Source organism: Mesoplodon bidens (genome assembly GCF_964165515.1).
Source record: "Mesoplodon bidens genome assembly, contig: HAP1_SCAFFOLD_1195, whole genome shotgun sequence".
NCBI lineage: Eukaryota > Metazoa > Chordata > Mammalia > Artiodactyla > Ziphiidae > Mesoplodon > Mesoplodon bidens.
This window is the reverse complement of record NW_027672123.1, coordinates 1-67,000: the sequence shown is the minus strand read 5'-3', so window position 1 is coordinate 67,000 and position 67,000 is coordinate 1. Positions and strand designations below refer to the sequence as shown.

Here is a 67,000-nt window from a genome sequence, read left to right as displayed (position 1 = left end):
ATCTTTTTCTCTTGGGTTATGTCATTCTATAGGATGAAATAATGATGGTTAAAGTTTAATTCGTTTCTATGTTTTTTTTAACAACTTTATTGGAGTATAATTGCTTCACAGTGGTGTGCTAGTTTCTGCTCTATAACAAAGTGAATCAGCTATACGTACACATATATCCCCATATCTCCTCCCTCTTGCGTCTCCCTCCCACCCTCCCTTCCCCACCCCTCTAGGTGGTCACAAAGCACTGAGCTGATCTCCCTGTGCTATGCGGCTGCTTCCCACTAGCTCTCTATTTGACATTTGATAGTGTATATATGTCCATGCCACACTCTCACTTCACCCAGCTTACCCTTCTCCCTCCCTGTGTCCTCAAGTCCATTCTCTACGTCTGTGTCTTTATTCCTGTCCTGCTCCTAGGTTCTTCAGAACCTTTTTTTTTTTTTAGATTCCATGTATATGTGTTAGCATATGGTATTTGTTTTTCTCTTTCTGACTTACTTCACTCTGTATGACAGACTCTAGGTCCATCCACCTCACTACAAATAACTCAATTTCGTTTCTTTTTATGGCTGAGTAATATTCCATTGTATATATGTGCCACATCTTCTTTATGCACTCATCTGTCGATGGACACTTAGGTCACTTCCATGTCCTGGCTATTGTAAATAGAGCTGCAGTGAACATTGTGGTACATGACTCTTTTTGAATTATGGTTTTCTCAGGGTATATGCCCAGTAGTGGGATTGCTGGGCCATATGGTAGTTCTATTTTTCGTTTTTTAAGGAATCTCCAAACTGTTCTCCATAGTGGCTGTATCAATTTACATTCCCACCAACAGTGCAAGAAGATTCCCTTTTCTCCACACCCTCTCCAGCATTTCTTGTTTCTAGATTGTTTGATGATGGCCCCTCTGACTGGTGTGAGGTGATACGTCATTGTAGTTTGGATTTGCATTTCTCTACTGATTAGTGATGTTGAGCATCCTTTCATGTGTTTGTTGGCAATCTGTATATCTTCTTTGGAGAAATGTCTATTTAGGTCTTCTCATTTTTGGATGGGGTTGTTTTTTTGATATTGAGCTGCATGAGCTGCTTGTAAACTTTGGAGATTAATCCTTTGTCAGTTGCTTCAAATATTTGCAAATATTTTCTCCCATTCTGAGGGTTGTCTTTTCATCTTGTTTATGGTTTCCTTTGCTGTGCAAAAGCTTTTAAGTTTCATTAGGTCTCATTTGTTTATTTTTGTTTTTATTTCCATTTGTCTAGGAGGTGGGTCAGAAAGGTTCTTGCTGTGATTTATGTCATAGAGTGTTCTGCCTAGGTTTTCCTCCCTTTCTATGGTTTTATTAGATAACTAACATCATAGGTTTTTCATGAGACGGACCCCTGAAATAAGTTTGAGTTTCAGCACCGCCATTTGTCAGAGCTGTTAATTGTAGACAAGTCACTTACCTTTGCCAGCCTGTTTTCTCATCTGTTCCTCATGGAGTTGCTGTGAGGACCAAGTATTCTAATGTATGTGAGGTCAAAGGACAATGGTAGTAGTAGCAAGAGCTACAGATTAGCTGGAGTGGTAATTCTGTACAAGCTTTCCCTATATCCTCCCTAGGAAACTTGATGTAAAGGCAATTCCATTTTTCCCCAATGTTGAATGGGCCATATGGCTGGCTAGGCCCCCTCTTTCTTCACATTCCGCCTGTGTCCCTCAGGGATGTGTATGCGGTTGAACTGGTATCCTTCCAGGATGGAGGGAAACTGTTCTTCAGTTCAGGGTACACCTCTAGGAAACATGAGACTGACAAATAATAAAAAAGAACCAGCCCCAAATGCTGTCAAATTGTGAGTACAAAACTAATGTTGGTTTTCATGTCGCTGAATTTTTTGTTAAAGGAATTAAATTCTAACAAAACTAGCTTTGGTCAAAGAAGTTGACCCAATTTCATACAAGAAATAAGGATGTTACTGGGAATTGAACAGTTTATTGCTAGAATAATAAAGACGACAAGAGGAAGAATTATGGTCTCTTTTGTTCTCTCTTGAATCCCAGCTAGTAAAGTTGTGCCTGGACTATAAGAGGTGCTCAGTATATAATTATTGAATAAATGAGTGAATGCTGCTAAAAAAAAATAACAGGTGGACTTGGGCTGATTTTTAAGCATGATAAGAGTGCCATGTAAAATAAACTAGATAGAAGCAACATAGTTAAGCCAGGAAGCTGAAATTCCTCTTCTCTGAAGATCTCTAAGAGTAGGTTCAACTCCCATTTCTCCAAGATCCTGTCAGTTCACCTTTTGAAAAGAGGATAGGCCAGATATATTCTGAGGTTGAAAGGCTCTAGAACTCTCATGGGAAGTTCCATATATGTGTGAAAGGTCTTTCGTCATCTTGGAACTTGGAGAGCTTTGCCAGGCACCACAAATATTTATCCACAGTTAGTCTTTTACCCCCAATCATGCCTTAAGACAGATTTTCCTGCTACAGATCCATTTTGCTTCTGACACTCTTTTGTTGCAAGCCACCAGTTACCTGTGTGTGCAGGTGATAATGACCCCAGTGATATTTATTCATAGTTCACTTTTCCTTCACAGAAAGCAGGAGACAGTTCCTCATTAGTATCTGGGCCATATGTAAATAGCTGAATGACATTGTTGCTTTCTGTCCGCAAAGGAGAGAAATTTTGCTCAGGGTTTCACAGATAATACTGATTTTTTTGTGTCCCAGATCATGTTCAGGATATCATCATACATTGTGGTTCTACTTTCCTTTTGAAAATAATGTAGTAGATCAAAGTACTTATTTCTTTTATGTGAATAATGCTTTATACATTTAAACTCCTAATATGAAACAAGAATATTTATTAAAAGATTTCATGGAAATTTGGGGTAGAAAACAGTGCTCGTTTTATAAGCAATTGGAAATCAAATGGTAATTATTTTGAGAAAGAACTTTCTTATTACCATGGTGGGCTACTGACAATTGTTTAGGATAAGCTAACTAATTTAATAATTAAGTGACTATATTTGTTGCCCAAATCTCTGAAAATGGACAGGTTTCATGTTAAATGGTCTAATGTATATGAAGCCAAAGCACAATTTTTGTTGTTTTTCTGGTTTGATTACTTAATAGATACAGCACCAGAAACAAACCACAGCCTAGAAGCCCCCATCATAGCTAGAATACATCTCAGGAAGACATAATTGGAAGATAAGTTTGAACCAATGAAACCCACAGAGCAGAAAGATGCCATTACAGATTTAAAGATCATATATCTTATACACTTTAAGATAAAGTTGATGAATCTGAAGGACCCAGATCAGTAAAACCAATTTAGTCACATTGCATATGTAAAGAAAAGACAATGGGTCTAGTGAAACTAAGATGACTAACATAGCAAAAGACTTCAGTGCTCTCTAGTTTGCTTTGAAGGTATAATTTATGAAGATGCTTTAAGGTCATATGTAACACAAATGACAGTATTTCTAGAGATATATTTGTGCTCTGTAGGATTCATGAGTAATAATGCCTGGAGCACTCCAACAAAGGTAGTTGCATGAATTAATGGAGCAATCTGGGCATCAGTCCAATAAAAATGTTGGCTGAATGCTTCCTTGGGGGGAAAAGATGCTGAGAACAGGAGAGTTATAAGCAATTGATGCTGGTTAAATAGAACATCTTCCTTACTCTTTTCAGCTTGCTTCTGAACTAAGTCAGCTGTGTGTCTTTGAGAGAGGAAGAAGAAGACTTTAAGGGGCAAGTTTACTTTAATGCAAAGAGTCAATTTTCAAGTAACGTACTTCTTTTTGGGTAGACTGACCTGAGTATGAAAACCCAGGCTTACTAGCAAGCCCTTAGTTATAAAGTCTCTGCATTTAATGCTGATATCTCAGCTTTATGCTGCACACTTCCTATAAGATCAAAGTACAATATGTAATTCTCAATTTCAATGTACATATTTGAATAAATTTATTTTGTGTTGGGAACAGTGGGAAGAAATGGAGTCAGTTAACCAGGTCTAATAGGAAGAGTTCCCTTCTCTCTTGGCTTGAGGTCTTCCATGGGGACATAAAGAAATAAAAACTCTAGGCTCATAAGAACTTCTGTGTCCCACTTGCCAATCAAAAATAGAAGGCAACTGGTTGTCTTTAAGTGATTGGTAGTGGGCATGGAAGAAAAGAGCATGCTGTGGAATAGCTGGGCTGGGTGGAGTGTCACATGCTTTTTAGAATTGGTCTGAAGGTCACTCTCTCCATTTATAGCCATGGAATGGATGGAGACCAAATTCAGTGTCAGAATGTTTGAGATCCATCCTTATTCTATAACTTTCTAGCCATGTTACTCAGGGCAGGTGGCTTAACTTCTCTGAGGAGAAGTTTAACTTTTTAAATTTACACAATTGGAAAAATAAAACTCTCCTCTGTGTCTTACAATCATTTCCTGAGACGCTATTGAAATAATGTATGCAGATGTGTTTTGCTGGTTGAGGAGAACTATGCCATTGTGAAGTGTGGACATTATTATTCTCTCTAATGGAAAGCTCCCTGAGGGTTTATACCGTTCATAAACCTCTTCCACCTGCCTACTTTATTCCCCAAACCCTCCTCCTTTGGCTCTTCTTGTTGTTCTAATTACATCCAGGAGGACAACTCCATTAGGAATTAATGAGCTTGAGTACCTTCATTTGCCATCTGCTCCCCTCCCCCTTTTAACAAATGAAGGTGTGTCTCAGCCTCAAGACCTTATGTTGACTGTAGCCAGGCAGATGTAGCCAGCGTGATTCAGATGAGAAAGATTCTTTATTCCATGGTACCAAGGTCACATTTGGATTTGGTGCTGCTTTTGGAAGCCAGATGGCGACTGGAAGGTGAGAAGAGCCTCTGTTTAGAGCCCTGCTATGGAACACACTGGCCCCACTGGCATTCATTTATTCAAGCAGGCGTTTATTCATTCAATTAACATTTACTGTGTCTGTTATATGCCAGACACTGTGCTAGATGGCAAGGATATAAAGTTGAATGAGACGGACTCTTTTCCTTGAATTGCTCACAGCCTACTGGAGGAGATAAATACATGTATCCAGGTAACTATAGTGCAATATTTGATGTGCTCTAATAGTCCTATAGCACTGAGTCTAGGTTCAGATATAGGGAAAGTTAGAAGAGCTGAATTGCTCTCACAATTGGAGCTTTTCAGAGAAAGGACTGTCTTCTCAGTTGCCTCCATGTCTATTAGCAAAAGGAACTGGTTTGTGGACCAGTAAGTATCTAGCTGATAACCCCCAATTGCACATCTCTCTTTTCCTTTATTCCTATGTCTGCTGTGTCCAGTTTGGGAATCACCTAGGACATAACTGCAATACTGGAAAGATTTGCAAATGTAGAGAATAATAATCTCCCCATCTCTATTTATAATAACTGTGTACCATCTATTGTTTAATGAAGAGGGTGGTAATTAGGGTCCTAATAGATAACAGATGGCACACAAAACTGTTACAAGGGTGTGAGTACAGCCCCATAGGAGGGATTGTGCAGGAATCTGGGGCTAGGAACAGCTGAGCTGAGACAATCTCTATGTCCAAAGGGAAGAAGAGAGGGATCAGTTTCAGGACCCCAGCAGAAAAAGGACCCCTGGAGAATTGGTCTTCTTCAGAGGTGCAGTAACCTTCAGTAAAAGGTCATAGTTAGCCCACTTGGAGGCTATCTAGCAGGGAGAAAGCCAGGGAAACAAATCCCTTGCCTTCACTTTCCTCCTCCCTCCCTCACATCTCTCTGATGCTCTCCATGGCCCAGACCCAGCTAGAAGTCTCAGGGGCTGGGATCCTGTCAACCTCACCCTTCCAGTTCACCAGAGAAGGGTGGAGAGGGGACCTGGGAGGGCAAACAGAAGATAACCACCCAGGAGAGATCAGGATCCTCACCTGTAACATGACTGTGTAAGAATGTAGACTTGCCTGCCTCCAAAAGTTATGTTAATTATGTATATATGCGTATATATATGTGTGTGTGTGTGTATATATATATAACATAACTTTTAATGCACATTTTATTATGCCTATATATACACATATATATGCACATATATACATGTGTGTTTTCTTAAAATAATAGCACACAAGTTCTGTACAGTAAGTCCCCTACATACAGACCTTCAAGTTGTGAACTTTCAAAGATGCAAACATGCATTCGCATGTCCAATCACGTAAGTTCAAGTGTCTGGGGTAAATTGTCACGTGCATGCATCTTCTACAAGTGGTTGTGCTTTTGTGTAGTTAACAGAACTGTATAGAGGACAGTAGTACAGTATCTTTATTTCAAGCCCAGGCTGTCCAGAAGCAAGCGTAAAAGCATAGGTAAAGTAGCTGGTACTACTGTACTTTTCAGAGTACTGTACTGTAAGATTAAAAATGTTTTCTTTATTTTTTCTGTTTGTTTTGTATGTATTATTTGTGTGAAAAGTATTATAAACCTATTTCAGTCCCGTACTATATAGCCGAGTTGTTAGTTGGGTACCTAGGCTAACTTTGCTGGATTTGCAAACAATTTGGACTTAAGGAACGCGTTCTCGGAATGGAACTCATTTGTATGTAGGGGACTTATTGTTTAACTTTCTTACTTGAGATGCTTTACCAAACACTCTTTTTCTTTCCTTTTTTAAAATACTTTCTTAGTTATGGAAAATGTCAAACACACACATACATAATAAATCCCTAGATGCCCATTATTTTGCTTTAGTACTTATCAATTCATGACCAATCTTGTTTCATCATGCTCGCGTCCGATCTTCATAATCCTATGATTTTGAAATACATCCCATGTTTGGCTTTTGTTATGCCAAAGGCATGTTAAAGCTATTTTTTAAAATGAATCCCCTTTCTCAATCACAAATTAAGCATATATTTTTAAGAGCTGAATCATAGGCAGTAATTAATATATTTTAAAAGGTCAGTCAGCCTCTCTTAACCCTAGATTGTTTTAAAATGATAAATGATTGCAAAACACAATGAATAACATGATTTATATAACTGTTTACTGTGTTATAGTTTAAAAATACTGGCTTATACCTTTTTTTTACCTCTTTTTCTTTTCATTGTTTGGTAGTTAACTAAATTCCTAAATGACGATTTCTTCCGTTTTATTTATCCCCCACCCCTATATTGGGAACCTATCATGGGGTACCATTCAGTATATAGAACATTGTTCCCCTCTGTTTTGTAATGACCCATCTTCCATATATCAGATTTCAATACATGCATGGGCCTGTGTTGGGCACCTCTTTTTATTCTGTTGGTTTATTATTTTTTAAATCATTGTGCCAACATCATAGTTTATAATATACTATAAAGTATCACTTTATAATAATTCTTCATATCTGGCGTTTGGAGTCTTTGGACGTATCCTAGCCTTTCTTGGCCCGCTCTTCCATATAAATAGGTTCAGCTTGTCAAACTCCATGGGGAAAAAATCCTATTGGTCTATGGCAGTTGATTTCTAAAATGATCTGAACTACAAAACATATTTGTTGAGAACTTTGAAAGTTTTCTAGAAGTTTATGAACTGAAGGCTTCATGAGGCTTAAGACAAGCAGGAATAAAATATGATTTTCTCTTTGTGCATGTGAAGGCTTGATTAAAAGAAAAAGAATATATTTTTGTAATATTTGTGTGTCAAGCATAGGATCCATATCTTTTTGTTTAATGTAGTTTTCTACTCACTTTAAGATCTTTCTTTGCAATATGGGCTCTCAGTGACTAAAAAGGCAAGGTTGAGAAGAAATGAGAAATGATTGACAGAAGACCTCAAGAGCTCAATGGTCTCAAAAAATATGCACCATGGACCCAAGGGGCAATGCATAGAAGGAATATATTAATTGGCTGGTGATTTGAAGATATTAATGATGAAGACCATGGCTGCAATACAGCTGAGTCACCAGTCATTTAAAAATGTAGGATCTGAATGCTTAGGAATTGTATTAGTTATCTGTTTGCTGAGGAACAAATGAGTGGCTTAAAACAACCCAGGTTTTATGGGTCCGGAGTCCAGGCACTGGGTCCTCTGCTTGGGGTCTCACCAGGCTCTGATAAACGTGTTGGGTGGACCACATTTTCATGTGGACATCAGCCTGGGGGGGAATGCACTTCCATGCTCATTCAGGTCGTTGGCAGAATTCATATCCTGGTTGCTCCAAGACTGGGGTCCCCAGCTTTTTGCTGATTGTCACTGGAGGCCACCCCAGATCCTAGAGGCAATGCAGTTCCTCCCTGTGGGCTTCTTCGGTGTGGCTGCTTGCTTCAGCCAGCAAGGAGGGTCTCTGGCCTGTAGAAGGCCCGGTGCCTCTTTTATGAGCTTTCACCTGATTAAGGCCACACAGGATAATCTCCTTTTTGATTTACCCTTTTGACTTGGGACCTTTATAACATCTGCCAAACCCCTTCACCTTTGCCATACTCAGTTGTTTAGAAAAAAGTCACAGGTCCTGTCTATGCTCAGAGGGAGGTGGTGATCATACAAGGTGTCAACACCAGGCGAACAGAGTCATAGGGCCACGCTAGAGGCTCTTTGCATAGGGCTAAAATAAAATGGCAGAAAAATTGTCATCTGTGGTCACAGTTCTGGCCACCTGGTTCTTTAAAAGGAAAGGGCGTTTCTGGGATGAGACCTGCAGAGGCAGAGGTGTTAGGGTGATGTGGGTGCAGCCCGTTTTGCCTTGTGTTTGTGAGAAGCAGAAGGAACACACATTGGCCTCCGCGAGCTTTCAGGGTATCTGTGCTGTAGGGCTTGGGAGCTTGCTGTGGGCTGTCTCCCCTTCAGAGCAGTAGATGTGGGGACGCAGCCACGTGGCTCTGACGGGCAGGCAACACGGATCTCCTTGCAGTCAGCAGCCCAGGAAAGAGTTAAGCCTTGGCTTTTGTTCCTGAGCTAGGAGATTTTGATTAGATGCTTAATTGCTATTGGAACCTCGTGTGTAGGGTACACGCTTAGCGACCTGAGACAGTCAGAGACCGAATTTAGTACCTACTCTTAGGCCTGCTCCCAAGGACGAGAAGAAAAGGAGTTTTGAGGTACATTGTGGGCACAAACGCTGGGTGAACAATCACCTTCCTGGCCCAGCAGCAGTTTCCTGGTGCAGGTGATTCTGTGGCATTTGTGCTGTACAGCTCCCTTCACCTTTCTGGCCCCAGCCTGCAAAAAAATTCTGGCACAGCAGGGAATTAGTGCCTAATGGCAAGAGAAAAGGAAATTAGCATTTCCTAACAGGTAACCAAACACAAAAGCGTCCCCCAGCCTTGCACGGAACACCTCTGACCATCCATCCCTCTATGGCCAAGCCCTGCACCTTACAATTTGTGCTTAATTATACAGGAAAAGAGAAATCTGTTTCTCTGGGAGAGCCTCTGAGAACCTGTTGGGGAAAGCTTTCAATTTTAATTACAGAAGAAATACTGGCTGAGGCAATGGTGAGAAGGAATTACCTTTCCTTTTCTTCTGATTTTGCAAAACAGCTGGCAGCAGACACTGGCACATAGAAGGTGTGTAGGAAATGTGGGTCCAATAAATGAATAAATATGTGAATGAAAAAACAACTGTGAAACACTTACACAAGAATATTCTTCTTTCAAAAGAATAATGAAAAATAATTTCATTCAATAAGAGTCATTCTTAGTTACTGATACATGACTCAGTAGTTCCCATTCAATTTAAAATGTTCCATTTTTTTCTGATACTTAACAAGTCATTAATTGAATGTTGCTCACTTTTAAGGCCAATCTGTGAGACATTATTTATCCTGTCTACTCTAAAGTTCCAGCATCAACTCAGGCGGGGCTTCACCATGTACTGATCATGGGACCTTGGCCTCTCATTGCCTCAGTTTTCTCATTTGTAACATGGGTATAATAATAGGCTTATTTCATAGGCCTATGAGGAGGAAAACCTCATATATATTTGTGTGTGTCTATATATATGTATTTAAACAGTGTCTTAGAATAGTGTCTGGCACATGATAAGCATTACAGAGTATTGACTGCTGCTACTAGTACTGTTATTATGAGAACTAGCTGTTGAGAATAATCCTTCATATACTGGTTTATTCCACTCAAGATAAAGGAAACTAATAGAATATTAGAAATCAGATTAAACACAGAAAGCCAGTAAAATATACCAAGACAGAAGATGATGAGAGTTTAAAAGCATAGATGAAAAAAACGGTTTTTGTTTTTCTTTTTCTTTTTTAAAGAAGGAAAGAGCCTAGAAATAGGACAAAAACTATTCGTTGGCTATACTGACATGGAGATCGCTGGTGACCTTCATAAGTAAAATTTCAGGACAGTGGGCAAAGAGATTACGGTGAGAGAAGTCAGATGGATGTAACTTATAGAGTAAATGAAACGTGAGGAAATGGAAACAATATATGAAGATAACAATTTTGAAAAGTTCAGACATGAATTGGCTAAAGAAGATATGCAGGGATTAGGGGAGGAGGGAGGCTTTCATGTTGCACGTATAGTTTTTAACATTTTAAGTTGGAGTTACTAGTCTAGAATGAGGTTGAATTTTGGCAAGAATCATTCATAAGGAGTAGATGGGTTGTAGAAAATGCAGTGCTGTGAAGTACTTGAGAAGATGAGAGGAAATGAAATGCTATCTGTAGTGCACATGGACTTTTAACTTTAACTCCTGTAGTAAAAGGGAATACAAAGATCAATGCAAATGCTAACGGATTAATGGATTTGGCAGTGGACTATTATGCATACCATAATGTCCTTTTTCTATTCCAGGATTTCATCCAAAACATCACATTACCTTTAGTTGCCATGTTTCCTTAGGCTCCTCTTGGGTTTGATAACTTCTCATATTTTCCTTGGATGACCTTGACAATTTTGAGTAGTTAGTTTTTTGTAGGATACCCACTACTAGAATTTGTTTGATGCATTTTTCATGATAATATTGGTATTATGTGTTTTGGGGAGGAAGACCACAGAGTAGAAGGGTCATTCTGTAAGATCACATCAAGTGTACGAAGTATCAATATGCATTATGAATGCTGAGGTTGACCTTGATCACCAGGCTAAGGTAGTGTTTTTCAGGTTTCTCCATCGTAAGATTACTGTTTTCCCATTTTCATGCTGTACTTTTTGGAAGGAAGTCAATATGCTCAGCCCACAACTAAGGAATAGGGAGTTATGCTTCAGATGGAGTACTACATAAACTATTTGGAATTCCTTTGCACTGGAGATTTATCTATTCTCCTGCATTTATTTATGTATCCAATTATTTATTTATATCAGAAGAACTCATGGATTTTTATTTTATACTTTGGGTTATAATCTAATTCTACTTTAGTTACTTTGTTCCTCAAATTGCTCTAGTCCTGACCCTTGTGAACTCTTTTCAGTTGGCTCTTGTGCCACTCTGAGGTATACCCATCCTATATATTTTTTTGGAACTTTCTGACACTATAAGATGGTCTTGTCTATAAATCTTGTATATTTACTGCCCCAGTCCTAGAATCAGCTATTTCTTCAAGGATAACTAGGTCTTTTTAGTGGAGAACGGTATTAGACAGGAGGATCTGGGTGTGGGGTGTACTAATTGCTGCTTGGATGTCATTGCTTCTTTATCTTCTCAGCTGACAGAGCAAAGAGATAATATGTGTGTACATGACCCACGTATAGGCACATATCTATAAGTATCTCTCTACATAACCATGTGTATTAAGGTAATATGAAGCAATATTAAGCTAAACATGAACGTATATTGATGTTTCCAACTTTAATCTGTTACCACATAGATCATCTTAGCCTCATCTCTTGCTTATCTTTAAATTTCAACTCCAGCAAAATACTTGACTTTTAGAAGTATGAAAATCAAATTGTAGCAACTTTGGGAAGCCACATCATCTAGCAGAATAATTCTTAAAGGGCAAGGTGTTTATCATCAAATTTTAATTTACAATCAGCAGTATTTTTTAACATCAGTAGGCCTCCAGACCTCTGCTTCCAAGAAGATGAAGTAGCCCATTTCTCCCAGGTTCTCCCACTTAAAACTAAAACCCTGAACATAACAACAAACAAACATAGGAAGACGCTGAAAGGTGGAAATGAGAAGGCAGACTTAACTAGGGACTTTGGGACTTGAGGAATAACATGGTGATGAGTCCCCTGTGTTTCCTGTTGCTTCCCATACATCCTGGAGAGGGTATTACAGGAACCCCCAATCAATAACCACCAACAGAACAACAGACAAAAAAGCTTCCGAAAAAAACACAAAACCCTGTTCCCCCTAGCCAAAGTATGAGGAAAGGGGTTGCTAAAGACAGAAGACCATTTGGGCAATAATATACACACTACTCGAGCCAAGTGCCAGTGGAATATACACACTACTCGAGCCAAGTGCCAGTGGAATATTGCACCCATCCCCTATGTCCTGTCGTTTCAGTTGGGCCAAGGTAGGATTTGATCTTCCACACCACCCCACTCCTGCCCTCCAGAAGAGCCAGCGCTCTGATTCCCCACCAGGGTTGTTTCAGTGTGGTCCAGTGGTGAGCTGAGCCTCCACCCCTTTCCATTAGCAAACAGACTTTAAAAGGTGGTGCTGACAGGCTAGTTAACACTGGGCTGCCCTCACACAGTCGTGGGGTCCAATGGTGGGACTTAGCCTCCGTCTCTCCCTGACATCAATAAGAATAGGATGTTACAGGTTGGAGGGAGTAGGCACCCCACTAACCCCCAACACATGGTGTCAGTGAGACCCAGTGGGGTGCTGAATCCCCATAACCATCCTGAGGCAGTAAAACAGAATGAGATGGCACAAGCAGGGCTAGTTGGCAGTTCTCTTCCTCTTACCTTGGTGTCAGTGGAGCAAGCACGTAGCTGACCCTCTACCCACACCGGGCATCAACAAGAAGGAATGAAGTGGGAGGAAGGACAGCAAACACTTCACTTCTCCCCTCCCCTGGTGTCAAGAAATCTACTGGGGAGATGAACTTCCACTCCTACTAAAAGGCAACACAATGATATTAATGTTCCCACTTTTGGGGGAAGGTGTCAGAAAGGCCATAGGATAGCTGAACTTCTACTTGATCTGTCTGCAGTGAGGCAATGTAAGTGCCCACTTTTGCTGGGGTATTGTCAGTAGGGCCCAATGGAAATCTGTACGTAACCCCCCAGTCCTCATACTACACCTCAAATAGGATGATTTCCTTCTAAAATGTAATAATAAAATTAAATGGGATGCAGAGTCATATAATAACTCACAATGTTTAGAATACAATGGAAAAACACTCATGACACTAAGAACCAGGAAATCACAGAATAAATGAGAAAAGACAATAAACATACACCAACACTGAGATAAAACATCTATTGAAATGATCAGACAAGGATTTTAAATAAGCTGTCACATAAATGCTTCAATTAGCAATTATGTGTTCCTTGACAGAAATGGGAAAAATAGAAAATTTAAACAAAGAACTAGAAGCTATAACAATAAAAAATGAGAACAGTAGAACTGAAAAATACAACAATCAAAAAACTTTGCTCAAGAGTAGAGTGGAGATTACAAAGCATAGAATCATGAACTTAGAAGAGATCAATACAATCCACCACATGTACAGAGAAAAATAGACTGAGGGATAGAGACGGGAGAAAGAACAGGATCTCAAGAACGTGTAAACAGTAACAAAAGCACTAACATTCATATCATCAAAGTTCCAGAATAAAAACAGAGAGCAAGTAGGACTGACAAAGTATTCAAAGAAATCATGACTAAAAAGTTCCCAATTTTTTAGAAGACATAAACACAAATTCAAGAATCTGAGCAAACCCAAAGAGGAAAAACGCAAAGATATCCTTGCCAAGACGTGTCATAATTAAACTTCTGAAAAGTAGAGACAAAAAAAATCTCGAAAGTGGACAGGCAGAAACGATGCATTACTTATTGAGAAACACCAATTCCAATGACAGCATATTTCTTGTCTAAAACTCTGGAGTCAGAAGCATGGACATAACATTTTTCAAGTGCTAAAAGAAAAGAACGCTCAGCCACAAATTCACACTTTCTATATCCACTTTCTTGTTTGACTTACATTAATGGACTACTAACTCATCTTTCTATATCCGGGACTGCCGTCACCCTTCTCCAAAAATCTAGTCACAGTATTTCCAGAGTGATCTTTCTGAAAATGAAACAACTTTTTCTTATAAAAATTCCTGATTGTGTTATGAAACTTTTCTGTCTTCTAAGTTACCAGTTAACATCCTTCAATGGATTCCCATCTTTCTTGGAGTAAAATCTCACATCCAAACTCTCTTTGTCCTTTTGGGCTGCTGTAAGATTATGGTGCAGGTTGGGTGGCTCATAAACAACAGGCATTTTTTTCTCACAGTTCTGGAGGCTGCAAGTGCAAGAATAGGGTGGCAGTATGGTCAGATGAGAGCCCTCTTCTGAGTCACAGACTTCTCATTGTAACCTCACATGGCAGAAGAGCTTCGGGAGCTCTGTGGCGTCTCTTGTATAAGAGCACTAATACCATAATCATTTCCCAAAGGCCCCACCTACTAATACTATAACTTCCGGAAATTAAGATTTCAACGTATAAATTTGGAGGGGAACACAAAGACTACACCACAGCACTTACTATACATACATGGACCATTCATGGTCTGCCTTCTACCACCCTCTCCATTGTCTTCTTTTCTTACACTCCAGTGAGCATTTCTTTTTTTTTTTTTTTTTTTTTTGCGGTACGCGGGCCTCTCCCTGTTGTGGCCTCTCCCGTTGCAGAGCACAGGCTCCGGACGTGCAGGCTCAGCGGCCATGGCTCACGGGCCCAGCTGCTCCGTGGCATGTGGGATCTTCCCAGACCGGGGCACGAACCCGTGTCCCCAGCATCGGCAGGTGGACTCTCAACCACTGCGCCACCAGGGAAGCCCCAGTGACATTTCTTATACTGATTATGAATGGAACTCCTTTCTGGACTGATCTTTAACCATTCATTTTCTGGCAAACATGAATTTATCTTCTCTTTTCCTCAAAAATTCACCCTTCCTTCATGTTACATATCCATTTCCATTGCCTTCTACAGGAAGCCCTACTGATATCCCCCATATACTACTGTCCACAGCATGAATTAAGGTCTTACCGTGTCTTCCTATAGCACTCTGTAATAATTTTTACGATAACTATGGATTTTCTTATTTGAGTGTCACTATACATTGACTTCTAGGTGGCACGATAATGATTTTAGTAACAGTAACACTGGTGCCTAGTTTAACCCATGGCCTACTTTAGGTGTTCAATAAATGTTTGTTGAATGAGTGAATGAATGAATGAATGGATGGTCAGTTTGAAATCTTAATCATGTTACTTTTCAAAAATCTGTTAAAAAGATACCCACAGTTTTCCAGAAGATTAGGGACTTAGGATCTTCAACTTGATTTAATAGAGGAAATTTTTACTCATACATCATGCTTAAATACCTCAAAGTAAAACCATTAACCCAGGAATTTAAGGTTACCATTTGGACTTGCAAGCCAATAATTAATATCTCCTGCCCCCACTGTATTAGATGGTTTCAATGCTCCACTCATATCTCCCCAGCACTCATCATTCCAGTATATGCTGACAGACTCATGCTACCACCTGCAATTATCCACCTTAGGGCAGGCCAGAAATGTACAGGAGTTAATGTATCTGGGTGTAGCTTTCAACCAAGGACAGAGGGGACTGGAAGATAAGTACTTCAAGTTTCTCACCAATTCTTGGGATAACTCTGAGACATGTTCTATAGAGTTTCACAGAACTCCCCTGAAGTACTGGCAGCAGTTTCCTGCAGGAGTAATTGATTCAGTAATGCACCTCTGTTGGCTTCCTTCCATGGCTCCATTCTCAATTCCCACTCCACTTCTGAGTTTTCTGGAAGCACCTCCCAGATGCACAGTTGGCATTCAAATTATTGCCTCAGGTTCTGCTTCTAGGGGAATTCAATTTATAGCCTCCTAACAATCCAGTGCTCCTTACAGAGCCATCACTGGTACAAGTACCAAGGCATGGCACATTATGTATCACCCCTCCTAAATCCTAATATTTTGAAACAGATAGGAAAGAGCACGACCTTGAAGAGAAAAATCGTTTCTATGAGAATAGCCAATGGATAAAGGGAAGGAGAGACAGTGCCATTTGTTTTCCATTAATGATAGTGTGAAATTTATGGGCAGATGGTCTAACAGGTGTGACTATAATTTGAGGGGCCTGCTCCCTTGGTTACAGAAGACTGCTATTGTTATTATTATGGAAGCACAACCTCATGACTTTATTGCTTCACTTGATGTAGCCTTTTCCTTTACCCTTAAATCTTTCTACATCACTGAATTGCAGCCAATAGATTTATTTTCTCCCTATGGCTCCATCACACAAAAAAGACACACATGTGCACACAGACACACACACACACACAGAGTTTTGTGTATGCCAGTGCTAGAAAAGACAAGCTCATGGTGCATGTATGCGATGGATATTGTACATTACAGGTCTCTGTGAAATAGTTTTCTGCAGGTTCGTATGTTTATTTTATGAATAATTAACTTTAGTAAAGTTAATTTCCTGAAGATCTTGATGAAGGCTGAAGAAAGGAATTAAATTTTAAAGAAAAAGACTTAGAAACTTGCCCTTTTTGCCCTCTCTTTGTGTCTTAATGAACAAAGTATAACTGGGCCTTTTTTTTTTTTTTTTGTGGTACATGGGCCTCTCACTGTTGTGGCCTCTCCTGTTGTGGAGCACAGGCTCCGGACGCACAGGCTCAGCGGCCATGGCTCACGGGCCCAGCCGCACCGCGGCATGTGGGATCCTCCTGGACTGGGGCAGGAACCCGTGTCCCCTGCATTGGCAGGCGGACTCCCAACCACTGCGCCACCAGGGAAGCCCAGTGGGCCTTTTTTGAAGTGTTTGCTTGGGTTGAAGACACAACATGCAACCTGTGCTTTTATCATAATATGTTCAGTTTATGAGTACACAAACTTATAAACCGTGAATTTCCCTAAAGTTATTATACCATTTAGAAGATGTTTGCTGGGACGTTTACTTAAAACCAAACAATTGAGGTCTATATGTCCAAATAATTTCCTTCTCTCTTGCTGTCTCCCTTTCAGTTTCCTGAGTTTCTGGGAAGGCCTGGTTTCCCCAAAGGAACGATTTCTGGTAGAATTCTGGAAGTCTGACCCAAGAAAAATAATCCAGTATAGCCAATGAATTGAGGACAAGAAGGTTTCCAATCAGGTAGGAACATTTAATCTCATACATTACAATCACCTTAAATAAGGTGTGCTGATAGCTGGGTATGATATAACTGCTTGGAAAAAGATGCATATCTAACCTACCCCACAAGGAAGCTGTTCTCAGTTCCCTTAGAGGTTGTGGTGTTTATCAGAGAGTGCCTTGGGGGAAAATGAATACAATAACAGTATGATGCTTTTTTTTTTTCATTTTTAGCTCATTGTTGCCAAGTACACTTGGTGATCTTGGTGCCTGTGGTTTAATCCCAGGAGGTTAGACATGTGGAACAGCACATTAACCCTTTTTAGTATTTTCTCCCAAGACAAATCATTTTTATAGGTTGTCTTCATGGTCTTCTAGTTGCTTATCAAAATTAAGCATCATGTCTTCTAAGTGAGTAATAGCCCCAGTCAGTGTGAGGAAATCAGCTTGGTTCTTATTGGGGCACAAATTCTTGGTCTTGGCACAAAGTGGTTTCACATAGGGAGTTAGAAGGAGAAGAATGGGGCATGCGAAAGGGGAGTTCTGTGTTCTCATTTACCTATGCATGTTGAAACTCCACTAACAGTTTTATTTTCATTAGCAATTTGTGATAAAAACTTAGGGTAAAGGGAATAATGAAGCTGTGCCATTATATGGCAGGACAAAAGATAGTAGTGACATCAAAGTCAGGGCCTATCCATCTCATTTGCAGTTATATACTCAGTGTTTAGCCTAGCATTTGACCCCTCATCAGTATTCAATAAGAAGATGCGTGTTGAATGATTTAGGGATGAATTAATGAATGAAAAAAGTTAATATGGTCGAAAATGTGTTTTATCCTTGTATTTTCGTGTGTTGACTTCTGTATTTCAAGACCCAGCACTGTAACTGACACATAGAATATAAGCAATAAAATTTGCTGAAAGAATGAATGAGTCCCCACAATTCTAAGAATAATTTTAAGACCAACACAGACCCCATATCTACCATGGTCTATGACAGAAGTATCCAGTGATGAAAGCCTGATCTCAGCTAGTGGTAGAGCTGACAGAATTTATCTAGTTTTAATAATTTACAGCTCATCCCATTACATCTAGGCATAGTACCTACGTGAGCCATACAATTAAATGTGGACTGAAAAATAATGCACAACCTAAAAGTTGAGAATTATGTTTTATTTGGAGGACATACTGAGGACTTAAATCAGGAGACAACCTCTCAGATAGCTCTGAGGGACTGTTCCGAAGAGGTAAGGGAGGGCACAGGATATTTAGGGGTTCTTGCAAAAAAAAAAAACCCAGGTAGTTGGAACATCAAAAGATTACTGTTAATTAAAGAAACTAGACATCTTAATTAAATAAATTTAGCACTTTTCTATATATGGTGAGATGCAAGAATCTGGTCTCATGGAAATCATTCCCTTGATATGCACTTTAATTATCTAGGGCCAGTATCCTGTTTTCTCCATCCTGAATCCCCTCAGGGTGCAGCATTGGGGGTGGCTTCAGTGGCTGATGGCTTGATGGCTATAACATCCTTTGTACTGATACCGCAGGCTACATTCTTTGTCCACGTAAATGACTTGAATATGGATAGTAAATCTGTGGATTTGCAAAACGTAATTCTTGGAGCATTTTTAGAAGGACAAAGTTAAGGGCAATTTCAGAATCACTAGCAGCTAAAATTGCTATTTATACTTTTCCACTGGTAGGTAGTAATCTGTTGTTGCTATCTTCAGTATTGCCAAGGGATAACAAAAGCCATTTAATTCTAGAAAGAAATGTAAACTTTAGCACAATGCAACTTCCATAAAACCAAACACACAAACACACACCCAACTCTCGCAGATATGAAGTAATAATCTAAAATAGAATCCTGGAACTAATTGCAAAAAAAGAGCAAATGTACTCATATTGGATTTTATTCTTTTATTAATGTTTGATATATATATATATGTATTTATTAATAAAATTCAGAGTTGCTATATGGAGAAATAGCTTTGTACCAATATTGTCTTTGTATGTGTTTATCAGTAATGTATGAGATTACCTCCTATGCTCCTTTTCCTTTATTCTCTTCAGGCAGTAGATGTAGTTATCAGTTGTTTCTAAAATTTCTAGGCAGCCAAAGGACTAGTATCACTTAAATAAAGAAGGCAAATTGTCCTAAAGTAGGAACAATTTTCCTTCATTATGGAACATAAAGTCCTCCTATGAAGGGGGAAGAATTTCATAGCTAAAAGCTTTCAACTACAGAAGATTTATGAGTAATTATGTATGTTGTTTCAATGTGGACTCTATAATTAATGTCTAGGGGTTATCTTTGGTATATAATGGATTTTGATTTTTTAAATATTATTAGATAATCTACAAAAGAATATATTTAATTGTATGTAAGTTATGAGAAATAATAAAAACTCCTGCAAACACACCACCAAAACTAAGAACTAGAATCAAAACTGCTGAGTCTTCTCTCTGTTCTCTACCCTGATCCCACCTTCCTGCTTTCACCAAAGAAATCACTCTGATCTTGGCTTTATGTTGAACATCCACGTAATTTTTATCTGATTTTGCTTATTATTGAGATTTATAAAATTGATATCATACTTTAGTCTTCTGTGCTTGCTTTTTTTACTCAACATTATGTTTCTAAGGTTCATCCACTTTACTTTAACTAGTGTTCATTCATTTGTACTACTGTATAATATTTTATTGTATAAATACAAGAAAATGTGTTTATTATTCTATTAATGATATTTGGGTTGTTTGGGGCCTATTACGGACAGTACTTCCATGAACATTTATTTTAATGTTTCCTGGTACACATGTGCAAGATTTAACATAAGTAAAAGAGTAGACATACTAAGAGTAGAATTGCTGAGTTGTAGGGAATTCAAATATTCAACTTTAAAAATGCATGTCAAAATGTTTTCCAAAGTTATGGAATCAATTTTCAGCCCTTTTGCTCTATAGCTTCACCAGTTAGAATGGCCATTCTAGTCTTTTGTTCCTTGTATTAGTCTGCTCAGGTTGTCCTAGCAAAATACCTCAGATTCAGTGGCTTAAAAAACAAGAGATTTATCTTCTCACAGTTCTGGAGGCTGGAAGTCCAGGCTCAAGATGTTGGCAGTTTTGGGTCCTCCTGAGGCCTCTGTCCTTGACTTGCAGATGACCACTGCTTCCTTGCTATGTCCTCACATGGCCTTTTCTCTGTGTGTATACATCCCTCTTATCTCTTTCTCTTCTTACAAGGACACCAGTCATATCAGTTAGGGCCCCACCATTATGACCTCATTCAACCATAATTATGTTTTTAAAGTCCCTGTCTCCAAACAGCCACATTGGGAGATGGGGCATCCACATACGAATTTTAGGGAACACAATTCAGTCCATAACAATTTTACTTTGTATTTCTCTAATTACTGATAGGCTGAGAATCCTTTCATTTGTTTAACAGTTGCCTATGTTTCCTATTCTGTGAAGTCCAGAGAATATCTTTTGTCCATTTTTCTACTGTTTATCTTTTTCTTACTTATTTGTATTGTTTTTTAAATACAAGCAAATAATCTTTGGTCAGCTATATATGACACAAATAAGTTATTTCATACCTTCTAACATTTTTAATGTTGTCTTGTGATAAATAGCGGCTCTCAATTTTAATGAAATCAAATTTATCTTTTAGCTTAGTGTCTTTTTGTTCTACTTAAAATGTCCTTCCCTAGTTTAATGCTACCCAGATATAGTATATTTTCTTCTGAAAGTTCTAGTGTATCTTTGTTTTATATTCAAGCCATTAATGCACTTACAATCGACTTGTCTGTATTATCCAATTTCTGTTTTCTTATGAATAATTAAGTTTTCCAGGACCATTTTGGAATGAATGGATTTTTTAGGTGTGTCTGAGCTGTTCTTGACCATTCACATAAATTTCAGAATTGGCAATCCTGTAAAACCTCTATTAAGTAATTTTATTGTAATTGTATTGACTATATAAATTAAGTTGGGGAAAACTTACACCATTATGATGAGTCTTTTCAATCCATAAACAAGATGTACCTCTCCATTTATTTAAGACTTCTTTAACATCTTTCAATAAGGTTTCATTTTCTCCATAAATGTCTTGCACATTTTTATTTAGATTTATTCCTAGGTAGTTTTTTTTTCCATTTTAAATAATTTTTAAGCTCTCTCTTTGTTCCTGGATTATAGAAATCCAATAGATTTTTGCATCTTGAGCTTATATCTAGCCATCTTGCTAATATTGTTTTTTAGTAAGAGAAAGGATTTTCTTAGCAAAGAGGAATAAATGTAAAATTAAGTAAAAAGGTTATGGGTTAGCTCTGGTCAATAGAACTTTCCATGATAATGGAAATGTTCTTAGTGCTGTCAAAAACTACAGCCATTAGTCACATGTGTTTTTAAATTTTTAAATGTAAGTTCAATAAAATTAAAATTTCAGTTCCTAAGTCAAACTTCCCCACATTTCAAGTATTTAATAGCCACTTGTGACTAATGGACACTATACTGGACATTAGACTGTGAAGCCATGGCGTCCCGGGATTTTATCTTTGTCAATGGCATAGTGAGATCTTTTATGTGACAGTTATTCTGTTATTGAAAAGAGAAGTTACTTAACCAAGTCATCCCTAACTTTTTGAAATAATCCAACATAGCTTTCACCATCCATGAATTTCTTGAATCATATTTATGTTTCTAAACTATTTCTTGTATCAGGTGTTCACTTTGTACCAAGTTCATTGTCCTAAAATGGCACATACCAAAGTATCAAGAGGTTCCCTTATTCCTGATAAGCTGTGATTGGATGAAGAAGACCTTGTTACCCTGCCTGTCTGATTTTTATTATAATCAGATGTTAATCTGTACCAGTCTCCATATTCAAAATTCACCTTCAAAATTATATGTTATTTACATGATGGTTGTCTTTATTTCATTTAGCTAGTATCATGACCTTATAAATGCAGTTTTGGTCATTTTCTACTAAAACCTCATATTTATCTGTGTGGAAAAACATCTCCTACTTGTTTGCCCTCTTATAAACTCTTCCTGTAATTTAATCCTCATGAGCTTTATTTCCCCTAATTGTAATTACTTAATATTTTGTAAAACATTTAAGAGATCACTGGTATGCTCTTTTTTTCAATCATCTATACATTTAAACAGTGTGTTGCAATAAGAAATAGTACTGGTAATCAGAAGACCAGAGTCTTAGTTTTACCCGTAAAAATGAACTATATGTGCATTTAAATAAGTTTTATATAAGGTTATATAAGGTTTATTCTGATTCTAAAATTGTTATGATTATTTAGAAAATTATGTTTGAAATATGACATTATTCAAAACCAATAGAGGTTTGAAATCTATTAAAAATCTACAAAGAATTCAACTATTTCACCTTCTTCCCTGATTTGATATTAAACTGTAATCCTTCATCTTTCACTTACAGCATGCTGTAGCTGCTGTTGACACAAATACAAAATATAATGTCTAAATATTGTGTACTTGTTTTTTAAATGAATACTTTTGTTTAAAATTGTCTTTTAGGGCTTCCCTGGTGGCGCAGTGGTTGAGAGTCCGCCTGCCGATGCAGGGGACACGGGTTCGTGCCCCGGTCTGGGAAGATCCCACATGCCGCAGAGCGGCTAGGCCCGTGAGCCATGGCTGCTGAGCCTGCGCATCCGGAGCCTGTGCTCTGCAAGGGGAGAGGCCACAACAGTGAGAGGCCCGCCTACCGCAAAAAAAAAAAAAAAAAAAAAAAAAAAAATTGTCTTTTACATAGATTCTTGATTCCCTTTTCACAACTTTTCCATTCCCCATGCTACTGCAATCAGTCACTCATGATAGAAAATTATTCTCTTTTCTGTTTGCTAAAGCTCTTTTTAAAATACCAAGTTTCAAATGATCATCAATTCAAGAAACTTTGGGAAATGAACCTCATCATTTTCAGAATAAATATTTTGTTTCACTGGCTACCAGGACACCATCCTCTCCTAGATTTCTCCCCTCCTCACTCACCATTCCTTGGCAGTCTCCCTTGGTGATGCCTCCCATCCCTCAACGTCTTTTAGAATGCCCTAAGGCTCATTCCTGGCCCCCTTCACTCTCCATCTACCTTAACTAGATGAGTTTTAATCTAGTCCCATTACTTGAATGGGAAGATGACTTATGATTCCCCAATTTGTACTTCTAGCCCTAAGCACTCACCTAACCTCCAGACTCCTAATTCCAATTTCCCACTAAATATCTCCAATCTATGCATAATAGACATTTCAAACTTAGCAAATAAAACTAAATATTTTGCTTTGATCCATCCATTGCACTCCCGTTTTTCCTGGCTCCATAACTCATCCAGTTGCTCAGGCCAAAAATGTTAGATTCATCCTTGAACTCTCACTTTCCCACAATTCCTGTGTCCAGTCCATCAGAAATTCTTGCCAGTCTAACTTGAAAATACATCCTGAATCCACCTACCTCTCACCTTACTCTTGCCGTCTTTACTTACTCCAAGCCATCATTGCTTGCCTCATCTAATGCAACAGGCAGCCTCTTCCACAACCTCCTTGCTTCCTCCCCTCTTGCCCCAATCCTTATAGTCTATAACCAATACAATAGCCAGAATAATCACAAAAAAAACATGAATCATATCACATTATTTCCCAAAACCTGCTCCCATCACTTTAGAATAAAAATTAAACTTTTTACCTGTCCCACATGCTTTATTCAGTATTTCTTCTGCCCTACTCTCCAAGCTCGTTTACTACTACTCTTCTCTCACACACACATCCAGATTTTCTTTCTGCAGTGGCTTTCCCAACATCAGGGCCTTTGCACTTGCTATTCCCTAAAACCTGGAAGATTTAAAAAATCTGTAAGATTCCTCCAAGCAAGATCTTAGAAGGTATTTACATTTCATTTTGTAGAGACATTTGGTAGAAGACATTTTTGCAAAAGACAGATACATTTTACTTTGGCGGCTATTCACACATCTGGCAATTTCCAAGTTGCTTAAATAACAAATGTGAATTGATGAAGCTAAAATAAAAGAACTGTAGTTGGTGAGACCTATGTGTTTTAAACCGTGAACTTTGAGGAATTGTAGACATGCAAACTCCACCATGGTTTCAGTGTTAATGTGTGAGAATTAGCTAAGGTATTTTCCAAATACTCATTACTCTCTAAAGAGCTTCTGAGCAGGAAATCAGAACAGGGCCTGTGGACCTGAATTTTATCTAGTACCACAGTTGATTCTGTTGCAGGTGGTTTTCAGTCAGCCCTTTGAGAGACACCAAGCTGGGGTATTTTCCCAGATATGATTACCAATGGTCATGCAAGTCACCAATGAGATACAATCGAGAATCAACAAATGACTGAAAAGAGTGACAAAAGAAGAAGAGGATCCAGTAAGGATCAGTAGAGATGCTATCCCAAGCACTCTTGGCTAGGAGTTTTACACATCCATTCATATAAATGGATGATAGTTAACAGCCAAATGGCACTGCACATTTTTTTAAGTTGCTGAGTATTAAAGTGTATGGCTAAGCATCATAAGTTTTGTTAAATTATATTTTGGTTGCTATAAAATTAGGTGTACATTGTGTGTCATAGATGTAGGGATACAGATGTGTAAATATATGTCATTGTTTCAGTTCTTCAGCTGCTACTTCATAATGTCTTTGCAACTTCTAAATGAAGGGCCTCTTCAAATATTGTTTAGAAAGGAAAGATACCTGTTCATCCCTGTCCACCTCCCTTTCTTCATCCCCTTCCTTGTCCCTTCCCTTTTTTTTTATATCTTTATTGGAGTATAACTGCTTTATAGTGTTGTGATCCCTTCCCTTCTTGAACAAATTAGTCCATTAAGTGAGGTAAAATAACCCTTTGTCAGCATGGGGGAGGTGGGCATTCAAGGAACCAAATGACTTGGCATTGGGTCTCAGAGTCTGAGAAAGGGGAGAGGATGTCTGCATAAGGGAGCCTGGAGTTGACTGCTGAAGTCTGATTCGTGTGAAAGGGCATCCACATGAGGAAGTGGCCTGGGCAACCACTGTGTACAGATTGTCCTAACCCGTGCCAGGTGGAGAAAATGTGCAGATGGGAAAGTGGCAGCTACAAGAATTTACTTAAATACAGGAAGATTGATCAAATAATTAAGGATATTAAGAATATGGTAATCAGTGTTATTTTAATATCTGTGGAGGGAGTTAAAATATGAAAAGGGCAAAAACTAGAATGAAAGGGTGTTGAAAGGGAGTGGAGGATGTTAATGTGAACACATGATTTTCAATATAGAGACATTATAGAAAAAACATAGACTATATGTATGCATATGTTTATGAATGTGTTTGTGAATATGTGTAAATGGTTATGAATATGTGTTTTCATATGTGTGTATGTATATATGTACATAAATCCCCTAGCTCTGCCTATTGAGAGTACCTGGGACCACTGCTTCCCAAGAGCAATGAATACACCTAGTGTCCAGATCTTGGTTTCTAAATACAGCTCTCCAACTGAAGGAACTAAAGCTCTTTGGAGAAATGGCTGATTCTAGAACCGCTACAGGGAAAATATAAGATGACCCTAGAACATATTATTGTTTCAAGAAGTAAGGGATCAGCCATAAAAAGAAGCGAAATTGAGTTATTTGTAGTGAGGTGGATGGACCTAGAGTCTGTCATACAGAGTGAAGTAAGTCAGAAAGAGAAAGACAAATACCGTATGCTAACACATATATATGGAATCTAAAAAAAAAAAAATGTCATGAAGAACCTAGGGGTAAGACGGGAATAAAGACACAGACCTACTAGAGAATGGACTTAAGGATATGGGGAGGGGGAAGGATAAGCTGTGACAAAGTGAGAGAGTGGCATGGACATATATACACTAGCAAACGTAAAATAGATAGCTAGTGGGAAGCAGCCGCATAGCACAGGGAGATCAGTTCGGTGCTTTGTGACCTAGAGGGGTGGGATTGGGACGTTGGGAAGGAGAGGGATGCAAGAGGGAAGAGATATGAGGATACATGTATAACTGATTCACTTTGTTATAAAGCAGAAACTAACACACCATTGTAAAACAAGTATACTCCAATAAAGATGTTAAAAAAAAAAGAAGGGAGATATCACAGAATAATTGGGAAACATCAAAGGATATAGAAGCCAAACTGAAGGGGTTTCCACTGGACAAATCTTGAACCATCTCAGCCTCAAAATAAATAATGGCAGAAACGTATTATAGTCAATTGAATAAAATAGGAGTCTATGAGTTCATACTGATTTAAATAATTAAATTGAGTAAATTATGTTTGATGAGGAACAGGATATTTACATAATTACAAAGTGCCTTACCACAAAAATTATTAATAATGAAGGAGAAAAAAATAACTTTACAATGGAGAAGACTGGGTGATACACCTTAATCAAATGAGACACATGATATTCCAGTAAGGTTACAGGTTAAAAGTTTGCCAAAATTGTTTGATAGGAAGCAGTGAGAAGAACAGAGCTTCACCACTGTGTTATTCCTGCCAGCTACACATATCCTGAATAATCATGAGACAAATACAAACAGCTAAATCCTACAAAATAACTGATCCATATTCTTTAAAACTTTCTAGTTCATGAGATTCAAGGGAAGCCTGAGAAAATTTTCCAGATTAAAAAACTAAAGAGACAGGACAACTAGATGCAACATGTGACACTGGGCTGATCCTTTTATTATGAAGGACATGATGGGGATAATTGACAAAACTTGAAAGGGGTCTGAGGATTAGTAGCTCTGTGGTCATGTGTCAGTGTTAATTTCCTTATTTTCATGATTATATTTGGATGTGTGTTTGTAGGAAATACTAGAGGATTTGAGGGAGACATTGCATTGTGTTAGCAACTACTCTCAAATGGTTTGGGAAATAAATTATTTTTATTGTCATTTCAATCTTTCTTTAATTTTCGAGATTGTTAAAAGAAGGCAAAAAAAAAGAGGAGTAACCCTCCTTTTCCTGGCGACTGCCATAGTTAAAAGCTCAGTTTACAATGGTGGTCAGTTTTTCAGTCTATTTGTGCTAATTTCTGTTACTAACAACATAGCATCTTATTTTCTATTTGAGGTTTTTGGATTTTTCCGAATTATGCTTTTGCTTTTTATTCGATCAAATGTCTATGAATTTGATAAAGTCCTCGGTATTAACACAAAATCAGTAAGATTCATAAAAATAAAAATAAGTTCTTGGAGAAATTTATAAATTTCTACCTGCATTCAAATTGGAGTAAGTTGGCAAGAAATTTATAAGGGGAAAATACTATAAGGAGCACTCCCATTCAGAAACTCAAAATGGTTGCACGTGTTTATCTTGTAAGAGGTCTGTGATGAAACAGCAGGATGAAGGCTATATGTCCAAACTTAAATGCAATCTTTTAAATCGCCTTTCGTGTCAGGCCATGTAAGAACTGGGCAATTCAAGAAGTAAATTAGAACAATTCTTATTTTCAATAATTTCTTAGGTCAACACTTAGAATAATGAAAGACTTATCTTTAACTCCAAGAAATCTGGACAGTTATTAAAGCAAATGTGTTGTCCTACTGGCCTACACCTGGTTACAAACAGCAGTACGACTTCAGAAAACCCTGGACACTGAGTGGGCTTTCTAACTATAGCTTTTTCTTTCTATAAAGGTGTTTTACAAGAATGCTATCTTTTGTGAAAATGTGGCCTTTAGAAAGGGTACACTAAGGTCTGTGACTTTTAGACCTAGAAAAGATTTGAAATATTTTCTTAGCCTGGGAATCCACATTTTAGAGGCATAGAAAGAGAAACCCAATGAAATTAAATATTTTGCCCACCATCAAATGGCAAACAAGTAATAACGACAGCACTCAAGCCTCTGTCTTCTAAATCCATTGAATGCAGCATAAATAGATTTCAATAACTGCTGATTTTCATTGTCCTCAACACTACATTTCTTCTGTGCCTTATCCCTCTTCTTTTAAGAGGGATGACAACATTATCTGCAAACTTTATCTATAACTATTTTTTTTTAATTTTGCTGTTTTGTAAACTTTTTGTTTCTATGTTGAAAATGTGTAAGGACATTTACCTTCTTTCTTGAAACACCTTTGCCTGCATTTATCACATTTTATTGTTGAACTATCGTGTAGCAATAAGTACAAAAGCGCCTCTAGTAGAGGAGATAATATCAGAGGCAACAAGGTGTGTGTATGGGGGGGCGGGGTTAGAGTTGACATACCTTAAGGGAGATGAGGAGAGAGGGAAGAGAATAGAAAGTTTATTTATTTGAAAAAATAGGGCAAGTTAGAGAATTTTGGCTAAACTTAATACAATATAGCTTTCCTTAACTTAAATTCCGGGTTAACTTCCACTCTTTACATTGCCACAGACTAGGGAATAAACAAAGCCAAAAGATTTTTGGTACCACCATTTTGTGTTAATTTCATAAAGATTTCTACAAGACTTTTAAAAAATAAATTGAAAAACGAAAGTCTTGTCTTTAGCTTATTTTCCCTGCATGCTTGCACTTTAATAAGTTGATAAATGGCATTTAAACTCAATAGTTATGATTAATTCTGTCCCACAATTTTTAAAAGCACTGGGGATTGTGTGCGTGTGCATGTGCCCACCTTTACAACCAGTAAAATAAAGTTCTTGATCCAGAAATTATTATCACTTAGACTATTGAATAAAATCAGATATGATAGAGGGGCCAGCTGTTGGTAGGTTTAAAAGTCACCCTAGGTGATTAATTCATGCAGCAGTGTTGCACGTCTCTCTTTAGATGAAGCACTTAGAAGTAGAACCAAGCATGGATCTAATTTCATATCTGAGATGTGTTTTCTTTAGAGTTCTTTGGCAAGTGCTTGCTCTATGTGTTTTTATAGTCTTTGGTTGTGCTATAAAAATGTCAAAATTATGAATTAACAGATATGCAAAAGTGAAATCCTAGAAGATAGGATAAACATGAAGTCCTCTAATTATCACTCAAATAAGTTTGGTTGACACAGAACTGGGAATCAGATAAAGACATTAATAATTCATAATGCTGAAGTTAAAATCTTCTAGTTACAGTACAAAAGAAATCCTAATTTGTACCACAAGGTAATGAATTCAGTACTTTTCATTTGTTAAACATTTGCTTATTACCCTGCACCGTGCATATAAAACTGTTCCCAAATTTGGAGGGCAAACAGGAAAAACAGACACTCTCTACCCTCAAGTTGTTTATACTGCAGTCAGTGAAATTTCTCTACTTTGAGATCTTTTAATTCCTCAGCTCATTGTAACATCTTCTTCAGATGAATTGTTTTTTATTTGTTAAAACCAATGTTTAGCACTTGAAATAGTTTCTTCAATGTTCCTGATAGTGAAATAGAGTCATCATGGTAATTTCCAATACTAATTATAGAGTTGATAGGAGAAATGCTCAAGATTGATAGTAAAGTGATTTCAATAATCTACAAAATGTCTTGAGGTTTCCCAGATAACAACTTGTCTCCCAGACAAAAATGCACTTATTATTTATCTTCCAAGCTTATAAAAATTTTTGTACTTTAATCATATAGAGATTTTACAACATCTTTTCATTCATATTTTAAGATATTTTGTTCAGTAGATTATCTCATTTAGAAACTATTGATTTATATATACATACTATGTAAATATTAGTATACATTTCTCAATGACTAGATTAGTGCTTTCTTAACTACTTAAATTTGTTTAATTCATATTGTTGTTCTTCAGCATTTCTTTTACTCACTGGAGCCTATCCTACTGACTTCAAAAAGCCTGAAAAATCTGAAAATCCCATTTAAAATAACTGTATGAAAAATCTTTAAAATAACATATAATAATGGTAGAGAAGAAGTGTATTTAACATTGTGCTGAGATTATTCCATTAATAAAGAGATTAATCAATAATTCTAATATTCAGACATATAATCAAAATGAAAAACAATCATAATACTGAGCAATGACATTTTCAATAAAGGGAGATATTAAATATTGTATAGGAAACTAGAATCTGCAAAGCAGACAAGTTGGCAATGATTATACATATATTTAAAATATGTTGAAACAGTCATAGACAGTTTTTCTTTTTGGCTGAAAAGAGGCCTATTGAAGTGTTTAAGCACTACTTCAACTGGAATAGATATTTAGACACTATACAGAAAACACGATTGCAGAAGAGCAGATATTAGCAGGTGTGTGAATGTGTATGTCTTTTTTGTGTGTGTGTGGTACGCGGGCTTCTCACTGCTGTGGCCTCTCCCGTTGCGGAGCACAGGCTCCGGATGCGCAGGCTCAGCGGCCATGGCGCACGGACCCAGCCGCTCCGCGGCATGTGGGATCTTCCCAAACCGGGGCACGAACCCGTGTCCCTTACATCGGCAGGCGGACTCTCAACCACTGCGCCACCAGGGAAGCCCGTGTATGTCTTTAATTAATGTATTTTCATTCATTCAAAAAGGGAAGAATGCCAAATTTACTTTAAAGCTGGCATTGTGATTTGTTAAAGTTCCATTCTTAGACTTTTGCTGCTGTTGCTGTTCCTTTAGTATTCACCAAAGAGTACCGTCCTGTCATTTATCCAAGTTAGAAATCTAGGAGCAATCCTAGGATTCTCATTATAGGGTCCACTACCTTCATGCTCCCCCTTCATGCTCTCCTATATAGGAAAGCTCTCTCCAATGTACGCCTGCTGTGTCACTCTCCGGGTCCAGCATCTCTGCCTCAGCCTCCCATTGAAGTCACTTCTAGTTCATTCTGTGCAGGGCCATTTTTAAACCTTCCTCAGTCCTAGGCAATTGCCCTTTTAGAAGCTTTACCCTAAATGTTATCAAATGCATTAAAATGTGCCCAAGTCACATATCCAATATAATTTATAGATAACTATATGAAAGCTGAGTAACACTGCTGTTGTAGTAATATTAGTTGAGAATATTAATTACACAAGTTTTGATCTCCATTTTGCAGATTTGTTTTCATATTCTGGAGCCATTTTTTTCAGGTTCCAAACAATTTTCTAAGTCCTTCTCAAACTCCTAGTCCCTAGTGAGTGTGCTTTTACTGTCACAGGGTTGAACAGCCCAGACAGCAAGATGTCTGAAGATGAAGACCATCACAGGGATGAGTAAATCAGATACGTGGAAGTTGGAATGCAAAGTGTTTGTAGAAAAAAATATACAAATCAAGGAAGAAATTGCAGTGTCAATTAATATGATGTATATCAGATGATAGTATTAAAAAGCCAGGTGAAAATAAAATAACTTAATAATGTACCTATTTGTCTGATTGTTTACTAGTGATATACTGCTCAGTGTAAGGTGAGAACCACAGATATTATCTTCTGGAAAAAAACCCTTTAAGCCCTAACAGTTTCAGTTTATAAATTTCCTCTCTAATAAATGAGGAATAAAATAATTTACGATAAATTAATTATTTCCTCTTCTGAAGGTACCAATACCACAAATTCAGTCAGAAGATGGATCAAGTTTTTCATACATTTCTCTCATTTCACATTTTTTAAATAAATGAGACTATATTTTGTCTAATGACTACCAGAACAACTATCTGGAAACTGTGACTTCATTATATGTGAGAGAGTATTGTAGGAGATACAGATGTATATTTAGATGGAGATATAAATACATAGCATATATACACAATATTTAATCAGACACAGGAAATGTCGGATAGCTCCAGATTGGTACACCCTATGTTCTGAGCTGCTCCAAAATGCAGTTCCTTTTTTTTTTTTTAACATCTTTATTGGAGTATACTTGCTTTACAATGGTGTGTTAGTTTCTGCTTTATAACAAAGAGAATCAGTTATACATATACACATGTTCCCATATCATTTCCCTCTTGCGTCTCCCTCCCTCCCACCCTCCCTATCCCACCCCTCTAGGCGGTCACAAAGCACCCAGCTGATCTCCCTGTGCTATGTGGCTGCTTCCCACTAGCTATCTGTTCTAATGGGAGTTCTCTGGGCACAAAGGGCACTATTTTCTGTAATGAGATTAGAAGAAAGGATTTGCTAATAATTGCTTCTATAGCAACTAAAAATCTTGGAATCCCACCTTTCAGCATTTTGAAAATCTTAAAGGGGATGTTGTCAGTAACAAAAAAATTGAAGACTGATTATGTATTTAAATTAATGATTCTTTAAATTCATCTTTTAAATTGATTCATGCTTCTCAGAAAATAAAATATGCTAATCCGTATATCCTTTTTCCACTGCGTAGGGCAACTATATCTAAAAACAAAAATACTATCATTTTACTTTCCTTTACTATATTCCTCCACTGCTTGTGTTGTACTTTCATATTTTCTTTTCATTCTGCTAGTGAGATATATATCCATATATGTATGTATACATATATGTATATATACACATAATATTTAGATTTTAGATATTTGCATTATGCAGGGCAATCCATAAAATGGATAGATGCTTAATTTTAATACCATTGAATACAATTTTCATAATTTTATACTTTAATTATTTTTGGAAGCACAAACCAGAAAGGGTAAAGCAAACTTGAAATGGAAAAAGATGACCAAGCTGGCATTTTGCATTTCAGACTTTATATTTGGACTACTCAGTGGGACAGATTATAATAACAAACTTTTGCTTTTGCAGGGAGGTCAATCTTTGCTTCTGCATTGCCTCATCTCTTTTAATCCCATCCAGTTTATTTTTCATCTCAGAAACTATATTTTTCATCTCTAGGAACTCAATTTGGGTTATTTTTATATCCTCTGTATGTCTATTTAAGATGTTGACGCTTTCCTTTAAACTTTTTGAACCTATGAAAATTAGTTATAATAACTGTTTGAATGTCTTTGTTTACTGATTGTACCCTTTTTCAGTCTGTTTTCATTAATTAATTTTTCTCCTTGTTATGGGTTATATTTTCCTTCGTCTTTGCATCCCTAGTAATTCTAGATTGCATGTCAGATATTGTGAATTTTACTTTACTGGTTGCAGGGCGTATTTGTATTTTTGTAAATATTTGTAACTTTGCTCAAAGAGGTAGTTAAGAAATAGTTTGATCATTTTGAGGCTTCCTTGTAAGCCTTATTAGGCTGCAAGTGAAACAATTTAGTCTAGGGCTAATTTGGTCCCACTACTAAGCCTATACCCATTGAATACTCTGTGTACTGAATACTCTAGTTGATGCTGCATGTATTAAATTATATCAAAACATATTTGTATAATCTTAAAGCAATAAATGCAACACATAAAAATATAAAAAATTTTAAAAATTAACTTTTATTAAATAAAACAAAAATGTTTTCTTCTAGTAATTGTAGTATTTTAACATATTTAAATACTGCATCCCTATGAAATTCATTTTGTTAATAAATATGAAAAGAGAATCCACCTTTATTTTTCACAGGTGACCAGGGACTTGTTCAAACACCAACATTTAACTGTATTACACAAAACATTATGCCACTGGTTTTTATGGGTTATCATTATAATTAACAGCTTTATACAACCGTTGTCTTGTGCTGTTTGTTGTTCAATGTCTAAAAGTATTGTTTAATATATATATTTTTTTACTTTTAGCAGTTTAAGCCAGGAGAGTAAATCCAGTTCCTATTACTCCATCCTGTCCAGAAGCACAGGTCTTAAGTGAAATTTAATACCAAAGGAACAGTTCCAAATTTTACAACGGATCTATCACTGGTTGTTAGCATATCTTCCCACACCCAAGACACCAAGATACCTTCTACTCACTGTTAAAGCTTTATGATGAGCAAAACTTCCACCACTGTGCTTCCTTAGCATGTGAGTATATTTTTAACTTACTGGTTATATATATTCTCTAATTATCCATTATTTTGTCCTTCTTTTTGATTAGATATTGATATCCACATTTTTTTTCTAAAAGCTCACAGAAATTTCTCTCATTAACAACACCAATAGAAATAACAATAAAAATCGCCTTGGGGGACCAAATTTATATCACATTATCAAGTTTTTATTTTGCTCCCATAAAACTTCTGCAAAATACAACCACTGTCTATCATCAGTATCATTAGAACAAAACCAAGTCATTCTAATCTCAAAAGCACAATATTTTATTTAACTTAATAAATTTCACATTATAAAAATTTTCTCATAGCATCATCCTGAATTCCTCAGTATTCACTAATATTGGGGGATTTTTCTTTCAGTTATTTGAGACTAAGGATGATTTTATTCATCTCTACAACCTGGTATATATATATGTACAATGTTTGTCAAAAGGTGGATATTCAAAAAAATTCTTGACTAAATTATGGTAATTCATGTGATCAGTTCTGCAGTTCTTAAAACTTTAAATTACTTGTTAATTCTAAGAGAAAGTCAGATAATTTTTAGAAGGATTTCCAAACCATGCTAAAGTGTCAGCCTTCATTTCCTTGTGTGAGGGAAACAGGAGAGAAATAGATGGTTTTAAAGTTCTCCAAGCTTCTGTGTCCTTTATACATCCACAATTTTAATCCTTATCATTTTCAAGATTTGCTAAATTATTTGAGGTGATCCATTCTCTTATTAAAGTTACATATTTTATGTCACATACTGAGCATATTAACAAATAACTTACTGATAAATGACAATGCCCATAACATCAGGTTAATCTGATTTCCATGAAATGAGCTATAACTTCAAGAATATTAATTCATCTAATAAGGGTGATGATTTACATAATGTTGCCTAAAATATTTCTCTTGATTATTTAAGAGAGTTTTCCTAGGGGAAAATAGCTGGGAAGTCTATAGAAAAAAAAAATAAAACAACCATGATTAATTTAATTCCAGTCTAAAGGACTCCATATATAATGTATTTGAGAAAACCAAGTCACTATTATAGATTCAGATAAATGGTTGTATATTTGAGATATTTTTAATGTAACCCAAATTATAAGAAATAGTTTTTTGGTATAGAAGCAACCACTCTTTTACCTAAAGGAAAATATAAAATCTGAGTTCATTGAAAATTTGCCTCATTGCCCTCTGTTAGTTTGTGCCTGCCCCATCCTTAGGGGCCCAGTTAAGGACTATTCTATCATCCATACATCAGAAGAGAATGTCTGTGTTCTATGTTGATAGTCAGTCTAAACAAATATTTATACAGTTGAGATCAGAGATATAAAATGTCAGTTCCAAATCCACCCATGATGGCACATATACCAGACAGATGACAAAGGTTATAAAGGCCTGTGAAATACTTGAATCATATTTTGCAACCCTTGAAAGAATTCAAGTTGGAGATTAGCAGAAACCAGGCTCAGTTCTGTCCATAATCCCCTTTATCTGTCTTCTAGCCAACAATATGAAAACCTGAAGCCAAGCTGACAAATAGAGTGTGAAGGGCCTTCTACTGCATTTAAGAAAAAACTGAGACTTGCTATAGGTAGAAATTATCTTTTCTATTACTATTATTGTTGATGTTGTTGTTATTCATAGAAATAATGAAAAAAACCCTAAATAACATTATTCTGCTGGATTCTTTACTATATGCAACACAATAAATTAACTCGCTTCATATTACACTGGGCATATAACATGAAAACATGTGCAGAGAACAGAAATCAGTATCTGTACAGACAAATGCCCCTGTGATAGAGAAATCTATTATTTTAAGTCCAGACAATTAGATCTATTAAGGGGTAAGAGTGTTTCAGTACAGTCCTGCTAAAAGTAAACCTTAAAAGTAAATCGAAAAAAAAAAAAGGAAAACTGATGCCAGTTAGATACAAAATATAAGATTATGCTATGTATATGGGACAGGATAGAACTCTGAATGCACTCACATGTAGGGAAAGCAATATTAGTGACAAATCAACTAATGTCCTTATTGAGCATAGACGTTCCAAGAAGGGTGAAGAGTACTGTATATTAGATGTAAGACTCATAATATTCAAGTTAGTTGTAAAAGAAACAAGGTAAATGCTTTCAGTCAATAGGATAGGCTGAACTGATATTGAGAGTCCTTTCTTGCAATCTGAACACACAGTTTGTTATACTTGTGTTTTCTTTTATATGTTGCTTTTACATGTAGCAACACATAAAAAGAAAATGAACAAGCTTACAAAAAATGGGGGGGGGATCCCCAGTCTCAGGATTTAAGGAGAAAAAACAAATTCAACATTAGAATAGTGAGGAGGAGTTGAAACCAAGAAATTCAAGGGGGCCCTGGAAATAATAAGCCTTGTTTTTGAGGGCTGGCTTTAAATATCTGTTGTCTTATCAGAAAACAGGTAGATGCTGTTGTCTTATCAGAAAACAGGTAGATGCTGGAAAACAATAGAATAAAATCTTCAAAGTACTGAGCACATATAGCTGTCCAAATTAAAATTCTACACCTCATTTTAAAAAACTACTCAAGAACAAGAAGTAAAGAAATTTTCATTCATAGACAAAGAGGAATTACCACCCACAAACTGTACCAACAACAACAACAAAATGACTAAAGCAGTAGCAGCAGCTATTGGAATTGTCTGAAGGCATTAAAAAATATTCTGATGTCTGAAGCCAATACTTGGAGATTTTTTTTTTTTAACCAGTGATCTAGGCGGTGTTTCAATAATGGGAGCTTTAAAAAGTTCTCACATAATTCTCATGTGTTTTAGGCAAGATTGGAGACCATTGTACAAAGAATGTTCTTCAGTAAGAAAGAAAATAAGCATAAAAAGAAGTAGGAAGGTGCACTGAACAGTGACCAGCAAAGAAATTTGTAATGTTGGAATGAATCTGAATAACGGTTGAGTGTAAAAAATAATAGCCAATGGGGGTATGTACAAAGTAAAACTAAAACACTAGATAATATACTGAAATACTGGAGATCAGATTTAAAATTTGAGGGGTCCATGAACCGCTTAGGAGGAAGATGAGATAATTAGTTTTAGACTTTTTCAAGTTAGAAATATATGTCAAATTTTTCAGAAAACACTAAAAATGAAGACTTCATATATGATTCATAAAAAGGTAGACCATAAAAAGAGAATGAAAAATGTGTTTAAACGAAGTTAGTACCGGGAGGGATGAAACATGGAAAAATAAAGGAGAAATAGATCAATAATCACAATACATTTGATCACAGAGACAATAAAAATAAATTTAAAAATTCCAGTTTATGCTGCTTACAAAAGACATATATAAACTGTTTTTAAGATGCAATGCAATACTTCACTCGAAATAATTAATTATATACATGATAAATGATTTTTAAGATTACATATTTGGCATGATGACATGTCTACAAATTTTTAAAACTCAAAGCAATCATGTGTTTTTCATGGATTCATTTGCATATAGTAAAAAGTTCAAGCATGGATTCAAAGTATTTATATTCAATTCATGATACCAGTTATCTAAGAAGAGGAAAAATGGGACTGAAATGAGAATAGAGAGGAGAGAAAAGAAATGTGTGTGTATCTGTGTGTTTGTGTGTGTGTGTGTGAACACACGTACAACAAATGTGTGCTTCTTTCACAGCATGATTCACTGTATTCCATCACAATATTAATAAGATTTCACACAATATGGGCATCTCTGCAGAAATTAAAATTGTCCCATGCTTATGTGTATTGGGCAATGAGCTCACCTTACTATTTCCATCCATTCTTCAATTAAAATCTAGAAATGTGAATGGGCTGTTAGAATTTAGTTAGTGAGCCAATTATCTTTACAGAACATGCTAGTTATGCACAGCTTTTCCTTGGCTTAACTATGTTTTAAAATAGCAGGCATTCATTTTACGTCTTTAATTGATGGCTATCACACACAATTAGTTTGAAATTTCTTATCAATATGCGTGAAATATACTTGGTTGAATCATTGGAGTAATCTTTTTTGAACTTACCCAAAAGTATGTGTTTAGCCTTCCTAAACACAGTGGCACATTTCCAAGTACAAAGTAGTTGCATTAGAATTATTCCTAATATGAAGACATTCAATATTTGTGGCAACAAATTTTCTCTTGAAAACTTAGCTTCCAGATGGAAGAAAAATAAGGGTAGAAATGTATTTAAAGGCAAATTTGAAGATGAGAAATCAAAATTCACATTCCATAGTGAAAGAAAAAGGGTTAGTAATTACAGAGAGAAAGGCAAATACAATGCAAAAATTATTGGAACATATTTTGCTCAATTACAAACAAACTTACATGGTAAGTTGTAGCTTCCATTATTGCACCAATTTGTAGAGCATATTTTAATATTTTCATTTTGAAAGGAAAATTTTAAAAAGTCATCTATTGTTTTTTTAGAAAGTATCTAGAGTGGTTGAAGTGAAATAACTTTCAGAAAATGTGTTAAAATGGGGCTACAAAAGACTTAGGAGGACATAAGCTTGGTTCTTATTATTGACAGTTTGCAGATCAGCCATGCGGATACACATTATTTCCAATTTAAAATGAATGATGATTCTATACACATATATATGCATCTTATCATATTGATTATAAACCAAGTAAAATCTCATGAAATCTAAGTATGTTTGAAAAACTTAAACCTATTTTTATGTTTTTCCAAACACTAGAAAATGAAAGCAATTTCTGTTGTTTGTCATTTTCTTTTGGACTCTCTTGGCTTCCTGAAAATGATTATGTCAAGATATTGGAGAAATATTCATAGGAAGCAACAGAGGCCATGAGAATAGAGACCTACACTGCTTCCTCATTAGAAAAAATAAAATAAAAATTCCTGTCTATCCATTTCAAAGTACACTCAGGGATGCTTATAATATAGAATTTGAAAGTTGAATACATACTAGTTGTCAAGTAGTCAGCCCCGTTGATTATTCATGCATTCCCTCCTAAGTATGTTGTTCTTAGAATTCAGAGGGGTCCTTTAATCACACCCCCCATCTTGACCACTCACATCTCCAGATTTTCCTACTTCACGGCATATTGGTGTTTAACTTATTAAACAAATATTTGTTGAACAATTACTATGCATGCTAAGCAAAGGGGATCAAAGATGAATGAATATTCATTTGTCTTTAAGGAGACACAGTCTACTGGAGAGAGGCAGAACTGTGAACAGATGACTGCATAAAGAGGCAAAGTCAAGTCTTATTTATTCAGAGGAAGAAGTCCCCGTGATCAAGCAACAAGTAAAATCATTTCAGTGTGCAAGACGTGGATTTGTGATTGAAAATGCACAAGCATATTTATTATCCATCATAGATGATCACCTGTTATAATCAGGGAGATTTCTTAATGGCACAGCATCTAGAGGAGGACGTCATGCATGAACCTGTCATATTCAGAACGTAAGGAAGTGGCACAGTGGGAACAATTCAGGAAAGTAAATAAACATGACAGTAGGTTTTAAATCTACTTTACCTGTTCTTACTATTACTAATCTATTTGGGCAAGTAGTAGTTTTCATTGATGTTAGCATTTTTTCATCCACGACTTGAAATCAGACATTAAATATTAATATTATAAAAATATTACAAATGGAATTCATTCACAAATTTATAAAAATAGATCAGCACCAGAGACCTATTTATTGGAAACAAAGTAGGTAGAACAATGAAACTCATTTATAGTTCCTCCTCAACCAAAGTGGACAGAAGTTTTATATGTAGAGGTCAATCCTGGGCCAGAGGCTATTTAATATTTTCATCAAGTCTAGGATGATAGAAAAGCATGTGGATTTAGTCATTTACAGTTCTCTTTAGTTGATAAGACTGATTAATACTTTGTCAAGATCAAAATTCAACATGACCGTAATATGACCTTGACAAATTGGAGAAGTGGTTTAAAACAATGCAATTTAATAAGTCTAAGGGTCAGGTATGGGCTTTAGAGGGATTGGGAAGGAAATGGAAATTATAATAATGTAGGTGATACCATGCCAGTGAGAATGCATTTGTGTGTGTAATATAATATGTAACAAATAATATTGAGTATGACTTGAGTCAAGAATATAGCAATAGCTTTTATTTTTTTTCTCTCTCTCACCATGGCATAGTGCTTACTCACTCACAAATATTTCTAATACATTTCCTCAAAATTTCATCATTAAATCCTGTATCCCTGCTGATAAAAGTAATTCTAAGATATATAAATGAAGAGAAGGGTATAAAGGTACAAATAAGTGGGTGAGTATTAATGAAATTACTTTGTATTGTGCTTTACAAATACGATTTATGCATTTATCTTGTTACTAACACATTCATTCATTCATTCATTCAGCAATCATTACATATTTATAGAACTTCTACTAGGTCCCAGGCACTGCATTAGGTGCTGGTAATACAAGGTGTGGAAAAGCAAGCATTGTCCATATTTCTTAGAGCCTGCAGTCTAAAGAAGAATTACTAATTGTAGTAAATATAGACAGGGTACTGTGAGCCATGGAACAGGGAGCCTTTCTCACCTGGAAGGATGAGGAAAGGCATCCCTTGTGAAATGTCTTCTTAACTGAAGTATGACGTAGGTAGCCTAAGGGGACAAGGGAGTAAAGGAGTAAGTATTTCTTGCAAAGGGGAAAGCAAGTGTTAAGAATTTGAGCTTCAAAAAAGGAATGCTTCACGTTGATATTACAGTCTCAACAAATACAATTAAATTTCTGGTTGTTAATACATTGCATAAAAGTGGAGGAGTGGATTTCTGCCCAAATTAGGGCATATAGTTAGGATTAGAAATGTGCTCTGTGATATCAGTGACTTTAACATTGCAGTGAGACTGGGAGAAAAAACGTACAAAGAGGCTATCCTCTGGACCCAATGGCACTGATGTACATCAAGGCTTTTGCTGAAGTAGAAAACCTGCTATTGATATTGAGATGCTCTTGAATGAAACAATGACTTCAAATAAGAGTTCCAAACTGAAACTCAGAAAGACCACCAATCTGACATGACTTAAATTTGAACTGCTTCTCAGATAGGCAATTTATACTTTGGGGTAAATGGAAACTGGGCTTGGTTTCACTCATGATATCAATGACATTTTGCTATTAAATTTGGTTTAATACTTTCATTTTACAAATCCCTAACTTCAGAAACTCTCTAAGGGAAAGTAAGGGGAAAAGGATAGGACTAACTTGTTTAGTTACATTACCTTGAATTTTACATTTAAATTGAGCTGCGCTATCTCCACCAATGCTTGACTAGAAGCCTGCACAGTGAGTAGTTGTAATGGAGGAGATTGGCTCATTTTAATGGCCACATCTGATGGATCTCAGAGAAATTCAGGTAAAACAACTCTGCATAGTTCATAGTCAATTATTTATACTTACAGAAAAATGCCAAAGCCTAGAAAACTTTAAATGGTGGATAATCGGCAACATTCACATTTTTCCTTGAGGTTTTCAGGATCGTACAAACACATTTAGGCTTTGAAAGACACGTTTTGGAACTTTACTGGAGGTATTCTAAGAAATACCTTCATGTTAAAACAATCTCCAAATATTTTAGGAATAACTAGTATCTCTCCGTAAATAATTCATGCCTTAATTAATTATTATCATTGTTAGAAATTAATACTGAAGTATTTCAGAAAAAGATGACATATTAAGAATGTGACACTGCTTCCATGTCATATAAGAGCATGAGGATATCTCTATTATGAAACTTACTGCATTTTGCTACAACATTTTTGTCTATCTTCTCTTCCAGATTACAAGCTTCTTAAAAAATAGACTGTGCACAGATCTAACTTTCTGGCCTACATTTGCAGCACTGGAGACTACTATTGAAATATTAATTCAAAGGATATTTTAGAAAACATTATAGACAGAACTCTACCATAAAAGAGCATATATAAATATAGCATATTTTCTGATGTTATTGAATCATCTTAAATATTGGTTAATGCAAATTTCAATCTCTAAGGCACTTCTACAACATACCTGAAAAATGATCGTCATCTTGTACTTGAATGTCCTCACTGAGAAAGAAATTGCCAACTCAAAATCAGTTTGTTTCATTTTTAGGAAGCTCGAATTGTTAGAAAACTCACTCTTAAAATAAGTTAAAATCTCTCTTCCTCAACTTCTATGCATTTTCTTGGTTTTTAAATTAGGGGCAACTTGATCTTTTTTTGATTTGACAGCTCTAACATAGCTAAAGCTGGCGTTCAGGTCCTTTGCCCACTTACCTACTCTTCATAATGATTTTATTAAAAGAAATATATTGTGGTATAATATAAAAAATATACTAACTTGAATGTACGCTTTAATGAATTTTGACAAATGTAAATATTTTGTAACTCTGTTTCCATCAAGGTAGACAATTTTCCTATTTACCCCCCTTTGCAGTTTTCCCTTTCCTCTTTGCGGTCACTCTCTACTCCATATTTGATACAGGCAACTGCTGATATGTTTTCTGTCGCCATAGATTCATTTTTCCTTTTCTAGAAAGTCATATAAACAGAAACATAAAGTACATACTCTTGTGTGTCTAGCTTTTTTCTCAGCATAGTGTTTCTGAGATTCATCCTTGTTGCATTCCTCATAATTCTATCCTTCTACTGCTGTATGATATGACATTGTATGGATATACCACAACTGGTTCACCCATATAAATCTTGTTGGAGATTTTCTGATGATGGCCATTCTGACCGGTGTGAGGTGATACCTCAATGTAGTTTTGATTTGCATTTCTCTAATGATTAGTGATGTTGAGCATCCTTTCATGTGTTTGCTGGCAATCTGTATATCTTCTTTGGAGAAATGTCTATTTAGGTCTTTTGCCCATTTTTAGATTAGGTTGTTTGTTTCTTTGATATTGAGCTGCATGAGCTGCTTCTAAATTTGGGAGATAAATCCTTTGTCAGTTGCTTCATTTGCAAATATTTTCTCCCATTCTGAGGGTTGTCTTTTCATCTTGTTTATGGTTTCCTTTGCTGTGCAAAAGCTTTTAAGTTTCATTAGGTCGCATTTGTTTATTTTTGTTTTTATTTCTCTAGGAGGTGGGTCCAAAAGGATCTTGCTGTGATTTATATCATAGAGTGTTCTGCATATGTTTTCCTCTAGGAGTTTGATAGTGTCTGGCTTTACATTTAGGACTTTAATCCATTTTGAGTTTATTTTTGTGTATGGTGTCAGGGAGTGTTCTAATTTCATACTTTTACATGTACCTGTCCAGTTTTCCCAGCACCACTTATTGAAGAGGCTGTCTTTTCTCCACTGTATATTCTTGCCTCCTTTATCAAAGATAAGGTGACCATATGTGTGTGGGGTTATCTCTGGGCTTTCTGTCCTGTTCCATTGATCTATATTTCTGTTTTTGTGCCAGTACCATATAAATGCTGGAGAGGGTGTGGAGAAAAGGGAACCCTATTGCACTGTTGGTGGGGATGTAAATTGATACAGCCACCATGGAGAACTGTATGGAGGTTCCTTGAAAAACTAAAAATAGAACTACCATACGACCCCGCAATCCCAGTACTGGGCCTATACCCTGAGAAAAACATAATTCAAAAAGAGTCATGTACCAAAATGTTCACTGCAGCTCTATTTACAATAGCCAGGACATGGAAGCAACGTAAGTGTCCATCATCGGATGAATGGATAAAGAAGATGTGGCACATATATACAATGGAATATTACTCAGCCATAAAACAAAACTGATGTATTTGTAGTGAGGTGGATGGACCTAGAGTCTGTCATAAGAGTGAAGTAAGTCAGAAAGAGAAAAACAAATACCGTATGCTAACACATATATATGGAATCTAAGAAAAAAAAAAAAAAGGTCATGAAGAACCTAGAGGTAAGACGGGAATAAAGACACAGACCTACTAGAGAATGGACTTGAGGATATGGGGAGGGGGAAGGGTAAGCTGTGACAAAGTGAGAGAGTGACATGGACATATATACACTACCAAACGTTAAATAGATAGCTAGTGGGAAGCAGCCGCATAGCACAGGAAAATCAGCTCGGTGCTTTGTGACCACCAAGAGGGGCGGGATAGGGAGGGTGGGAGGGAGGGAGACGCAAGAGGGATGAGATATGGGAACATATGTATATGTATAACTGATTCACTTTGTTATAAAGCAGAAACTAACACACCACTGTAAAGCAATTATACCCCAATAAAGATGTTTAAAAAAAATCTTGGATATTTTGGTCATATCCAGTTTTACCTATTATGAATAATGGTGTTACACATTTTTGTGAACAAATTTGTGTGACCTAAGACTTCATATCTCTTGGATAAGTATGAACTATTAGGTAATTGCTTGGTCATATGTAAATGTATATTTAACTTTAAAGCTTTCATGCTACAAGCCCATTAACAATGTATTCATGTTTCTCTAGGTCCACACCAAAACTTGATATTAACAGTTTTTTAAATTTTAGACATTATAGTGGTATGTAGTGGTATCTCATCATAATTATAATTTGTACGTCTTTGATGGAGCAATCTCTAATATATATAAATAATATATAGTTAATATATATGTTGTATACAATATATGTAAATATTTTAATTAATTTTTTGGAGTATAGTTGATTTACAATGTTGTGTTAGTTTCTGCTGTACAGCAAAGTGAGTCTGTTATACATATATCCACTCTTTTTTAGTTTCTATTCCCATATAGGTCATTACAGAGTACTGAATAGAGTTCCCTGTGCTATACAGTAGGTTCTTATTAGTTACCTATTTTATATGTAGTAGTGTGTGTATATATATATAAAATGTAATTAGGCACTTAAAAATAAAAGGAAGACATGCAAATAGCCAATAGGCATATATTCATGGATACATATACTTTACATTTATATATATAAAACATATCCATAAATATATTTTTGCCATTTTCTCCCATTGGATTGTCTTTTTATTTTTGAAGTGTAAAAATTCTTTAATCTGTATATGAGTTCTTTGCCAGATATTGATATTGCAAACATTTTCCAAGTTTGATCTTTCCTGTTGATTTTCTTAATTTTGATTTTTATTCAGCAGAAGTTTCCCTTTCCTCTGTGGCTGTCACTGCCTTGTCAGGGTTGGGTTCTGATCCCTAGTCGTTGGAGCAGAGGCCCTCAGGTCTGTTTCTTAGCTGTGTTTCTGATCTGCGGTGTGAGGTAGGGAGGACTGGAGCACCCCCACTGGGATAGAAGCCATTGAGTATTCCTCCTCTGGAGGTGTTCACCTGTGGGTATGCTCTGTTTTGTCTCCTTTCCGCCCATTGTGTAGGCTTACAAAGTACACTGCTGTTGGTACTGCTCTCAGTCCCACCTTAACCGTGGTTATGGCGGCAACTGGCCCTGGTGACTCAGGCATCATTTTCACCAGGCCACTGGCCCAGATCCACTGAGGTCAGGTCCCAGGACTGCAGTAATTATGTACCTGGACCCACTATGTGAGATACGGAGGCAGCTCAGACTCTGGCCTGGCCAAACCCCAGCATGTATGTGCCCACAAAACCCACAGCTGCTAAAGCCAGACCTGTCTCAGCTGCAGGAGCACTTGTCCATTGGGATGTTCCCAGGTGCTGAATTTAGGAAGCCATCAGAGGAAGTGTAATGCCATGATTTGCACAGCCATGAGGAGAGATTTCAGCTCTTCTTCCTTAGTTGCATGTTCCCTGGAACTCAGCTGTGGCTTCAGCCCCGTCTCTGCATGTGGGCCACCCACTGGCGTCTGCTCCCAAGGCTGCTGGAGCACACGAGCTTGTCAGGCAGGAGGATGTAGAAGCGGCAATCAGGGCAGGCAGGCTGCCCAGGTGAGAGGGTGCTGGGTGGCTATGGGATGTACGAGCCTGTCAGGCAGGAGGGAGTCAAGGTGGCAAGCTGGGCAAATGGGCCACCCAAGCAGGAGAGTGCTGAGGTGATGATGGCTGGGGGCCTGTGAGCCACTCTGGCAGGAGCCCTTCCTAGTGCCTGTGGAGGCAGGGGCCAGTGCGTGAGGAGAGAGGCTGCAATGGGGGCCCCGCCCTTTGTGCATCACGCAGCAGTGGCACTTTGCTTCTCTGCTGGTCTGGGCTTCCTCCAGGAGCATTCCTTGTTGTGGAGCTCCTCACTCCTATCCCCTTGAGCTGTCTCCTCACAGCCAACATCATTCCCCTTCCTGGGTCTGCTCTTCAAACCCCACATTCCAACACTCAGCCCCCGTGTGCACCAGTGGTCCCCAGTGGCCGGGGCATGCAGAGCTGTGGCCAGACCACTTGTGTAGGCCTCACTCTCTCCTGCCTGCCACAGACTGGTTGCTGCACTGTTCTCTGAGCCACCAAATTTCTCCTTCTGCCCCAGCTTCTCTCCCCGCTGCTTCCCCAGATGCGGGGAACCTCTTCTCACCTTCAGCTCCGCTCCCCCACCCAGGGTCACAGGTCACGTCCCACTTCATCTGCTCTTCCTTTTCCCTTCTTCTTTCTTTCGTCCTACCTGCTTACGTGGGGATCTTTCTTGTCCTTTTAGGTGCCTGAGGTCCTCTGCTAGTGTTTATCAGGTGCTCTGGGAGAATTGTTCCATTTGTAGATGTATTCTTGATGCATTTGTGGGGAGATATGAACTCCACATCTTCCTACTCCTCCGTCTTCTTGACTGACTAATCAGCAGTTTGAGTTTTAAAAGGCCACTTTTTCCCCTTTGTTAACCTTGGTTTCAGGTTCTACCTAATTTAGCTAATTAGGCTCAGTCTCAGGTCATTGTGGTCTGTATTTACATTTCTGATTTGTACCGATTTGCGAGACAAAGACAGTTGCTTTTAATTCCCCAAAGAACTGGCCTGTCACCTAAATAATATTAAAAGATTGATTTGCCCAACTACGTTTTCTTTAACTTGCTTTTCTGTCTCAGTGAGAAGATTTCCAACTAGACTGAAATTTCAGAATTCTATAGTCTAGAACTTTATGGTTTAATTGATCATACCTTCTAAACTTGCATAAGGCATTCAACAAAGACCCTCTTTCTGAGTGCACAGGTTAGACCCAGAGTAAAGTCTCCATTATTTATTTTTATTATCCCTTAAATATTAGCTGTCAGTTCTTACTTTATATTGTATAGGCTCAGGTAATCCCACTGGTTTCCTTTAGTATGTTTAATTAATATTTCCTTCATATGCCGTCTTATAATATCAGGCAGGGGAAGAATTCCCCAGTGAAACATGTCTATCCCACACAATATAATTAGGCAAAAGAGAGGTAATTATCTTACACAATGCCCATTTAAACATACCAATTTTTATAAAGACTCTGGGGTCCCCAGAGAGTGGTTGAACCAAGGGACTCAGGCACTTTTGTCAATCTTTTAACTTGATTAATTGGTCTAACTTTTGCCCCAAGTAATTGTTGGTCAGGTATCTCAGTGTAATTTTACGTGTATAAAATTTACATGTAATAAAATATACGTACTTTAAACTGGGGTAAATAGGGCAGACTTGTTTGGGTCTGGCCCTTTAATGTTGATGACAAGTAGGAGATCCCTTTGGCCCATCCAATCTTAGGTAGTATTGTATCCAATCTTTGATTTATCTCATTAATGTCTGTTTTATTTATCCCACTTTAAAATAACCATCTAAAGATTTCTTATTCATTTAGGAGAAGTCCCTTTAAAATTTCCACCTTGTTGGGAAAAAGTTTTTAGGCTTTTCCTTCAGTTTTTTTCCCTGTTACTTAACCTAATTAACAATAATTATTCTAATGTTTTTATTAGCATCTGTAAGACCCATTTAGGGGAAGCAGAGACCACAAATAAGGTTTCCCAAACCAATTTTTTGGGTTTGTTTGAAACTAAAGGAGTTTTTAGGTTAACCATTATATGACTAATTTCCAGCATTTCCGCCCCCCCATGGGAACCAATGAAACAGCTGTTTATAATGAGAGCTCTCTAAAAATTTACCAATTTAGAAGTTTCTCCAATTTGAAGGATCCATCATCTGGCCATAAATGAGGTATACCTTAATAGTGACTCAAACCAATAAGACGCAAGAGGCTTCCCCACAAAAGAGTGTAAAGGATGCTGTCTAAATAAGATGCAGAAAGTTTACTCCCAAAAGTAGTTTAAGAAAGTAATGGTCTTTGTTGTACAGGCTGACACAATGAAGGTTAAGATGGCAAAAAGCCCCTGAGAGTTGTACAGTCAGACAAAAGACTGCTCAGAATCCCAGTCTATTTGACTGGCTGCCAAATGTACACCATATAAGTACTTTTGGATGGTAGTGACCAAGTTCTCAAAACACACACACACACACACACACACACACACACACAGAAGAATATCAGAACACTTACATTTCAAAGACACAGTAAGAGAAATGCAAGTTTCCCCTAGAAAGCCTTTTGTTTTTTTGAAGTCAGAATTCTGAAAAGATGTTTTTATCGAGCCAGCTTTTTCTAACTTAACTGCATATGCAATAAAAGAGTCCTATCTTAGTCGTTTTTAGGGCAAGATTTTCTTTAAGTCCCAAGTAAGTAAGCACTTGTAAATGTAAATTTTGTATGGACATAAACCTGGCCAGGATATCCGTTGGAGGCTGGAAATCTGTTGTTCCCTTTTCTTTTGTATTGAAAGCTAAGTTCCCCATTCTGAGTTCAATTTGTGAAGATCACTTTTATTTTGACAAACTCTATTAAAGTAGCCAATTCAAGGAAGACAGGTTAGTCTTCCACCTAATTACCCAGTCCAACTTTTACTCAGTGTCTTTCACCTGAGCAAAGTCTCCCCAGTCTTTCAGCTGAGGATAAACCACAGTGTCTACACTGAGCAAGATCTTCCCAGTGTCTTTTAAGTGAGGCTAACCCACTTGAGCAGAAGTCTTCCCAGTGTTTTTCTACTGAGGATAAGCTCTCAGTGTTTAAACTGAGTAAAAATCTTCCCAGTGTCTTTCACTGAGGATGACCCAAGTACTTCTTCTTGAAACCAAGTTTCAAGGATAACCTACTACTCAAGAGAAGAGTTGAACACCACTGAATAAAACTTAGGATCATCAACCAAAACTGGAGATCCAAGAACCAGGAGATACTCACCCAAATTCGCCTGGACTCTCTGAGAAAGCGGACAGGCCCAAGAAGCCTCTGCTGGTGCCAGGACTCTGGATCCTCATAGAGTTCAGGCAAAGAAGAAAAGTCTGCTCTGGGCCCCTTCATTGGTTGCCAAGACTGCTGACTGAAAACTATGCACAACCCAAAAGGAGAATTATGTTTTATTTGGCAGATTTTCTGAGGACTTAAGCCCAGAACACAGCCTGTCAGATCACTCTGAGGAAGTGCTCAGAAGACCTAAGGGAGGAGTCAACCAAAACCAGGTAGTCAGAACATCAAAAGGTTACTATTAATTAAAGAAAACTAGACATCTCAAGTTAAGGACTTTAGCACTTTTCTATGTATGAGAAGATGAAAGAATCTGGGCTCCGTGAAATCATTCCTTTGATATGCACCTTAACTCTAGAATCAGTACCCTGTTTTTCTCCATCCCGAATCCCCTCAAGGTGCACAGTTGAGGGTTCCTGCTTTGACATCTGACTTGATGGCTGCAACATCCTTTGTCTACTGATATGGCAGGGAACATTTTTCACCCACGGGTAAGAAATTGAGGAGAAAATTAACATAATTCAAGGTATAAAACCATTACAATATTAAAAATTCCCAAATGTCAAACAAACATAAGTACCCTTGACCTGTAAAATGGAAGATGCCAAAGAAGGGAAAAAAAGAAACAATAAAGAAAATGTAGAAAATAAAGCATAAAATAAGATGGCAGAAATCAATAACAGTAGAACAATAATTAAAGAAATCAAGGTAAATGTTATCATAAGATTTTTAAATTTCCAAAAAAAAACCCCACCAAACAAAACATATTGAAAATAAAGTAATAGAGAAAATTTAGGGAGCAAATATGAATGCAAAGAAGACCTGTTAGGTAGTTAGTCAGACATTAGCAGCAAGGAGGTGACGGTGGTGAGAAAGACAAGAAGAAGAAATTGAGTCACACGCAGCCATCTGGGGACTCTCCCTTGACTCCACCCAGAACGGGAGAGACTGTGGTCTGGTGGTGGGCAGCTTATCCTGATAAAGAGAGGCACAGTAACACAAGGGGACTTCTCCAGGCTGTGCATGCCCAGACCAGACAGGCGTATACCCTATAGTAAATCCAAACTCATTATACCATAATTACCATAAATTACATGTGGTTTTGCCCCTCCCCCCACCCAGTAGGCATTTCTTGGGGATTCAAGGATGAGAGCATGCGCAGCAGAAAACTTGTTACATAGCTCAGGACTGTCAGTCAAATAATGATCCTTGTCACTCACCCCCGCCTCTCTGCAAAATGCTCCTTAAAAGCGCTCGTAAGGGGCTTCCCTGGTGGCGCAGTGGTTGAGAATCTGCCTGCTAATGCAGGGGACACGGGTTCGAGCCCTGGTCTGGGAGGATCCCACATGCCGCGGAGCAACTAGGCCCGTGAGCCACGACTACTGAGCCTGCGCGTCTGGAGCCTGTGCTCCGCAACAAGAGGCCGCGATAGTGAGAGGCCCGCGCACGGCGATGAAGAGTGGCCCCCGCTTGCCGCAACTACAGAAAGCCCTCGCACAGAAATGAAGACGCAACACAGCAAAAATAAATTAATTAATAAAAACTCCTACCCCCAACATCTTTAAAAAAAAAAAAAGCGCTCGTAAGCCTTTATAGGAATGCTGCTTTCAATTTGCAGAAACAGTACACCCATCCCCCCGCCCCATCCCGAGAGTGTACCTTTGCTTCGATATACTTTGCTTTGGGCTTGCTTCACTTCGCTGAAATAGCCTGTTCTCAGAAACAGCCTGCTCTTTCTCTCTCCTTCTTTCTCTCCCTCTCTGAGAGTGTACCTATGCTTAAATCAACTTTGCTTTGTGCTTAAGCTTAACCTGGTAGTTTGTGATCCTTTGCTTACTATCATGGAACCAAGATAGCTGGTCCAGGCCTTCCACTGACCTCCTCGGTTGAAGCTATTTTGTTACAAAGCATGTCCACATGGTGACAGACCTAAGTCTAAATTTTGATAAAAGGTTGAATTAAGGTGAGAATATCATATGGGAGGAAAAGACTGTAGGAAAAATAGTAGATGTAGGAGATATGTTTGTGAAAGTGCACATTCATGGCAATATAGCCAAATAAACTCACATGCCCACGTTCCCACTAAAACTGTATAAAATTATGACCAACAAGCAGAGAATACACATTATTTTAAAGCCCTCATGGGGCATTAAGACATATTTACCATGTGAATCCTTCAGTGAATCTTGTGTTACTGCTAAGGGATGTCATAAGGGAATTTTGTGTAAGACTCAAAGCTCCCTTTCTATATGGTTCAGGCTGGACTTGAAGCTTCAGGGGCCTGGGAGGATGGGGCAGGAAAGGCAAGGCACACTCAGAAAAGAGAATACATCCATAACACACTAGGAATATCTGAAGAGGCTGCTCAAGACCTGGCTCAGCCCCAAGGGTTTGACCCCTAGTCCTACTCTTCACCCTACAGCCCTTTAGGGTCAGGACCTTGGCTCACCCTAACCCATTCCTAGCTTCCGGGTATAGAATGAGTGCACATGTCTGAATGTTAATGTTCTCTCAAAATTTACATGTTGAAATCCTACCTCTTAAAGATAGGAGGCGGGGCCGTGCAAAAGTGCTTATGAGCTTTCATGAATGGGATTAGTGCCTTATAAAAGAGACTCTAGAGATATCTCTAGCCTCCTCCCATCATATGAGGATACAGAGAGAAGGCTCCAGCTGTGAACCAGGAAGAGAGCTCTCACTACGAGGTGGCCATACTGGTGACTTGATCTTGGGCTTCCCAGCCTCCAGAACTGTGGTAATAAATGTCTGTTGTTTTTAATCTACCCAGTCTATGGTATATTGTTATAGCAGCCCTAATGGATTAAGACCACATATTTCAAAATTTATCTGGAGAGTGGGGACTGTCTTATCATTGCAAACTAAGAAGTTGGGTTGAGACAACATATGAAAGATTTTCTTTTAAGTAGAAAATTATGGATTATTGGATTTGAAAGTACTAGATTGGTTAAGGAACATGAGTACGTGTGTGTGTGCGTGTTTGCAGTGTGTCCCAAAAGTTTTTGTGCAGTTTAAAGATTTACTAACTCCAGAATTATAAACACTACAAACTTACAAAAACATCATTTGAAGGTTTAACTGTTACCAGATGCAAGTCTGTGTGCCTGATGCACAGTGAGGCTAAATACTGAAACATCAGAGTTTGAAGCAGAGAAAGGTTTACACAGTGCCATGCAAGAAGACATGTAGCTCATGCCCAGGAAAAACCCCAAACTCCCTGAAGGCTTTCAGCAAAGCCTTTTTAAAGGCAAGGTGAGGGAGGGGCATGACTAATTGTTGCAAATATCTTGGTGTTGGATCCTTTGTTCTAGGGGCTGGCCAGATGGGTCAGATCCTGGTCAGGTCATGTGTTCCTGTAAACGTCCAACAAAACAATTATTATTCTCTGTTGTGCAACTTTTTATCTCCATGAATGGGCTCTTAAGAGTCAGAGCCGGGGCTTCCCTGGTGGCGCAGTGGTTAAGAATCTGCCTGCCAATGCAGGGGACACGGGTTCGAGCCCTGGTCTGGGAAGATCCCACATGCCGCGGAGCAACTAAGCCCGTGCGCCACAACTACTGAGCCTGCGCATCTGGAGCCTGTGCTCCGCAACAGGAGAGGCCGCGACAGTGAGAGGCCCGCGCACCACAATGAAGAGTGGCCCCCGCTCGCCGCAACTAGAGAAAGCCCTCGCACAGAAACGAAGACCCAACACAGCCATAAATAAATAAATAAATAAATAAATAATAAATTTATTAAAAAAAAAAAAGTCAGAGCCTTAGAAATAGTCTATCCTGTATATTTCAGGCTCTAGGCAACATTGTTTTACAAAAAGTGCAGAGCCAGCCTGGATCACAGGGATGGACAGAGTTAGCTCAGGCAACAAAGCATAAAGATTAAAGTAAAAAAGATCTCATGTGGAGGCAGATTTGATCTTCCCTATTACATAACTATTTATAATTCTTTCATACTTATGAATTTTGAAAAATAAATTATTTTAATTTTTGTGTGTAGTTCCCTCTGATAGAAAATGAGGCAAAACATACACTATTCAAAATTCACAAAACTAAATAAGTGTAAAAGAAATTCAAGTTCTATCCCTGGGTTTACACAAGACACATACATGATGTGGGAAAGTTGGAGCTGAGGACAAAGGAAATCCTGAGTAAAAATGTCTGTGAAACAGCCAGTCTTCCAGGGTCAGCTTAAGATGTTCAAGAGTTATCAAGTTGGTGGGCCTCAAGTAAAGGTCTCTAATGGATGAAGGAACCAGGTTCCAGATGGAATGAAGAGAAAATTGGCTAAGGTCTCTCTGACAGGATGAGAGTAGTTGGAAGGAGGGATCTGGAAGCCCCAGGAGGGTGCAGGTGTCTGTGGGTGTGGATGGGAAGGAGGGGCAGTGATTCAGCCTATTTCTCGTATTGCCCCTCCCCCACACTCAGGAGCCCTTTGTGACAAGGCCACAGCTCTGTGATGCAGGCCTGGGGTTCTGCCATCAAGTGAACTCCCAGTGCTCTGTTGCCTGAGGGCAGCAATGCAGTTCAGAAGATGGAGAATCTCTTTTCTTTGAAAGACATTGTTGCTATCTGGCTGAGATCCAGCCCAACTTCCTGGGTGATTGAGATCATCCTTGGGTTCCTGTGTGGACTGGGGCTCTTCCTAATGTTACTCCACTGCTTCCAGAGTAATCTATTCTTAGCACCACCTAGGAAACATAGAAACATCAGGAAGGTAAGAAACCTTTGGCTTAATCCCAGCAGAGATTCTCTCTTTTTTTCTTATTCTTATTTCCACTTTTCTAAACCACGTAGAGAGACTCCTGAGATGGGAACTCTCAGAAAAGTATAGAACATCATCCTTCTAGGGAAAAGCCAGGCCAGAGAGGGGTTAGAGTGGGCATGAGGATTTCTAGCCTAAGATCTTAGACCAGGAGTTCAGGTATGGTAGAGGGCTCCAGGGCAAGTCCCAAATGCAGTGACTAATGGTTAAGGACTGGATTACGAAGAGTTCAATCTCTGCAGGAAGGCTGACCCCTGAGCCCTGGTTCACCAGCCACCTTCCCACAGCGGGTGTCTCAAGTGAGACCTTCCTCTGTGTTGGGGCTGAGCCCCTGAGAGCCTGAGAGAAGAGGCTGGACGAGAGGTCTGGCCTTGGGAAGCAGAATCCTATCTGACAAAGCTCACGTGGGCATTTAGGTCTGAGGATATGTGTGTTTCTTGATCAGAGGAACAGTGACAGAAGAAATCTATGGTGATTAAAACTTAAAAAATCCTTCTTGGGCTTCCCTGGTGGTGCAGTGGTTGAGAGTCCCCCTGCCAATGCAGGGGACGCAGGTTTGTGCCCCGGTCCGCGATGATCCCACGTGCCACGGAGTGGCAGGGCCTGTGAGCCATGGCCGCTGGGCCTGTGTGTCCGGAGCCTGTGCTCTGCAACGGGAGAGGCCACAACAGTGAGAGGCCCGCATACCCCCCCAAAAAAAAAATTCTTTGCACTCTTCAAAGAAGAAAAACTGAAAATATTGTTATCCACTTTAAAAATAAGTAAAAGGGGAAAAAACCCCACAGAGTTTTAGTTAAATGTAGAAAGTCATGTTGTTCATGAACACAGCTTGCCTAGATAGAGGACAGTGAGAGTTGGGTGTTAGCCCCTCACTTTTTCTTATCTCTCAGCATCAAGTAAAGCTGAAGGGGAGGAGCAGGAGTAGGAAGAAAAGTGGATCTTTGAAAGGTAAGCCTTTGCCATTCAGCCCTGCGCGACCCGAGAGTTAGCTTCCATCTCTCCTAATCCTGAGGGCCCAGCTTCACGGTCTCTGAGGATGCCAGGGGCAGAGCTTATTCCTCAGGAAACAGAGCCTGAGCCTAATTAACAGAGCCTAATGAACGTGGAAGCACTTTGCAAAGGACAAACCCTTTTCAAGTGAGACTTACCATCACTGTCAGGGACATGTGGCATTGGACACTGATACTTGGGCTCCAGAGTCTAATCCTCCAAAGATTTCCCTTAAAGGGTCATTGCACTCAGCCTCCTGAAAGACTCTTAGGCCTCTGCCTTCACCACCATGACCCAGTCTCCTGATTTCCAGCTTGCAGAGATTGCCTGGAAGAACTGGAGGGGACTCACGACCTGGTTTCACTTCTGCAAAGGTAAAGAACCTTTCCCCTTCTCTCCTGGGTCGTCCTTCCTCCCAGAGCCTCTAATGTGACCCCAGCCCTGGGAGGGGGAGCCATGGGAGGGCGTGGCTAAGGCCCTAGGGTGAGGGAGAGCAGGAGCATTAAGAAGTCAGTGTGGGGGCAGAGGAGGGTTCTTGGGCTGCAGGTGCCCACCCCTGCCTGTCCTGTCCGGCCATCCTGGCCCCATCTGCTCTCCTACAGCTGCCTGGGGAGGCTTCCTGGCAAGGGCAACTTTCATCAGCTCTCATGTCAAGACCCTCCTGGTGAGACGTGCAAAGCCGTGCCTGCTGGAGCCTGTGGAAGATACTGCTTGAAGGGTTGGGAACCCTGCATGAACACCTCCTGTAGGGTTTCCTTCCCTGATCCAGACACTCGAGAGGTGCTGGAAGCACATATTAAAAGGTTTTGGGTAAAGCACAGGTGGACCCGACCCCTCAAGGTCCTCAAGCCCATAAATCTCTTTAAGTCGAAAAAGTTCCAACCCTCTACCGTCTGCAGTTTGCCACTTCCCCTTCAGCCACCTGTGTGTCTGGGTCCCACTCAACAGTCAAGTTTGCTGAGTTCCTGGAGAAACCTCCTCGGGCTCATTCAGGAGAGAAGGTGATAACAGAAGAGTCAGTTCCTACCCTGAAGAGGCCTCTCCTTGTCCCCTCAACTGTGTGTAAGGAAATCCAGAGTACCCTGGGAGCGGTTCCATCTATTGACTACCATGGGCCCTCAAAGGCTTCTCTGACTGGACAGGAGGGCAGGCCACCTTCTCAGTCCCTCACACTCAGCCTTGTGGGCAGAACCTGGAAGAGTGAGAGTGTGGAAGGGGTCAAGAGGGACAGCCTAGAGCCAGGTCCAAGTTCAGCAATGGTCAGGAATGAGCCAAGAGAGGAGAGTGGTGGTCAGGCCTCACGAGACCCCTGCCATAGGGTAACAGTGATGGAGGTGAACTTAGGATCCCCATCTTTGAGAGGTGAAGAGGCCAGGGAGGCTGTGGAGGCCAAGGAGTCTCCTGCTCTTCAACCACAGTCTAGTGTTATCTTGGAAACCAAAGTGTTGACAAAATCCCAAACCACAAATGTACATATGAGGAGTTTAGAGGTGCCAGGGGCCAGTAGAAGTTTTCTACTACCTAGACTGTCTGTTTTCCAACATCCAGGTGAGCCATGCCTTAACATGGAGGTTGCCAGTGAGTTTAACTCCAAAGTAAAGGTACAGTCAGACAACCAGCTTCAGGACTTTCCCAAACACAGGTTCCTTGCTGCAGACAACTTGGCTTCTCAGGTGCCTCAGTGCCATCCCCAGAGAGTCCCCACCAGAGACAGGTTAGCTTCCCAGGAGCCAAGTGGCCTTATGGAAGCCCAAAGGAGCCACCTAGGGCAGCAGGAGCCCAAAACTTCAAAACTCCAAGACTCATGGAGGAGCCAGAGCAAGATGATTGCCCCTACTTACAAAAGAGAGGACTGTAGGAGGCATAAACCAGGAGAGCATGAAGAAAGGTTTAAAGAATTAGGGACCTCTCAAGCTGGAAGTATGAGCCGCCCTGCCCAGGTCAGGGGAATAACAGACTCTATTGGGAGCAGATGTCTCCAGCTCATGCCAGAGAAGAAACATAGCCCTCCAGAAAGCCTCTTCCGAAAAAGGATGAGGCTATTTTTAAAGTGGATTTTCCCCAAGAAAAAAGTCAATGGTCGAGATGCTCTGCAAAAAAAAAAAAGCCCATATCAGCCACTGCCCAGAGTCACGGATCAGTCAAAAGCAGATCAACCTTGAAGAGTGAGACTGCTGAGGGTCGGGCACGCATGACAGCTGTTGGACAGATCCCAGAAGAAAAAAGAGCAATTCACCATGGACTTCATGCCACAAAGTTAAATGAACACAAACTGGAATTCCAAGTCCCAGTATGTGGGTGTTTCTGCTACCACAGGCTTACCTCCTACCCAGAGCAAGGGAGAATGATGGGTTATACAGCCTGCAGTCATAAAGCCACCTCCAAGGGCCAGAGTTGTTCTATCAGGGAAAGGGAAGTCAGACACCAACATAGTTTGAAAAGTGTAAGGTTCGACGATGAGCAGCTGGGCCTAAGGTGCCTCCCATCCTTGCCCCCCAAGAAGAGTTTGTTTCCAGTTAGTACCTGCCAGTATGGGCCAAGGATTCCAGGTGCCCCAGCCCGCCATCAACACTACTGTCCAAGGCATTGTCATCTTTGGGGAGGTGTCTTGCCTGGTCGACAGTAAAATCCTTCTTTAGTCTTCCCTTTAGTAGGAAAACATGTCTCCAAGTAAAAATTCAGTCCATGTAGAGAAAATGATTTTCTCATTAGCACATCCAAGATATTTAATGTTCCCCAATACATATATATATATATACATATATTTTTTCTAATAAAAGCATAGTGTAATGGCTGCTGTCTGTGCTGTGCACTTTGTCTTCTAGAAGGGAGGGGCATGGAGGGAGGTGGACAGTAGCATCACAAGCTTGCTCCTTGTCTCGTGTCCCTTCATTGCACCTTATGATACTGTCATTACACAAACCAAAATTACTCTAACAATGAGATGGGAAAAACCTATGAAGCCCACACCCAAGGATCTGGTTCAACCAGTCTTTCTCCTTCTTCTATGCTACTTTGAACTTTATGCAACTGTAGTGGATAGGTTTACACGATAGGGCCGGACATTGCAATTCAGGCTCCAGGAAGTGTCAGAGCCAAGTGGATGGAAGTTTGGGGGGAATAGAGTATGGGCTCTGAGTTCAGAAACAGGAGAAATCTTGCCCCTGGATCTCTTGGTAGGGAATATCCAACATCTGCTCTTAAGAGTTCCTTCTCTCTCTGCTGAAGGCTGGGATTGAGATATGCCCTATGAACCCCTTTTAGCTTAGGCATAATAAAATGTACAGCATCACCCTCCCCCACCTCTGTTTTTCCTAGACTCTAGAGCAGCAGCAAGGATGGCATTTCCAGCTCTGTGTGTGTAGGTGGGGGGAGTATCAGGGAGGCTGCTGAGGGCTGTGTTGAGTGCAGTCCCATATAAATGAATGGCTATGTTCATGGGTCACCTACCTTCCACTCTATGTTAACCCCAGAGAAGGAGTTTTGGATGAATGGAATAGGGGTGTGACTGTGGGTAGTAACTATCTGATGGTCAAACACTGTGAACTTAGGGTGGGACGTAGGTGTAGAAAAATCCCTGGATCGAAGGAAGGAGGCAAAGTGGTACCAGATTCCCATAAATGTGCAGTTGTGAAAGAGCAGCCCCCTGACATACAACCACCATCTAAAGGCCTAAAGGGGAGGAAAAGTTAAGGGTCCAGTAGCTCATCATGGCCCCACCCCAGGGTCTCTACCCTATTCCAACTCTAAGATCACAGACCTAGAGAAACCACCTTTAGGTCAAAACAGAAGGTCAAACTTATAGAAGTAAAGCAAATCAGGGAAGGTTAATCTCTTAATACTATATTTAATAAGCTTACACATCCTCACCTCTTGACTTTTAGGAAGGATAACTTAACAATAGGTGTAAAAGCCAGGACTAGGGAACTTGGGATGTGACTCCTAGTCTGGTGACCTTCACGTAAACACATGGCCCAAGGACTGCTCCAGGGGAGAGGTGGGGACTGGCCTGTGATTGTGTAGTAAGCCTTGCCTGTCTCCCAGTCCTTGATCACCCCAGAGCCTGGCAGGTGAAGAAGCAATCAGACAGGATTTGTGGTGGTGTGGAGGTGACCTGGCAAAGTGGATGGGGCAGGGTGCAATCCAGGGGTGTTCCACTGATCTGCTTCTAGCACAGCTTTTCTTGTCTCCTGACCCCCATCCATATGGAAAAGCAGGGAGACGAGGAAGAATTTCTCTAGAGTGATTTGGTGCTTTCTGCCATGTGCAGGGCGCGTGGTGGACACAGCTCCAGGTGGTGTGTTTCTCATTGTGGAGATTTCTGTTCCAGCTGATGCCCCTGATCCAGATGACAACAGAAATGGACCCCATCCCCCATCCCTGTCAGGCCCCTCAACACGTGGAAATGCTGTGACCTGGGGTGGAGGGGGCAGAGTGAGCACAGGACTGCTCACACCCCTGGTTTCTCCCTGGAGCCAGGCCCTACCTCTGGGCCCCAATTCCCAAGGCAGCCTCCAGAATGGGCAGAGCAGTGAGAGTGGAGCCAGGACTTGTGGGAGGGGTCGGTACCCAGAGGAAAGAGTTGACAGGGCTGGGACCTGAGCCTGGCTGCTGCTGGGTGCTCTCAGGGGCACCCAGAAGTGAGTTCTGGGAATATGGGGAAGCTGGACTTGGACCCCCCTGGCTCCTGCTGGGAGAGTGCCACAGACAGGTGATGCTGATGGAACAGCAAGAAAACAGAAAGAATCAAGTCCCTTTGCCTTTCTCTTGCTGCTCCGTCTTCCATAAGGTACAGTAAGACAAGAAATGGAGAGACCAAAAGAAAAAAAGAAATGGAGAGACCCAGAGACAATACACAAAGACTTCACCGACACACCTCTCAAGAGAGACTTCTCACACAAACACCTTTCTCAGAGATCACATACTGAGACCTCACACAGGGACCTCATGTTGCTTCACAGACCCTCAGACAGAAACCTAGCACAGATTTAACAGATTTCCCAGAGATACCTTCCAAAGGGACCTCATACAGAGACTTCACACAGAGATCTCACCCAGAGACAACACACAGAGACTTGGCACAAAGACCTCACAGAGACCTCACATCTATTCTTCAGTATCCATTGACAAGCCTTTCTTAGTGAATATGAAACCACTTAGCAAACTGGCAGCATGATAAATATATTATCAGTTGTGCCCCTCTGAGATCCACCAGACACTCACTGTCAGCATTACTCTAAATGGGGACATGTTTGAGAAGTTTTGTTCTTTTGGAATGTCACTGCCTCTGAACAAAAGAATTATACATTCCAAATGTAGATTTTCAAATTTCTTTCTTAGGTGTTCATTAGCTTGAAAATCACATATTACATTATTTTATTTTTATTTATTTTAGAAGAATGAAGAAAATAATGTTTATTTCTTAGAAATGCATGTAGTACTCTATTTTTTTATTTTAAAAGATTTTTAGTGGAGTATAGTTGAGTTACAAATTTGTGTTAGTTTCAGGTGTACAGCAAAGGGAGCCAGTTATACATATACATATGTCCACTTTTTCAAAAGATTCTTTTCCCATAGAGGCCATTACAGAGTATTGAGTAGAGCTCCCCGTGCTATACAGTAGGTTATTATTATCTATTTTGTATATAGTCGTGTGTATATGTCAATCCCAATCTCCCAATTTATCCTTCCCCCCTTATCTCCTGGTAACCATAAGTTTTCATTTGTACCCTTTTTTTACGAGAATCACAAATTTTAATCACAACTAAAACACTGTCAGTCTCCAGTGAGAGAAAATATTTGTCCAGTTTTAGTTATCATCCAGTCAAATGGTATCTGGCACATTTTTTACTTTATTGAGGACAGAACTTAAACTTGAGATGGCTTACTTGTTTCCTTTGGGAACATAAGAAAAACCTGCAACAAAGGTACTCTAGGAATGAAATAAACCAAGAAAGAAGCATCCGGACTCACATTCACTTCCCAGAGGGCTGTGTAACTAGCACATTATTTTGCACATAATAGCTTGCATCAGGTTTGTGGGCTTTGCTTTATTTTTTAACAGGCCAATAATCATGTGAGGATTTTTCACAAGTCAAATTTCTGCTTTTAAATTTTACATTCTGGCAAAATTATGCTTCTGAATATTATTTTATTTCTTAAAATGTGGTAATGCCCTAAAATGATATTACACAATCATAACGTTCAGCTAACATACTTAAAAAGATGGGCTATTAAGGATTCATTCTTAAATAATTCTATGAAATGCACATTTTCTAAGACATGCAGTTAGGATCCACTTTATATTCATTATAGGGTTAACACATTGCTTAAAAAATTTTTGAAAGATTATAAAATATATGACTTAGCCTATGCTTGACATTCTACATGTTACCTCATAAAATTACTGAGGGAAGGATATCTTAATATCTGAATTGAAGGTAGTGTACATTTAATCTACATCTGGCTTATAACAATGAATAATGAAAGGCTTTCATTTATTATATAGCTCACACTTTCCAAAGGGTACACTTCTAAAACACTACTGATTTCTCACTGCTAATAGGCAACCTATTGCCCTTGCCTTGGTAAAATCTATCTTAATGACAGCTGGTTGTCTCCCAGATTATCCATTGGTATTACAGCGTCACGGTCTTTTAAGAGGAGCAGGGCTGACACGAGGATTCTTTGGGCTTATTTCTACAAGAAATTTAGTTTTTCTATTCTCCTAATTAAGCAATGTATAATTATTAATTTTTCCCTTTACTCCTTTATGTCGTTGAATCAGAAAGCAATGGACTCTGGTCCCGTATGTCATCTAAGACTCTATCAGATCACTTTGTTTTAAATATGCAGCTTACTCAGGTAAGTTTACTGATCAGAACCAAATGGGATCAATTAGGAAAAAGTTCATACAGGAAAATATCCTTTTCAAAGTTGACTATTTTAACACAGTTAAATAAGCGATTATTTTTTAATCCTTTGAGTTAAAATTGTTCAGGGTGGCCAAGAAAGTCTGGAAACATGAAAAATGTCCATAAAAGCACTTTATTACTATAATACGTTGAATGTGTTGCTCCTCATTATTAATTCACAGTTCATTAAGCTGGGCAAAATTACAATGAACAATGTGCATTAAAGTAAAATTCCCATCAACCATTTTCCATCTGTCATACATTGTGTCAGATGATTTGTGGGTCTAATTTTCATGGAAAAACTTGTACCTTTACTCCAGAATAAGAAATCAAGGGGGATCAATCTATTAAAAAGATATTAATATTCCCAGACTCTGTGGCCTTTCGTATTTTCTTTTGAAGAAGATTCACCTAGTGCAAATCTTATAAATATTTTTACCATTTAATATGCCCAGACAAAATGGATACAAAAATTAGATAAAAGAGAAAACAACAAAAACAGATCCCCTTTGTTTTCAAAACATTTGATGTTTACATCAAAATATTTTGTTGAAAATGAAGTGATTTTTAATCTATAGTTAAAAGACACTATAATGATATTTAGAACATATTACAGATCTGGATTTTTACAAATAGATTTTTATTTAAAACAGGTCTCACACTGATATCAAGAAACCAGACACTCTAGAACAAAATGTGGAGAGATGGCAATTATGCGATGACTTCTTAATACTCCAAGGGAAAATGATTGTTTCCAAAGTAGTCCATCTACAATATTAACCCTTAAGATCTCCTCCCCTTGATAGGTTTCAATATTATTTTCTCTTTTATACACATTTACTTTATAATTAACTCCTACAGGAGGACATTCCTGGAAATGTTCCCAGATATCTACAGCCACACTTTCTGTCATGATCACACCATGGAAAAAGTAGGGAACATCCAGATCCTGATGATCCAGGGGTTTCATAATTACCCCTTTGAGGTCAGTCAGAATCATAATCATTCCCAGAACAGGGTCGGTCTTTACATTTGTGCCCCTAGACATGCAGATTGTAACACTACCCACCCAAAGGCAAGTTGTCTTCCTTACTCAGGTTTGCAGGGGCACCACTCACTGTGGTAGCTAGAAAAGTCCGTTGCCCCCAGCCCGGACGTGCATTCTCTACTCTCCACAGACACATCGTACTACAAATATACCAGTGGTGCTGATGAAACTTCCAGAAAGCTATAAAATAATGCATGCCAGGCACGGTAGATGAGGATTTACAAAATGCTAACATCTTCTCTAGGAAATAAAGGTGACATACCTATGTGGCTTTAAGCATTTTTGTGCATTAGCTGGCGCCCTGGATCTGGGAAAAAGCATCTGATTTTAAAGTTTCTCAGCCTCGTTCTCTGCAATGAAATCTGAAGCTCTTCCTTCCTTCTCTGAGTCCAGAAGCTGGAATTGATACAGTCTGCTCTCTGTGATTTGTCTCTACCATTTGTTTCCAGTGACCACTTCAACTCAGATATCTCTCAATTCAGGGATCACTCCTAAACTTCAGGACGAAGGTCACTGCCCTTTCTATTCCCACCACAATTTTATGCTAGTAACCCTTTACAGTGTCAATAAATTTATTTTGTAGAATGTGCCCCCTGGACTCCACCTGCTAAATCTGTTTTGTGGGCAAATCATTTGTTACTTAGCTAAACAAATTTTATAAAATCATATTTCATAAAATTGTATTTTATAAAATGTTACTTTCTTATTTTATAAAATTGGTAAATCCAGGGATTTAGGCTTAATTATTATTTTTTAAAATGTTGGTACTCATTTTGCCAATTTTTCTCTTTTTACATATATCAGAAAATATGTTAAGAACTCAACTGTGAAGATACCACTATTTTTATTTTTTCTCACTTTTTGTACTTAACTTTTATAACAAACCTTTATTATTGCACAGGAAACAAGAAAGTTTGTTCCTTGGAAAACATCAGTCCTAAGAACGTACTAAGTTAAACCTTAGCATGTTAGATCTGCGAGTAGCCTTGTCTTTTTTTTTTTTTTTTTTTTTTTTTTGGTACGCAGGCCCCTCACTGTTGTGGCCTCTCCCGTTGCAGAGCACAGGCTCCGGACACGCCGGCTCAGCGGTCATGGCTCACGGGTCCAGCCGCTCCGCGGCATGTGGGATCTTCCCGGACCGGGGCACGAACCCGTGTCCCCTGCATCGGCAGGTGAACTCTCAACCACTGCGCCAGCAGGGAAGCCCAACCTTGTCTTTTTTTTTAATGATGCTTTTTTCTGAATTGGTAAAAAAAAAAAAAAAAGCCTTAAGGCTTAGGAACAGAAGCAAATTGAGAATTAAAATCCAAATCATTCAAATGAAGTTTGTCAGAACAGTTTGTGTGTGGAGAGGACAGCTTCTAGGCACTTCAGAGAAACCAGCAGGACAGAATTGAGAATAGCCAGCACCTTACAGGGCTTCCCACAGAAATGCTTTAATGCAAAGAGGTGACTAGATTTCACAGGGAGACCAGGGAGAGGATGCAGAGATAATTAAATCACATTCAAGCACCTGTTTACCTGGGAGGTAAGTTCCTTCATATTGTGGTCAGATGCTGTTTAGGGGGACACTGGTGCAGGGGAGGTGTTGGGAGGATGAACTCTTTTCTGAGTGATTTTGCAAGTGTGAAAATTCATCCAACAGAGATGCTAGAAAACTTTGCTCCTAGTAGCGAGCATCCAACATGATATTTTGGGACAAAAATGTGTATTTGGAAGAACTTTTCACAAAAGAGAAGTGATCGGAGGAAAAGATTCATATGGGCCTGGCTAGTAATATTCTTCCTTCACAATTTTCTTGTGGGTTCCTGAGGCCTGTTGTGACTGCTTGGAGACCTGGTCCCCAAGCAATGGCCCTCTTTGTCATACTCAGGGTAACCCAGGAAGTTGCTTGTCTGAAGCAGAAAAGGTTCTCCCTTCCACTCGTCCTCTTGCTGATCAGATGAACACATGGCATCATCTACAGCTGAGAGGTGTTTGTTAACTACCTTTGTTTCATAGGACACAACTTATATATACTCTACAGTAATGTTTATCACTGTCTTTTATAATCTCAAGGTAAGAAGTAATCAGTGTTAAAATCATTCTACTGGAATAACAAAGCACATGATTTTTTTTTCCCTAATAGTGATTGTATTTGTTTGCTAGGGCTGCCATAACAAAATACCACACTGGATATTAGGTGGCTTAAACAACAAAAATATATTTTCTCATAGCTCTAGAGGCTAGAAGTCCAAGATCAAAGTATCAAGTTTAGTTTCTTTGAGGTCTCTCTCCTTTGATGGCTACCTTCTCGCTGTGTCCTCACATGGTTGCCCCTCAGTCTGTGCATGTCTGTGTTCTAGTATTCCCCCATTATAAAGATACAAGTCATATTGGATTAGAGTCCATCCATATGATCATTTTACCTTAATTTTCTCTTCCAAAGCAGTATTTCTAAGTAGAAGTTAAGCTTACCGTACAAGCAATCAGGTATTGAATAAGAGGCATTGCTATGGAGACAAAAAAACAATGGTTACTAATGGAGGCAAATTTCATACCAGTTTTTGAGTTCTGAGGGTAGACAGTTGAGAAGATCTCTAAATGTCGGGGTTAAAGCATCTTTTGTAGTTTGAATGTCCATCAGATGTTCAGGTAAACTTTCTGAGTGGTCCATATAGCAACAGGAACGAAGAAGACTGTCTAAACATGAGCTGCTGTGGAGATTTCTCTGAAGTTTATATTAAGATATCTACCTTCAGTATGCAGGACTTCAGAAAAAAAGGCAGTTTTAGTTTCAATGATTCCAAGTTAAAAGGGTGAGAGAAAATTTGGAAACACTAGTTTGGAGAGTTGTAGTCAGGTAGTGGAGGAAACTAGAAAAACTCAGGACACAGTCCAGTTTTCAGGTAATTAACAAAACTTCAAGGAAAATTAATAGCACTAGAATCTAATATCCACAATACGTATTTTGGTTTCTATCGAAAGATAATTTTTCTCTCTAAAATCACCCTCATTTCTATCAAAGATAGCCAAATTAAGACAAATTTGTTTGCAAAATAAGTCTAGATTCAATAAACTTGTTCTTATTTATATAAGTATAGCAAGGATTGTGACTGACCATATAGGCTTGTTTTTTATTTTTATTTTTTGCTTTTATTAAGAGAATTTATTGCCTGTCTCTCCTCCCAATAGCTCAAACATGAAGAAGCAACATCAGAGGAAGACAGACAGAAAATGGCTCTTTGAGTTTGTCCTTCTTGGCATTGGTGAAGGAAGAGGCAGCTTTCTCAAAGTTTTTATCTGCTTAATAGGATGTAGTGGAGAAAGGGAACAAGGAAAGTCAGAGGATAAGTGAACAGGCTCTGCACCTACCAAGGATGTGTTATCCTCCTAATCGTCCCAGTAGGAATATTCCATTCATGATCTTTGATCTGATCCTTGCATTGGAAGACACTTCTTTTTTTAATCTCTTTTTTTAATTTAATTTTTATTTTATATTGAAGTATAGTTGATTTACAATGTTGAATTAGTTTCAGGTGTGCAGCAAAATGATTCAGTTATACATATACATATATCCATTCATTTTCAGATTCTTTTGCCATATAGGTTATTACAGAATAGTGAGTAGAGTTCCCTTTGCTATACAGTAGGGTCTTGTTGATTATCTATTTTATATATAGTAGTGTGTATATGTGAATCCAAACTCCTAATTTATCCCTCCCCATACCTTTTCCCTTTAGTAACCATAAGTTTGTTTTTTAAGTCTGTGAGTTTGTTTCTCTTTTGTAATTAAGTTCATTTGTATCATTTTTTCAGATTCCACAGATAAGTGATATCATATGATATTTGTCTTTCTCTGAATTACTTCACTTAGTATGATAATCTCTACGTCAATTCATGTTACTGCAAATGGCATTATTTCATTCATTTTTATGGCTGAGTAATATTCCATTGTATATATGTACCACATCTTCTTTATCCATCCATCTGTCAATGGACATTTAAATTGCTTTCATATCCTGGTTATTGTGAATAGTGCCGC

At 38.6% G+C, this 67,000-nt stretch overlaps 1 protein-coding gene and 1 long non-coding RNA gene across 3 annotated transcripts; both read left to right on the top strand.

The window, feature by feature from the left end:
• The first annotated feature begins 17,143 nt into the window (after window positions 1-17,143).
• Window positions 17,144-40,203, top strand: LOC308610562. Of its 2 annotated transcripts, none has more exons than XR_014014582.1 (3): window positions 17,144-17,260; window positions 33,846-34,064; window positions 39,271-40,203. It is a non-coding gene; the product is annotated as an uncharacterized lncRNA (long non-coding RNA). The 2 variants fall into 2 exon arrangements; XR_014014583.1 differs by having other exon boundaries at window positions 33,843-34,064.
• A 5,268-nt stretch (window positions 40,204-45,471) lies between these two features.
• Window positions 45,472-57,800, top strand: LOC308610561 (spermatogenesis-associated protein 31A6-like; the record flags this gene model as incomplete). Its single annotated transcript, XM_081259651.1, is given in 6 exon segments — window positions 45,472-45,477; window positions 54,915-54,972; window positions 55,328-55,388; window positions 55,617-55,903; window positions 55,906-57,110; window positions 57,113-57,800. Coding segments are annotated over 6 exon segments (2,145 nt in total). The 3' UTR covers window positions 57,641-57,800.
• Between the last annotated feature and the right edge of the window lie 9,200 nt (window positions 57,801-67,000).